This window comes from Canis lupus, chromosome 4, assembly GCF_011100685.1.
Source record: "Canis lupus familiaris isolate Mischka breed German Shepherd chromosome 4, alternate assembly UU_Cfam_GSD_1.0, whole genome shotgun sequence".
In the NCBI taxonomy this organism is placed as follows: Eukaryota; Metazoa; Chordata; class Mammalia; order Carnivora; family Canidae; genus Canis; species Canis lupus.
Window position 1 is genome coordinate 53,901,791 of NC_049225.1, and position 71,286 is coordinate 53,973,076.

A 71,286-nucleotide genomic window follows, 5' to 3' on the forward strand; every position below is an offset into this window, starting at 1 on the left:
TGCACTCTTGTTTACTGCATTGCCTATTTCCATCCATCCCACTGCCCACCTCCCTTCTGGTAACCATTGGTTTGTTCTCTATAGTTAAGATTCCTTTTCTTGAGTTGTCTCTCTCACACTTTCCCCCATGCTTGTTTGTTTCTTAAATTCTATGTATAAGCACATGGTACTTGTCTTTCCTGACGGACTTTTTCTAACAAGCACCTTTGTTTTTTTTTTTTTTTGTTTGTTTGTTTTTATTGAAGTTCGATTTGCCAACATATAGTATAACACCTAGTGCTTATCCCCTGAAGTGCCCTCCTCAGTGCCCATCACCCAGTTACCCCAACCCCCCACCCACCTCCCCTTCTGCAACCCTTTGTTAATTTCCCACAGTTAGGAGTCTCTCATGGTTTGTCTCCCTCTCTAATTTTTCCCACTCAGTTCCTTACAAGCACTTTTAAAGGGAAGTCACATGGCTAGATGCAATCTGGAAGTCAGAAGACCTAGTTCAAAATTGCTTCACTTAACTTCTTATCCTTAATATCCAAACTTAGTGCCTCCCTTTGCAAAACCTTGCGAGTAATACTACATGGAAACTAAAGTGTTATGGTTTGAGTAAGATAGGGCTTTTGATTCAAATCAAGGATATATAGGATTCCTTATGTAGTCATCTCTCCAATACCCATTCTTCTGCAGCATCCCCATTGCACAAGGTAGATTCTAACTAGACTGAGTTTTTCCACATAATCCCATCTGTATCACCCATGTTCTCCTGTCTCCTGACCTGTATAAAACTCTCTAACTTCCATTATGAATTTTGTCTAGTGGCCCTTTAGTTACCTATCACTGTAACTTCTAACTACACATAATCCTAATGCTTTCATTTGGTGCTTGGAGACTATCTTTAAGGAGTCAGATTTTTTTTTTTTTTTGCCACTTTTCCTGCTGCTGAAGGGGAAAAGCAAAAACACTGTATGTGGTATTATATGTAGTACCCCACTACATAATTGTAGCTAACATTCAACAAACATACCTTATGAAAACTCATAATACAACTTTCTTCACACAATTTAGAAATGAATTAATTACCATATATAAGACTTCTTTACCAGAAACACATTCCAGGCTCCTTTTAAGACGCAAACTTCTATTGCCCGTAATTAAAGAACCATAGGCCTCTATGGATCTTTTATGGTCAACTTTACAAATAAACTGAGATGTGACGGGTCCATTTCAAGGGGATGATAACATTGTTGCTTTAACACAATGTTTTCATTCAGTGGCATCCACAGGGCTGTAATAAAGAATGAGGAAATTTTTTATGAGATGGAATGCAGAGATCTTTGGAATAGAGAGTGAAGTTTAAAAAGAAAGATGCAAGCTGATCAATGTTAGTACTCTACACACAACCAGATAATTGTGGTGGAATCTGAAGCACACAGCACCAGCTGTGAAGTACTCTTGCCAAAAAGTCAAACTGAATCTAACTAAACTACTAGAGCTAAGTTTCGTTTATAGGAAACACACAGAAAAGAGGAATAATTTAAATGTTACCACAAGGAAGCAGGCAAACCCAGAATGTGGAACATTCTGCAGAATAACTGGTTTGGACAACCAGTTGGTGGCAGGGGTATGGAAGGAAGATTAAGATACTTAAGAGACATATCAACCAAATGGAACGCAGGGACCTTGTTTGGATCTGGATATAAACAAATGTATTGTAAAAGGGTATCTTTGAGATAATCAGGGAAAATTTGATTATGGAGTGAAGAATTAAGTGCTAAGACATCATTATTAATTTGGGCATGTGTAATAATAGTATTGTGGTTAAGCAGCAGAATATCCACTTTCAAAAAGCAAAATGCACACTGAAGTCTGTAAGGGTGAAATAACATGATGTCTGGGATTTGTTTTAATATAGAGGTTGATAATTTTGAATCTGTGTGTTGGGAAGTCATACTTTTCTCTCTGCTTTTGTGTATGTCAAAATTTTTTTTATAAAACAATAAATAGAAAATACAAGGTGCAACACAGGTATACAATTTGTCTAAGAAAGGAGGGAATACGAATATATATTTTATTTTCTTGTGATTTCATTGGGGGTATACACATGACACTTAGGAAACAGAAACCTACAGGGTGGGTGGGGGAAGTTGGTAGACTTGGAGGAGTGCGAACAAGGCTTCTTCATAAAGCTTTGATATTGCTTTAAATTTTAGCTATTTGAATGAATTATCTAAACAGGTTTTTTTGGAGAAACAAGAAATAAAAGTTAAATAAACATGAAAATGCTCAGAAACAGCCTCCTATATCCAGGGAAAAAAAAAAGAAGGGGGTTAGAGTAGATTTCTAGGCTCATTTATGACTAGACTTCAATGAATTAATAAATTGTTAATATTTTATAAAGCTGGTTCCAGCAGTAACTCTAGAGATGGACAGAAAACAGAGTACTAACAATAAAAAACAAAACAGTAAAAAAGGAAAAAAACAGAACACAAAATCTGAAGGCTAAAACTTTTAAGAGTATTGCTGGGGGTGAGAGGGGTGCGGGGGAGGTGGTCAGGCGGTAAACATGACCTCTGACCCCATGTTTAATCCATTCTGCCTTATTCTTGAATATTGACATTTGCTGGTTGTTATCAGTTATGTAGGCAGATATATAAAGGGCAAATATGAAGTTCATAAAACAGTTTATACTGGAAAAAATCTGAAGCTCAAGGGACTCAGTTCTCATCTGAAATGACCAATCAGGTGCCTTTGGGCAGATCAACTTCATGAGGTCTCAGTTTCCCTATCTATAAGATGAAGAAATTGACTGTGATCTCTTGAGTAACTGCTACATTTGTGATGCTATTGAAGTGCACACACTGAACGAGCTGGACATTTATATTAAATGCATTTAGTGCTAGAAAGATGAGTGACAAGGAAGTTCAGCCACATGGAGGAAGGCCGCCATGTTTTCAAAGACTCTTCAGTCTATGAGCTCATTCTTGTAAAGAACCATTGGCTTTTAAGGCTCTCAGACAGATGTCACTGTCTCAGGGCTGAGACTGTTGGGGTCTGAGATGTTACCTCTGTGATGGAGAGTGGAGCTGGAACTCAATAATTTCTGACAATTCATGCCGGAAGTTGTCTTTGGGGTGGAGAGGAGGGGACATTTTGTGTACATTAGATGAAACAGAATATTGGGGTCCCCTCTCTTCCCCTGGACAGTGGGCAAAAAGAAACATTGCAGAAAGGAATATATCTTTCCTAAGTGGAAGGGTTTGAGTCAGAGTACTAGAGCAGGGAGCTGTGCATATGTCACCTAACACAATTTCCTCATTTGATGCGTTTTATAAATGAAGGAACCGAGATCCAGCAAGGTTACACGACACAGCCAACTTGTGTTAGAACAAGGCTAAGAATTAAGCTCAGGGATGGAGTGGAAAGGACTCATAAATGTGAGGATAAAGAACATGCCATTCATTGTCGTGATCTCCAGCTCCCAGTCCAGTTCCTGACACCTAGTAGGTGCTTCATTCACATTGGTCACATGACCAACCAACTGGCTGATCTGACTGAATGAACACATGGATGATATGTTCCTACCTTGTGTTCCCTTGTAACTAGCTGGACCCATATGCCATCCATTTCACACAGAGGATTATTTCATTGGAGATATGAGGGGTCTCTATTTGCTAACAGAATTTTCTTGACTGAGAGAGACTTTTCTTTCTCTGAGTGTTGCTTCCTCTTCGTTGATACCAACGGATAAATATCAGAGACTGACAGGATGTCTGTGGTGTAGCATGACAGAGAACTGGGGTTTCCTTTGATCTAACTGTGGACTTGGCAGCAATAGAGAGGAAAGATTTGTAGTCAGATGCGCTGATGTGCTGGGCCATCAGTTGAGCGCAGTGGAGAAGATACAACTGCAAGAGCTCCCCAGTTCCACTGGAGAATTAAAACTAAACAGAGCTATTATTTGACTTGTCTTCAGAATCCATGGTTTCACATCTTTCCTTTGACTGTGTCCTGCTGTTGCTGCTACTCCTCACAAGTAAGTCTGGGCATGGACTTTCACACTTGAATACTATAGGATAAAGATACAAGGATGGTCATTGTATTGTTTGTAATAGCAAGTTTGGAAGCAACCTAAATGTCCACCAGTGGGGGAGTAGGTAAATAAGTTGTGATAAATCCATGATGCAAACAGGGAAACTGACTACACATAGCCATGAGAAACGTCTCTAAGTCCAAAGTCAATTGAAAAAAGAAGGTGTAGAAGGACGTATATATTACATTTTTATGTATGTGTGTTGCAGGCAGTGGGAATACATGAATGCTTCCTAGTGTATAGACTCTGGGAAGGGGATCTGGAAAATGGGAAGGAGTAGGGAGAGGGAGTATATTCTCGTATACCTGTTATACTATTTAAATGTTTTTACTATATATATATATATATTTGCTAATATATATATAAACGTAAAAGCAATTAATTTTAAATCTCAAGATAGCTTGTGAGTGGTTTTAAATACACAAGCTTCTTACTCAGCCAATTGCTTTTATTTATTATGTGCCAAGTGCTTAAAAAAAGAGAGATTTAGGTCAGGTTAACTGTTTCATTGGTGAGCAGACAACGAGCCCAGGCCAGTGAGCTGTTTTACTGGCTGACAATGACCCGTTTTCTGATTATTTGTTTCCATCAGCTTTGCCCTTTGGTGTTCACAGGGCTGGACCACAATTCTCTCTTTGGGTTCTCATAGTGAGTTTCTGAGACCGGCCATGCCAACAGCTCCTGGGAACTTGCTAGAAATTCAAATTCTTATACCCTACCCCAGACCTATTGAATTAGGAACTCTAGCCATTGAGCCCAGCCAACTGTGTTTAAATACATCTTCCCAGTGATTCTGATGCTACTCAAGTCTGAGAATCATTGTCATAGTGAATCATCTTCCAACCAGAACAGCAGCACTGGTTTCCCTTTTATTCTATAAGGCATTACTTATAGTTTTCTTGAAATCCCCAACCTCATTCATCGCTTGGGTCTTGCTCTCTTTCCGTCTTTATTCAGGGTCTTCAGAAGGGGCATATGTAGCTGAAGTGGGTCAGAATGCTGATCTGCCCTGCACCTACTCTCCAACCACTTCTGAGAATCTTGTACCTATCTGCTGGGGCAAGGGATCCTGTCCTGTGTTTGAATGTCATAATACGGTGCTCAGCACAGATGGAAGGAACTTGAAATATCAGACATCCAACAGATACCGGCTAATGAGGAATTTCCACAAAGGAGATGTGTCCTTGACTATAGAGAATGTGACTCTAGCCGACAGTGGGACCTATTGCTGCCGGATCCAATTCCCAGGCCTAATGAATGATAAAAAGTCAAACCTGGAGTTGGTCATCAAACCGGGTGAGTGGACCTTTGCATTCCTTCTTGGATAAAATCACCTGCAGGTAATATTAAATATACTAATCGGTAGTACTTCTGATCTCCCCAATTACAGCCCTGAGGGTGGGTCTCTGAGACCTAAAGTTTAACAGGCTCTACCAGCAATGCCCAGCCACTTTTAATTCACTTCACCTATTTTAAAACCATCGTCAGGATCTATAGAGTGGGAGGAAAAGTCAAGATTGGTGGTTTGAGAACCTGACTACTCATTAGAATCACCTGGAAAACTTTTTAAAACCCATAGTTCCTTGGTCCGCACCCATGAACCAGATACATTGGCATCCTAGCAGGTAGAGCCTGAGCACTGGGATTTTATATAGTCTACCTTAAATGATTCTTCCCCCCCCCTTCCCCGTACGGCCAAGATTGAGAACCACTTGATTGTGTCCCTGTGGGGTAGGGAGGAGTAGGGTGCCTATGCTCACATGTTTTGGGATTTATAGAGCATATAGTGTGTGGCTGATGGAGTGGAGTTCAAATCCAACTTTGCCTCTTACCTATCTGTGTAATCTTGGGCAAGTTATTTAAACTCTGTAAACTCCTCTTCTATGATGTATGGTAATACCTATCACAGAAGCCAGAAGCCACTGGAAGGATTTTATGAGGTGTTTATGAAAAGCATTTAGCGTGGCCATTTGAGTGGCTGTTAGTTCTATTATGAACAATGAGACTGTGGCAATGATGACTGTAACACACCTCTAACCAACATTTTAAGAGTGTCATACACTCTCAAGGAAGGAGTCTGGGTAGGTTTGGCAGTTGGGCAGGTGCTTCCCTTCATTTATTGCACTTCAGATTTTTTTCTGCTTTGATTCCCTGCAACAAGTTCTCTGCTCTTAGAGGAGACTCATCCTTATATTGGTTTCTGATATTAGCCAAGGTCATTGCTACTTGGACTCCATGGAGAGACTTCACTGCACCCTTTCCACTGATGCTCACCACCAAGGGACATGGCTCAGGTAATTACACAGGAGGTGTAGCAGCAAGACTTCAGGTGTTTTTAGAGTTTGGGGGATTTTGAATATGGGAAAGAGATGAGAAAAATGTTTGAGTGGAGGCATGAATGTCCCTGTGCACATGAGAAAGTGTGTGGGGGCGGGGGGTAATGGGCCCAAACCTGTGCTGGGAAAAGGAACCCTGAGCTAAGATTCAGAATTAGTCACAAGTAGCCCTGTGACCTGGGCTGAAACCTTTCATTTCCCTGGATCTCTGCTTCTTGCCTGTTCAAGGAGAGGGTTCACAGACTTTGGATTTTGTAACCTGGTAAAATTCCCACCCCATCCAAAAAAAAGAGTTCTGGTGATCTACATATTTTGCCAAATAAGAAAAAAAATTCTAATGCCATTATTGTGTTAAAAAAAGAAATGTTTTTAAGTTAAATAAATTTAGTCTTAATGAAAAACTCATTACATTGCCATTATTTTCCAACTGACTCCCAGACTGGGGATGTCTTTGTCACGAACTGGCTCCAGTCCCTATTTGGGGTTGGATTAGATGATTTCAAGGATCTCTTTTAACTGGAATGAAGCCTGGCATCTTCAATTCTAGCCTCAGAAGAAGCAGCTACATTCTTTGAGTAATTCAGCAGGACTTTTCCATGTTGCTCTGGAAGAGAAGATAGGGTCAAAATAGCAGACCACAGATCACACTGAGCAGGGAGATTAATCTTAGATGTCTCCTGTCAGATTCCTGGTCCCTCTTATACTCTGAGGGGTGTAGTCTTCCATTCAGGAAGATGAGGGTAATAACAGGTACATCCCATATCTTAATCTCCTAAGTCCCACTTTATGAGATTTAAATAAGAAACGGTGTCTCCATTGCTTAGCCCAGTATTTGATTATAGTATGTACTCATTACATGTTGGTTATCATCTTTAACATTACCAGTAAGACCTGGAGGCAGAATGAGATTGTGGTTAAGTATGTCAGCAACAGGGTTCCATTATCTTCATACTAGCTTTATAGGTCAAAGCAAAATTGCTCAAACTCTTTGAGGCTCAATTCCCTTACTTCTACATTGGGGGTAATCCCAGTACCTATTGCTTACCATTATTATAAAAATTGAGTGTGGTAATGTACATAAAGTGCTCATAGTACCTAGCCCACAGAAACACTCCAATATTAGTTATTATTAAAAGTATTAACTTTAGCTCTCTAATAGTTTCATCTTTGGTGATCCTTTAGTGATTGGTAGCCAGCCAACATCTCTCATGCAATTAATGAAGAAATTAAATGTGGTGGAACCAGATGACAATCCACATTGTGGTTTAATCAAGTCATACCACATGTTTATTATATGAGCACATTCCCATCCTGTGCTCCAATGTTCTTTACAGTGTCACAGCCAAATGGGCATTCACTGAATGCTCACACACCTTCCTCATGAGGCATTTCCTCAAAGTTGTCCATATCAAAAACAGCTGCTTTTCCCTTTAGTTTTTACCTGTTGGTTCCTTCCCTCTTGAGCAACAAAGATGGGGTCAGCTCTTGCATTTGGCATAGTACCTACAGTCTCTGAGCTTTTCAAAGGACTCTGAGAAAATATTTAAGCAAAAAGGCAACAGTTCCAAAATGGGAAAATGAAATGAAAAATTAAAATTATTATTTAATGGCCTGTCTATAATATGTAACATTATGTCAATTACTTCCCTGTCAGTCAACTTGTATGTAGTTATACAAACCTTTCCTTTAATGTGGAATGTGGGTACATTTAGTATGTTTGCTATAAAGTGGAGTGGAGCCTTAACAAGTAAAAGTTCCAAGGGTCTTGGAAGCTCCTAAACATATCTTGAACACAAAACAGTGCAATGTCTCTTTCACTCGAAGGCAGCAGGACTAGGTCATGGTGAGTCCTTAGCTCTGGAGGTAGATTGGGTTTGAATCTCAGGGTTGCCAATTACTCGTTGTGAGATCTTAGGCAAAGCACCTCTCTGAGACTCAGGTTCTTCATCTGAAAAATAGAAAAATAATAGTACCTACGTATTGTGGTGAAGATTAAAAGATATTATGCAAATAAAGTGCTAAGCACCATGTCTGGCAGGTAATATGTACTAGATGGTAAACTATAGATTTATATATTTTTAAAACCATCACATCCCACCCCACTGCCACCTCCACTTCAACCAAGTCTTGGTTTCTTTAGGAAAACCAATGCAGATTTTTCTTACTGTCCCACTCACCTGGTTGATAGCTATCTATGTGAAGTTAAGCTGTGATAATCAATAAAATAGAGCACTGTTGGGTTATTTTCACTGTTAATTGAATTTTTTTTTTTAAAGGAGAAGTCAGTCTTACCATTTAGACCAAGAAAAATAATTTTAGGGAAGCAGAAACTGGGTATATATTAGAAAATCTTATGTGTGGTTAAGATTCAGTGTTTACTTAGCAGTTCCACCAATGTGGTTTTTCTACTTCAAATTCCTTTTAGGCATTAAAAAGAGCAAAGGTAAGTGGAAGATAATCTCTCTTTTTTAAAAAAATATTTTTAGGCTGATAATATTAAAATTTTAATATTAAAATCATGGTTTGTGAAATTAGGGGTTCTTTATGAAAGGATTTAGATTTTTAGGCTTCCAGAAAGTGGCCATGACATTTAAGAAGTTTCAAAGCCTCTTACTCAGCCAGAGAAATGAGTAGGCATCTTTAATTTTCCCAAAGATGACAATCTATTGATTTTTAGAATGTAGAGTCTGTGAGGTCAGGGCTTGTGCCCATACTGTTTGTGGATCTGCACCGCATGCCTGGCATGGAGTAGGATTGTTGTATATGTTCATCAAGTGGCTAGACAGATGAACAAATAAATGGATGAAAAGGAAAGAAGGGGAGCTGGCGAGTAGGTAATATGACTGCTTGATAGTGACAGTATTGAGGCGAAGGTTGTTGAAGGCAGCGCAGATAGGAGTTTATATTTGAAGATATGCACACCTAAACCAGAAGGCCATTTCAGTTATTCACTAAGCTGTATGACCTTGGTAAGTCCCTTCACTTTTGAATTCTCAGCTTCTTCATCTGTGTGACAAGGCTAATAATACTCACTTTAGAATAATTGTTTTGAATGCTAAATGAGATATTTTGCTCAAAGAATTTAGCACAATGTCTGCTCATGGTAAATTATAGCCATGGTTGTATTACTTTCATTTTTAGGCAACTAAATACCCTGTCTCCCTCTTAATGAGTAAATGGTAAACTTTTTCAAGAAAATTAACTTTTGTTATCTTTCAAAGTCTAATTACAATATAATGCCTACTTGAGTATAATTAATGTTGTTGGAATTTTGCAGCCCCACTGGGGCCCTGTGGACACAATGAACCATATATTCAACATAGGTCTTTCTTACAGAGGTCTCCTCATCATGGAACTTAAGTAGTCCGGTTCATTATCTGGCTAAAAAAATATGGTCACCCTAAAATTGATTTGCAAGTGTTAAGAAAATTTTGTTAGTCTCACAATTAATCCTTGTGAAGAGTATTATTGAATTAATTACAAATAGGACTCTAGGTATCTTTACGACTTTTTTGAAAAGTCAGATAACAGAAAACATTCTTGATTGTTCTATTGGTTATTTTTTCTCTTTATGGCAGAGACACAGACACTGGTGGCCCTCCATGATAAACAAACTGTAAGTGACTTTGTGTGCGTGTGTGCATGTTTGTGTGTGCGTGTGCGTGCACTCATGCACTAACCTCATGCTCAATTTAGAGAAAAGAAAGTTCAGCTTTAGTCTTCCTTCTTGTTTGCTCTCTGCTAGGGGGAAAATGCCTTAATCTCCCTTAGCCTCAGAGCCCTTGGCTGTAATATGTTGATGATGACAGTTCTAACTGCATAGGTCTATTGTAATGCATATAAAGTGACTGGCACATAGTAAGTGCTGGAAAACCAAAACCAAGAAGCACTACCCTCTTGTCTCTTTTCTCATATTTCACAACTGTATGCCACTGTGGAGGTTTCAGAGACCCTCTAGCTCCTTAGAGTATATTTATTCTCATTTCCATGGCAACTTTAATAAGAAAGATAGTTTAAATTTATTTATGTATGACAAGACTCCAGTCAGGAATATTTTAACCCAAGAATTTGTATGTCCAATTATACATAAATCAATATTTTAATTAATCACAAATTTAGTATCTCCCACCTTGTTAGAGTAAAAGCGAATCCCCTAGATAGCAAGCTTTAGTAGCAACTTAAAATTCTTTGGGGATGTATCCAGGAGTCTGCACTCATTTGACTAAGTCCCCTACTTGTGTATTCACAACTGAGGCTTAGCACTTTGTTCCTCCCCCTCTTCGTGAACAAAGACTGACTCTTAAGTGCCTCTGTATGTTTGTAGTATTTAATGCACAGTATCTTGCATATAGAACTCCTGCTGTAAATGTTTATTGAATAAATGGAAGATTTAATTTCTTTGACTTGTTTTAGAAGTGTTGACTATTATTGCTTTTAAAGGGGGAACATAGACTAAGATTTTGGAAGCAGAAGCATTTTCTCTGTTAAAAAATTCAACTGATTAGAGCAATAGCCATAATACTTATCACTGCTTAAGCATTTATTATATACAAGCCCCTGTGCCAAGCATTTTATATCTCTTGTCACTTAATTTTCCCAAGAACTCTACACAATGGTGGCAGAGCTGGGATTTGAACCCAGGATTGTCTGGTCGCAAAGGCTGGCTCTTAAATCACTGTCTTTCTGTGAAGGTGGGGGTTTCTCTACCAGACACCAAGTTTAGACCACTCTGAAACTTCCCGGAACACCAGGGGACGTTGAATGAAGGGAGTTCCGTTCTAAAGCCCATTTTTATTTGGAGAGGAGATTTTATTTGCTAAGACTCCTGTGCCCCCACAGCATAGAAGTGGCATATTTTATTCCCTACTAACTCTGAAGAGTATGCTCATCCCTTTCTTTGGGTGGTTTGAGGCTTGCCTGGAAGGAGACAGATCATGAGTAGTGTCAAGGTCCCTGCACTCCTGTGGTGCTGTTAAGGGGATGGTCTGATGCACAAGTCATGAGACTTGCTGACCACACAACTGATCTCTGGCCACTTGCTGCAATTCTGTTTGTGTTTCCATAGCAAATACCCACATTGGCTAATGAGTTAGAAGATGCTGGTGCGACCACCAGACTAGGCGTCTACATTGGAGCAGGGATCTCCGCTGGGCTGGCTCTCATTTTTATCATTGGTGCTTTAATTCTCACATGTAAGTTGGTTGGTGTTGCTTCTCTCTCCCTCCGATAAGGAAGTGTAAATATAGGAACCAACACAAACCTAGATATAAGTTTATATTTGTACCTGAAGGTGATTACACTGAATACTCTGTGGTCCTCCCAAACCTACCAAAAATAATAGCTAATTTTTACTCAGCAAATACCATGTAAAACACAGGCATTGTGCTAAATGTTTTATGTACATTTTATCATCACTATCTTATGCAGTAGGTAGTATTTATCACCATTTTATAATGTAGGAAAAGTGAAGCTAAGAGAGAGTAAGCCTCTTCCCCATAAAAGGCAAAGCTGGAATTCAAACCCAGGCAGGCTGATTCTAGCACCTAGTCTCTTACCTTTTGCTAAGAACACAAACTTCTTTAATTCATGAATTAGGTTTATTGGGAAGTACAGCAACAAAATTTCTTTCTGTGCATTGTCCTAACTCATCTGCTCCTCAGGCACAAGTCTTTAGAGAGGGTGGCAAGTCCTTTTACCAATGGGTCATGGGCCAGGATTGAAACATTTTATTGTTCCTTCATGGCACTCAACAGACACATTGTTTTCTAAGTTATTTTTATTTTAAAAATCTTCATAAGGTATGATTTATATACTATAGCTGCATATTTAAAGTATGTTCAACTTGATGAATTTCCATAGATGATCACATTCAGGAAACTATCACTACAATCAAGACCCAAACATTGCCATCACCCCAGAAGTCTCACACACTGTTTTAATTGTGATATACTCTCTTCCCTTTGAGGGCAGAGGCCAAGGCCTTATACTGCGGCTTAGTATATTCTAGCAGCCTTTCCTACTAATACTTAAACATGGACTGTATATCAGATGACCAACTGTCCCAGATTTGCTCAGGACTGACAGGGTTCCTAGGATGTGGGATACCAGTGCTAAAACTGGGACAGTGAAGGGAAAACCAGGAAGAATTGGTCACCCTAGTTGTGTGGCTTAAAGCTGATGAGTGTCTTAAGTGCATTAAATCCTCATAACTATTCTACTGAGAGAAATATTGATATTATTCTAAGTTACCAAGTGGAGAATGAGCATGCTGCCCAACGTCATACAGTTAGTTGATTAGATATGGGTTTGAAGACAAGACTCTCCTCTTCTTCACCATTATACTGTTCTGCCATTATTGTAAATGGATTGTTCAAAGAAAGAAGCTACCCCATCCACACTTACTGGGTTTTACTGACAGGCAGGGGAATTCGTGAACTGATCACATGAATGTAAAGTCTACAGGTTGATGAAGAGCAATAACACTACCTTTTTGAGTTCTGTCATGGCCTGGATATTAGGGGCCATTCTAGTTTGTGTAAAGAGGTTTGAAGTGAGGTTTCATAAGGAATGAGAGAAGTCTAGCACTTTGTACCTACAGCTATATTACTCCAAAAACATGGCTACTTAGAAGAACAGATGGGAAAGTCCTGTTTGATTTGCAATCTTTTCTCTAGTAGTTGCTGGAGAAAAATCTTTTTTTTCTGGAGAAAAGGTTTTTTTTTTTTTTTTTTTTTTCTGGAGAAAAATCTTAAAAGCAAAGTGACAGGATTTGAAGTTACGACATCAAAGCCATTAACTGGCAGCAATATGACCAGCAATCCTATATCTTTCTAGTGCACTCAGCATCCATACCTCAGAACTACCCAAACCTCCCTCATTTCTCACTCATCTGATGAAGTATCAAAGATCTGTTCCATCTCCTTTGCCTTAGTCAAGACTTCATTCTTCCTTTTACCCCTTTCCCTAGAATCATCTACCTCTCTCTTTCTATTTATTATTCTTTCATTAGCATAAAAATATGTTCTAACTCACACATTCCTTGTTAACTACTCTCATTTCTGTTTTCTTTCACAGGCAAATTTCTCAGATGAGTTTTCCTACTTTGTATCTCCTGAACTCTTTAACCCATCCTCTAGCTTCTACATCTGAAGCACCAAGGAAATAGTTTTAGTCAAGATCACCAACGACCTCATTTTCTAAATCCAGTAGACACTTCTGTCTTCATTGTAATCAATCTTTCAGCAATATTTAACCAGATTGACTCTCACTCATTCTATAAGGTGTTCCTCCTCTGGGCTTCTAGAACATCATTCTCCTACTTCATTGGCCATTCCTTTTCATCATTTTTGTTATTTCCTTTTCAGCTTGAATTTTAGATGTTGATATTCCTCAGGGCTAGCCCTTTCCCTTTCTCTACACCTTCTAAGTGATAATCTATATTTTCATAGACTTAAATGTCATCCTTAATTTTCCGCTCCAACTCGGAGTGTTTGTACAGTTGCTTCCTCTACTTCACTGTCTCCCACATTTAACATGTTCAAAATGGAGGTCTAGAGTCTATATTTGACCTTCCCAGAACACAACTTCTGCCTCTCTGGTCTTCCCCATCATAGCTTTTCACTATCATCCATCTAGTTGCTTAAGCCAGAAAGCCAGAGGCCATCCTTGAATCCTGTTTCCATCCTTGAATCCTGTTTCCTCCTAATACAAAATCCAATTTCAGATCCTGCAGACTTTCTCCAAAATATATGTAAAATCCATTCATTATTCTGCATCTCTCTTGGTTACCACCTTACTCTGATCTGAGGCATCATGATCTTTACTTACCTTTTCATTTTTTTAATACTTTGTTTTAATCTATTTTTTTATATCTCCTTTTTAATCTATTCTCTCGAGTGGTCTAGTTGCTATGTGGGGAAAAATTCAATCAGTTCTCATATTTCTGCTCTCCAATTATTTCTGATAGGTCTTAGAGTAAAATCCAAAATCTTGATTATGACTTAAAAGGTACTTTGGAGCTAGCCCCAGCCTACATCTCAGACCTTGTCTTGGGCCACTCTCTTATTTCAGTCATACTTTCAGTTGCAGGAACTCACCACCATCTTTACCAGGGGTTCTCTCTGCCTGAAATCTCCCCCTGGCTCTTCACTTGGTGACACATTCTCTTTTTACAGAACTGAGCTTAAAGTTCACCTCTTCTGAGAGTTTTTTCCTGACTACTTTCTCAATCATCTGTTCTAATACATTGTTGGTTTCACAATAAGAAACTATTATTTTAAATACCTCCCTCAGGGGCACCTGGGTGGCTCAGTCATTAAGCAAATGCCTTCGGCTCAGGTCATGACCACAGAGTCCTGGGATCCAGCCCCTCACGGGCTCCCTCCTCAGAGGGGAATCTGCTTCTTCCTTTCTCTCTGCACCCCCTCACCCCTGCTTGTCCCCTCTCTGTCTTGCTTACACACTCTCTCTCATAAATAAATAAATAAATAAATAAATAAATAAATAAATAAATAAATAAATATTTTTAAAAAAATGCCTCCCTCACTAGAACATAAGTTTTAAGAAGTCCGGCTCACAATTCACTTTTGTATCCCTAGTGCCCAGCATGCTACCAGACACATAGTAGATGCTTCATATATTTGCTGAATGTAAGGAATGTATTTTTATTACTTACTAGCATAGTTCATGTAATGAATCAAGATATACACTGATAGTTTGATTTAATACAATCCAAAGGGAAACCAGATTTCCCTAAACAATCCTTGCCTCCAGTGAGTTCATTTTATTTATTTCATTTGTTTTATGAGACCATTTTTTTTTATGAGAGCATTTTTAATTGACTTTTCTTCTACCTTTTACCTAGGGTATTCATATAGCAAAGAGAAGTTACAGAATTCAAGGTAAGAATAATGGATGGGGTAGGAGAAGGTGTGAATCTTAGAGGCCCCTACTATAATATGGCTTTGCTTTTAGAAGTCCTGCCCTAGGATTTAAACTTCTACTTCTTCTTACCTTAGGCTTACTTAGATTAATGCAATGCCAATTAAACACACTCCTCTGTTTTACTTTCTGATTTCTCTAGCTTTATTTCTTAAAGTACAGAACTTATCTTGCTATTAATAGGAAATGCTTATTTGTATATCAATGCTTTTTTTTACAATGAACTGACCCTTCCAGAAATTGAGCTACATTCAGGCTCTAGGCTGGGCATTGGGTTACAAAAAGTGAGCAAGAAATCCAGATCTACTCTCAAGGGCTTTTATAGCTCAGCCCAGGCATTCTTAACTGGGTGCCTATAAGAATCACCTAGGGCACTTGAACATATTATTGCCAATGCCAGAGCACATAAATCAGAATCTTTGAGGACGTGAACCAAGCAAAGGTGTTTGTCTAAAGTTTTCTAGGTGATTCTATGTGGCAACAGGTGATTCTACTGGTCTATTATATTGCAGTCTTGTTGCCACTTTAGCATGTCTATCCCCTGATAAGGCATGTGATGCTTAGTAGTTAAATATCTGATGTTGAGTGCATAAATGCCCCTTATAGCAGCCCTATGAAACAGAATGCTTATTATTCCCATTTTATAGATGAGAACACTGAGACACAAAGTTTACTAACATCCTCCAAGGGATTTTTGTGTATTTCTAACTGCAGCATTTCTTGCTTCCTAGAACAGTGTATAACACACTAAATATTTCTTGATTAAGTGAATGAAAAAAGAAACAATGAACCATCCAATTTACCCAAGGTCATGGCTGGTGAAAGACAGAGACAGAATTCAAACTCAAGTCTGATCGGATCCATAACATACTCATGCTTTTTTTTCTTTTTGAAATTGCTCAAGCCCACAGAAGAACTGAAGTAACAGTACAAGAAACAATAGAACCCTTCAACAAAACTCATGATTTAACATTTTGACATACTTGTTTGGTCTGTTTCTCTGTTTATATGCAGAGGTTTTTCTTGGCCTATTTGTAAGGACATTTCAGGCATCTGGACACTTCAATTTGTCCCTTCTTATAATACAATGTCATTTTTATACTTAACAAAATTAAGATGGGGCCCCTGGGTGGCTCAGTAGGTTAAGAGTCTGCCTTGGGCTCAAGTCATTATCCTGGGGTCCTGGGATAGAGGCCAGCATGGGAGTCTACTTCTCCCTCTGCTTACTGCTCCTCCTGCTTCTGTTCTCTCTCTCTGTCAAACAAATAAACTTAAAAAAAAAAAAAGGAAAATTAAGATGAATTCAAATCTCCTCAATTGTTCCACAAATTATTTATTTGCTGTTTTATGGTCTTTTCCTCCTAGTCAGGACCTAATCAAGGATCATGTACCACATTTGTTTGTGGTCTCTTCAGCCAAGCCTGTTCATTTAACTCTATTCCGTGCTGCCCAGGAGATGCTTTACTCAATTGCAACATTTATTTCCACAGCCTCGTCACTTTGGCCAACCCCTCCCCCTTGGGGTTAGCAAATACGGGAGCAGAAGGAATGCGCTCACAGGAAAACATCTACATCATTGAGGAGAATATATATGAAATGGAAGATCCCTATGAATACTATTGCTATGTCAACAGTGAGCAGCAATCCTGACAACTCGGAGGTCTAACCCTCTAAATGCCACCAGATCCTACTACATCATTTTTGAGTGTGGTGCATCATCTTTGAAAACTATGAAATGTGTCAGCTGATTGGTTTTAGAGGCTCTGTCCACAGCCACTGAGCAGAGTTTTTATATTTTCTGAAGATAATTAGCTCCTGTAGGGAGCAAAAAATGTTGTGCCCTGCACTGTACTTAGGCATAACAGCACCTCTGTCTTTCAGCCACTAGGGCCACCCAACTCAGAGACTGCTAATTGGGGCATTAGAGCTCAAATGGGTTCTTACATAGAGTAGGAATTCTTAATATATGGTCCCTGAAATTCTAGGAAAATCGGTCACACAATGTATCCACAAAGCTCCTGAAAATATAGAGAAAATTATGTGTTGAGATATGTGCATGTCTTTTTGGGACAGAAAGTCGAAAGGGACCACTGGTTTTCAGAGATCTGTGACCTATAAAAACAAGCTACTGGAGGAGGAGTAGTTGATCTTGAATGTTCTCTCTGAGTCTCAAGACTTCTACTTCTCTGAATTTTGATTCTTTAACAGTAAATGCCACTGCAGAGCTCTGCCTTGCCAGTTAGGTAAACTGCCCAGCAAGTTCTGTGATGTGGCAGGAGCTCCTAGAGAAAAAGGAAGCGTGCTCTTGATGTGTTGCCAAGTTTTGCCCGGGGCACACTCTCAACAGGAAATATCTCCAAGCAACTTCTCCATTCATGGAGAGAACTGGAGCTCTGTTTTTCACAGAAGAAGAAGTGGTGACTGGGACACAAATTCTGGTGGAAAGAAGGCAAAGGGCTCCAGCAATCTCTGTTATCAGCATCCAGTCCTTTTACAGAAAGCCTGAAGCTTCAATTTCAAGGTGGTGGTGACTTGATTTGTCTTGCTTATTTGTTGCTTGCCCAGTGCCTGACACAGCTCTCAAACACCACAGAAATTTACTAAATATCTTGGAGTGAAAAAACATAAGGAGAAAGGTAGGCTTCTGGAAAGCCTTTTCTGTTGCAGAGCTTAGCTAGAGCTCTTCTTAGAGAATACATAGATAACTTCTAAGCTCCCATATCTGCTCTTACCTAGTTCAAAGTGATGTTTATTTCTTGCATCATCCCCTAGTTCAGGTCTTTGGAAGTCTGTTACAGCCTCTTGTCTGTGTCCCCCTTCCTTTTTTCTTGTTTTCTCTTCTCTCTCTTTCTCTTTTTGGAGAGGTGCAGAAAGAGAGGGAGAGAGAAAATCCTAAGCAGTCTCCATGCCCAGCATGTAGGCTGATGTGGGGCTTGATCTCACAACCCTGATCTCAATTACTCAATTACAATTTTTGTAATAAAAAACTGATTTAAGTGAGTTGGACACTTAACCGAGTTAGCCACCCAGGCGCCCCTGTGTCCCCCTTCCTGTTGAGCCTCCTCAGCATATAAAGAATCGAAAATAAAAATCTGTTTGAGAACTGCCCCTCTCCAGGTAATAACCAACTGCTACCATGCTGTATGCAGAAAATGTTGGTCACCACGGATGTAGGCAGCTTGTTTGTTTCTAGGAGTCTTTCTGGCAGTCTTGTGTGAGTTATAATGTTCTGGCTGCATTTAGATAGTTGGGAAGTACTGGTGTTGTACAGGAAGCTATATAAGGGAGATTATTTTGCAAAATTATAGGTAGCAGCTCTCATACAAGATGAAAAAATTGTGTTTTAAAGTTATGAAATTCTAGAGGGAAGGGACTTCAGAACATCTTGAGCCCAGCTCAATGGTTTCCCCCACAGAGATTCTTATTCTACAAAAATATTTAAACAAGGGTAATGTATACAGGGTGATCATTGCAACCATGTTTGTGAAAGACATTTCATCAACGGGAGCATAGTTGATTATTGTGATGTCAACATGCTGGTGTAGTTAAAAGGAATTAAGTGGTTTCATCATTGAGCTGTTTTGCTAATTCAATGAATATTTGAGTGTCTATTATGTGCCAGGTGCTCTGGTACTGAGACCATAGAGAGAGACCAAATACACATATCCTTGAACCCCACAGAACTTGTAGTTGATCTGACGGTAAGGAGGATCCATTCCATTCATCCAGTCAGTGAGCATTTATTGGCACCTTTGTTCTATACAGTGTTCTAGTCCCTAGAAATACAGCAGTGACAGAAATAGACAAAATCCCTACTCTCGTAGAGCTTATGTAATTTGTCAAAGGAGAATGTTATATTGTTAACAAAAGAAATATAAAAATTTGGAACAGTGTATGTAGTTGATGCAATTTTTTCATTTTCCTTAAAAAAATCTGGAAGAGTATTACAAAATTAATACGGCTACCCCATAGGGGCCAATGGTCATGAGACAGAATTCTGCTTTGTCCTTTTATGTACTTTTATGATTGTTTGAGTAATTTCTTTTGTAATAAAAAAACTGATTTAAGCATTATAGGAATATTTTCCTGCCTGCCTTCCTCATCATAGAAAGAAAAAAAGACTAGAATAAGTTAGTTTCGAGGTCAAGGCTACCAGTAAGCCAGGACTGGAATCCTGGTTTTCAGAGTAGGATCTACTCTAGGTCAATTATCTGGAAGGGGGAAGTTGGCAGAAAGGGGAACATTAACCCTGCAAGGCTACTACAAAGAGCCCAGGAGATACATGGTAACTTAATTAAAAACGGTGTAATAAGACTGAATGTGTGGCTTGCTCTTAGGATTTTTCCTCTGAAACTCTTCCATGGGAGACCCACAGGACAAGAGGGGACTCCCTGGCCTTTTTGAACTGCAAAGGTAAGGTCTTACCATGTTATATCTGCATATCACTTCTAGATTTGGAATTTCCTAGACAGAAGTTCCAAGCAGTCCAATCCCCCATTAGTTGATTTTTGGGTACCCCCTCATGCCTATTCTTATTTAAACTTAATTCTCATTTTGGGGCACTGGGTGGCTCTGTGGCCTGATCCTGGGGTCCTGGAATCAAGTCCCTCATCGGGCTCCCCGCAGGGAGCCTGCTTCTTCCTCTGCCTGTGTCTCTGCCTCTCTCTGGGTCTCTCATCAATAAATAAAAAAATTTTTTAAAAATTCTCATTTAAATATAAATTCAAAAAATTAAACTGAACACAATTTTGTCTCCAGTTTCTATTCAGAAAGTCTGGATCTTTTCGGAGATAAGTATAGATAGATGCCCTAGAGCAGCAAATTTTAAGATTTTTTTTCCACCATCTTTTTTCTGGGACTCCGTTGGGAAGTGGAGGAAAAAAAAGGGGCACCTGGATCATTTGGTTGAAAGATTCTCAAGCCTGAGGAGAGCTCAGATTTTAGTCCATTTTCAGTGGAAAATCTGTGCCGAGAAGCAGTATGAGTCAGAAATGTTTCAGGCTTGTAGATCCTCTGTGTCTTTTTTTTCAGTAATGGTGACTATAATTAGGTCATTCCAAGTCACTCATTTACTCATAGCAGTGATAATCTTTTGTGAATTCTTGTTCAAATTCCTTCTGCTTATGGTGTGAGTCCTTTTCCAGAGAAACCAGTGAATTGAGTTTTTTTTTTTTTTTAATGATTATTTAAGCTATTCATGTGTGGTGATAGTGGGACATCTGTTTAAATGTGCACATTATTTTAATGTAATTGTTCTGTGGGTGGGTCACTTTTGGAAAATATTTCTTTTTTTTTTTTTTTTGGAAAATATTTCAATATAGTTTATACTCTATACTTATAACCTGCTTTGTGATAAGTTGATACATTGTCCTTTGTAATTTCTACTTTTTGTGTTGATACTTTTTCACTCATTTTGAATGTATTTCATGTAAAATAGAAATATTTTATACTCTAATGCAGCATGTACCTTCTTTTGGTCAGTTCTGAAATATCCATAATCTATACATCTGTATCTAATCTATTTTAAATTTCACTTGCTATTTCACTTACCATTACTGATCAATTGTATGCTGAATTTCCTTCTTGTTCAGAAAACACATCAGGGGGAAGGTTGTTTCCCACAGTTTTGTTATATTGTAACAAATAGACTATATACTTTAGTATATATAGCTATATTGTAATATAGATTTTTAAAATTCATTTCTTTATCCTATAGTTCACCACTAGGTCTTAGCAAAAATCTCTTGACCTTAGAATTGGCTGAATCTGAAGGTTAAAGTAGGGATCCAAGGGGAAGGAGCTTAAAAGCTGCCAGCTGCCTAGGTCTCTGGAAGGTTCTTGGGGGGTGGGAGGAGTGGTGCCTTCCATCATTCTCCCCTGTAACCATCGGACTTCAGCAAGAAATCCTATTATGTAAACAGCCAAATAGCTTCTAATCACCGTGGGAGAAAAGAGTCATCCAAACAAATGGAATCTCAGGTAAAAACTAAGAAATACGACACTATCTTAGCTGCCTTATTTCAAGTAAATGTATTTACAAGGGGCATTCTGGGGCAGCGGATTTGGAGTCTTACAGTATTAAGTAAGAATCTCTACGAAGTGGAAGACTCACATCTTGTTAGACTGCTTTGATTCCCTTGTTGCTTTTTAACTCTTTTATTTTGAAATACTTCAGGAATTACAGATAAATTGCAATTATAGTACAGAGAGTTCCTATATTCATTCACCAGTTTCCCCTAATGTTAATAGCTTATGTAACCAATGATGGATTTGTCCAAACCAAGACATTAACATTGGTACAACACTATTAACTACAATACTATTAACTACTAATTCCAGATTTTGGAATTCTGTTCTTTATTTTTAAAATTTTAAATTAAATGGTTTTTGATAGAGTTTAGGTTAAAGGTCATTGTCCCCATTTCCTGTCCTCCTTATAAAAATTTCTCCCCAATCCTATTCCCCAGGAATAATCAGTGTTATTGCTTCATTCTTTTCAGCTAGCACCATCTAGTAGAAATACAACAAGAGCCACATAGGTAATTTAAAAATTTCTACTAGCCACATTCAAAAAGATAAGAAACAGGGATCCCTGGGTGGTGCAGCGGTTTAGCACCTGCCTTTGGCCCAGGGCGCGATCCTGGAGACCTGGGATCGAATCCCACATCGGGCTCCTGGTGCATGGAGCCTGCTTCTCCCTCTGCCTGTGTCTCTGCCTGTGTCTCTGCCTCTCTCTCTCTCTCTCTCTCTCTCTGTGTGTGTGGCTATCATAAAAAAAAAAAAAAGAAAAAAGAAAAAAAAAGATTCGCAAAAAGATAAGAAACAGGTGAAGTGTGTTTTTAATAGATTTTTAAACTCACCCATCTAAAGTATTTTAATGTAGAATAAATATAAACATCATTAATGGATTCCTTTTTTCCATTTTATGCTTCAAAATCCAGTCAGTATTTTTTATTTAGAACATATAACATTTCTGACTAGTTGCTTTTTAAGTGCTCCATAGCCACATGTGGCTACTGGCTACAGTATTAGTACAGTTCTTGACCATTCCCTATTCTCTTTCATATACACACAGACACAAATTGTAACTTACTTTTTCCACTGTTTATAGAAGGCCATCAGTCCATGTCTGATTATATGGGATAAAAGCATTCATTCAGAGAACTGTGTAGTATTAAGTAGAACAAATGTGCATAATCCATTAGATCATTTCCTCAGGCAGAGATATTTAGGTTTTTTTTTTTTTCATTTAAAATAAGAAATATCCTTTACACAAAAATCTGTGTTTGTGTACTTCCAAGGCACAGTTCTAGATATGGGATTGTATCAAAAGTTATGATTGTGTTTCAAGTATTATAACTATAGAACACTATTTTTAAAGATATGCCAGTCATTTTATTGCTAAATGTATATTATCTTTCTCAAGACAATCATTTTATAAAACTACTCCAACAATGTTCCTTTATCTCAAAATAATTTTTGTTTTTTTGGAATTTGACTTAAGAACTAATGTAAGCTAAAAATGCATAGACCTTGCTCCTTTGTAATCACAGTTATTATTCATTCATTCATTTCCTTCTTTTCTTTCTCTTCCTCTCCCTCCCTTCTTCCTCCTTTTCTTCCTCCCTTTCTTCATTCCATCCATGCATCCACTCATCCATCCCATGAATAGCTACCTATTGGTATCCCCCATTCCACTTTTGCTTGCCTAAGAATTCATTCTCCTTACACAACACCTGAAGTATTTTCTTTTCCTTTGTTAAAGTCATCAACCAGGTTCATTTGCTCTATTATTTGAAACCTTTCAACAGTTTCCCCTGGGACTGGATTTTTTCTGATCTCACCAACCTCTTATTCACTCTACTACAGCCACACTGGCCTCCTTTCTGCTTCCAGAATATACTAAATTCTTTCTGGTTCCAGTGCCTGTTCAGTGGAATTGTTCCCTCTATTTGGAATACTCCTCTCAGACCATTTGCAGAGCTCCCTTCCTCAACTTTATTGGTTAAATGTCATCTGAGGGCTTCTCTGACCACCCAATCTAAAGTACCAACCTGCCTAGCATTCGTCTAGTTTACTTCCTACATAGTTTATTTGAGTTGGAGATTCCTTTGTTTACATTTTTTTTTTGTGTGTGTGCGTGATATGTCTTCCCCAATGCTCAACTGTAAAGTGTTCTATTCTTCATCTTCTATCTCAGATGCCAAGTACAATACTTGGCTCTTTGCAAGTGCCAAGTAAGCATTTGTAGACTGACTGGCAGAATGAATCCATGCCTGCTCAAGCCATGATACAGGTGCCACAGAAACAAAGGTTTGTAAGTTTTTCCTTCAAGGAAGTCAGAGTTCATCAGAGCAGCCCCATAGCCAAACAACTACTTACAATGAAAGACAATAAGCATACAGCAGATCTGTCTACTAGATTCTGAATGATAGAGAAAAGCATTTTTTGGAATGTCTTCATTTTCTTCCTGTTTCCTGGGAATACCATTCCTTGTCTTTACCACTTCCTTAATTGAATTCTATAAAATTCCAAGTGGCTCTCATAAAATAAAGATGGCCTGATACATAGCAGATACTCAATAAATACTAATTGGGTGAATGCATGAAGTGATACAGGTGTCATAGATTCTAGCAGCAGACTGCCTGAGTGAACATATAGTGACTTTATTTTGTATTTTGTAGAAAAACATGTGCTCTACAGTATAAGCACTTGTTTATTGATTAAAGCATTATTTCATAATCTGCCCTCTTCCTAGGTGCTTAGTGATGTCTGAATGTGGCTTTAGGCAACTTAAGCTGCTTTTTTCCCCATCTGGGATAAAGAGAAGGATGATTGTAATTAGGTTGTGAAAAATATGTTGCATGAATGTAGAAGACTTCCAGTTTTGTAAGAACACACATTTTAGAAACCTGCTTGCTTTTGGGATTTTTTTCTTTAGTTAAAACATTTTACATACATTATATAAGCAGTACACTGGTACATTCTTGTCTTAAATTACTGAAATGAGGGTGCCTGAGTGGCTCAGTCGGTTAAGTGTCTGCCTTTGGCTCAGGTCATGATCCCAGGGGTCCTGAGATTGAGCCCCTTATCCCTGCTCAGCGGGGCATCTGCTTATCCCTCTCCCTCTGCCCCACTCCCCCTCCTGATACTTGTTATCTCTCTCTCTCAGATTAAAAAAAAATACTGAAATGATATATACATAGCCTCAAACTGAAAGTCCCCTTTGGCTCTGCTTGCCTTCCTAGCAGAAAGGACACTCTGAACATGTTTCATGGGTATCCCCATCTCCTTTGCCACAACTTTGCCATGTAGATACACAGACATACATGTATGTTGCCATTTGGTCACAGTGTTTTTACAAAAATGGGTTTCTATGAAGTAGATTATTGTGTGAGGTTTTTTTTCCCCCACTTAATACTTCTTGGAAACAGTTCCACATGAGCGTTCCAATAAAATGTTGACACTTTATCAAAGTACATCATTAATGAACAGAGAGTGTTCCAACATTATTGGAAATTTGCAATGCCTACCACCAACAAAGTGCCTTGCCAAGGGTTTTGACAGAACTTAGTGTATATTTTGTCTAATTAATACTAGCACAGGTAGTTTATTTAACTTGATGCTGGAGTCCTGCAATGGTCTTGGTTTAGGAGAGTAGAGTCCTTTTGGAAACTACCCTAAACGTGTCTGACAAAAGCCCAATGCCATTACCTGCCTCTGATCCCCCCATCTCCCCTAAAATGGATGTGAATGAAACATCTCAAGATCATGTGATTATGTATCAAGACAGGTGAAAGCTGTAAGTTTCGATCCAAAAACAAATCTGTGATGTCATTGTTTTTAAGTAGATGACATTGTTTTAGTTTCAGGCAAAACAAAACAAAATAACCCCCCCATCCCATAATTTCATAAGGTCTTGGAGAAACATTCTGCTTTACACAAATAGTGCCCCCTAGCTGTTTAAGCGGGAGTTTGGTTCACATCTAGCTTTCTGACATCCTTGTCATACATGACTTCAAACCTCTGAGTCTCAATTGGCATGTTATTAACATCTGAAAGATGAATACATAAATTATATTGGAGCATAGTATAGCTCTACTTATCTCTTGTTAAAGGTGACAGCTTGGGGCATCTGGGTGGCGCAGTGGTTGAGTGTCTGCCTTCGGCTCAGGTCATATCCCAGGGTCCTGGGATCGAGTCCTGCATCAGGCTCCTCCTCCAGGGAGCCTGCTTCTCCCTCTGCCTATGTCTCTGCCTCTCTATCTGTGTCTCTCATGAATAAATGAATAAAATAAAAAAAAAATAAAGCTGGCAGCTTGTTTTCCTAAACTTCCCAGGGCAGAGACTGGAGATTCACTTTATGTACTTAGAATGTTCCATTGCTTAGCATGGGTTCTCAATAAATACTTGGTGAAATAACATTTGTTGAGTGACAAGAATAATAGAGTAGGTAAACCTCTCACTACTGCATCTGTCCCAAGTTACCTCTATGGGTCCCACACCCTTCCACTTTTTGTTCTTCATTTTATTCATCTGTAAACTGAGGGGTTTGGCCCCCAACTAGGGTCCCTTCATGTGTAAGCAGTCTTAAGGTCTATATGGCTTTCCAGGCTTGGAGCCTGACCTAACTCCAAGATCTGTGCTGCATCTTTTAAACACGTCCTAGCAGAGAACAAATACTGTTCCAGCACACTAACATCTCTTATAATCTTTGCAAGTTAGTAAATAGATCAATTCCAGCAAAAATAGATTGGAAGACTGGGGAAGTTTGACTTTGTGAGGGTGTGGCAAAGAGATAAAGACTGGAATGCTGGGAGAAAGTTGTCTTTCTCCCTAAGAACCTTTGAGGGAGGATCCGTGACAGACCACCAGAAAACTATCTCCTAATTTACCTGTAAGTAAGTCCTCTGGAAGCAAGAAGCTTTGCTGCTTGAGCTTTTTCAGGATTACATGGGATATTTGGACAGTGATGATTGAGCCACTAGGAACTAGGGGAAATTTGCGTAAAATTGGATAAATCTTTGTCTCATTCACATTCAAATAGAAGGTAGATTCTCATTCAAATAGAATCATGGACTTCTACATCTGAGTTGTTTATGCATTTCGCGGGCAACATCAGTGAGAGGGATAGTGTAACTTTGGAGGAAGCCATATTTATTTAGGCTTCCTTGAAGGCTGTGTGATCTTAGAGTCAACACATGCCTTTGCTGAGCCTCTCCTCATCTGTGAAATGGGCGTTATATAATATTATGGATATGGGAATATGTGTGTCTAGAGTATAGCTACATTAGCAGTTTGGCTTATTGACTTTTGTGATTTGTAAAGTAAAAATATTTGTAAACTGTAAAAGATAACTAGTTGTATAAGATGTAATGATCAAAGAAGTGCCTAGTATTGTCTTCTGACTTTTGCAGGTTTCGTAATCATCTCTTGTGTGTTAGAAACTATTGGGCTTATGAAAATTAGCAGATACAAATGGCTCAGTGTAGTTAGAGTTGGGCGAGGCTTGGGGTGGAAGGGTGTGGTCAGCTTGGGAGGGTGGACAGTGGTCAGAGTTTGGACTTTGGCACTGGTACACCATTGGATGCTTTTAAAATGGGAGAGACACTTGATTAGATTATTTAGAGAGAGATACTGGAGAAGATTAAAAAAAAAAAAAAAAGGCATACACCGATGATATGGAGTCTCCTACTCCTCCCCCATAGCCTGTGTCTGCAAGTAGCTGGAGAACACTACCAGACTCTTGGGCTGGTCTCATTTTCATGACTCCTACCTCCAGTGGCACCTCAGTGCTGCCAGATGGTCCTACCATAGTCCCTAGTCCATTTGCTCTTATGCATATGCTGCCCTGGTCATGTTTAATTGAAATCCCCTGCTTGGGCCCTGGATTTCATCTCTCCATTACTCTATAAATTTTTCCTTTCTTAAACCAATTTTTCTTCCTCTTCTGGATCATCTCGAGATCATACACACATGCTGCTATTTTTATCTTTTTATCTTTTTTTTAAGATTGTTTATTTATTCATGAGAGACACTGAAAAAAGGCAGAGACATATGCAGAGGGAGAAGCAGACTCCCCGCAGGGAGCAGATGCGGGTCTTGATCCCAGGACCCCAAGATCATGACCTGAGCCACCCAGGCACCCCTATTTTTATCATTTAAAAAATCTTTCTCCTGACTCTGTTATCCATCTCCCTCTTCTCTTTCTTTTTCCCTATAAAACTCCTTGAAAGAGTTCCCTGTTTCCCAAGGCTCTCCTAAATTTTCCCTTCCCTTGCAAATGTTGTTTTTCTTTTTCTTTTTTCTGAGACATAACATACCTAAGGAGAGTAAACCATCACTCGGCTGCTCTTCACCACAACTGCTTTTGTCAAGGTTATCAGCGATTCCCAGGTCGCACCATTCTGTAGATGAATCTGTGACTTGTGATCATTGCCTCTTCTTTGGATGCATGTGTTTCACTTGACAAGATCCCCTTTACTTGTTGCGTCTCCTCTTCCCTTCTTGCTTGGCTTCTACTTGTGTGCTGGAGCCTCTTCTTCAGCCTTCTGGGGATTGTCCCAGGCCTCAGTCCTGAGCTGCAAGCATTCCCCTGAGCGTCTCACCCAGGTTCCTGACTTTAAAGTATCATTTCTATACCAATGATTCCCCAGTATGTATCTTTGTGCTGGATCTGTCTCCTGAACTCCAACAGCTGCTACCTGAAACTCAATACTTTTAAAAATCTAGACTATTTCCTCCCAAACCTGTGTCACATGCAGCTTTCCCAGTTTCGGTGGCACTTCCAGTTCTTCCAGTTGTTCAGGCCAAAATCCCTTGGAGTCATGTTGAAGCTCCTACACCTCATATCCTGTAGGAAATCCTGTTTTCTCTACTTTGAAAACATTCAGAGCCCGAACTATCCGCTATCATTCCTTCCTCTCTTCCGACACACTACAAAAGTCTCCTGACAGGTCTTCATGCTTCTCACCTTAGCAGCTACAGAGTCCTTCCCAAAGGTAAGCCTGATGCTGTCACTTCTATTCACCTGCAGTGGCGCTCCTTCTCAGGTACAGTAAGCAGCTGGACATTCATGTTTGGTGCCTGAGCATTGTCACCCCTTGAGCCTTACCCCTCGATGTGGGATGTATTCTTCAAGGAGTCACAACGTTGGCACTAAAGAGTAGTGATTCATGGAGGTTGTAGAGTTCAAATTAAAAACAAAACAGAACAACACTATGCTATTTGGGAGCCTTTTAGGACACAATAGAGGTTGTTGTAGGAGATGGAGTTGCCAAAACTTTCAGTCCTACAAAATTGTATGGTCAACTAACATCTCGGAGCCTTAATTCTGTGCCCCTATTATGGCTCTTGCTCATTATTTCTTCTACTTAAAACACTATCTGCCCCTTACCCAATTTTCTGACGATGAACCTCACATATCACTTTTTAAAGGGATTTTTCTGCCACTCCCTCTTGTCTCACCTCTACCTCCCCCAGTCAAGGAATGATCTACCCAGCATGATTTCATGCTTCCATTAGCTTATTTAATCAATACTAATTAGGTCCCTTACAATAGTTTAGGAATACAGTAAGAATACTGTCTTAGAGGAGCTTACTGTCTAGAATTGAGTACTTTCCAAGACTATCTGTGCATGACTATTTAAATTTAAATTAATTAAAATAAAATTAACATTGTTTTTAACTTCTCAGTTGTACTGGTTACATTTCATCAAATGTGGTTAGCAGCTACTATGTTGCACGACACCCACATGTTGGAATAACTCCATCTTTGTGGAAAGTTCTATTGAACAGTACAAGAGAGAGGGAGGATGGACAACACACACACACACACACACACACACACACACACATACTATCAAGGGAAACAAGGTAATAAATGCTGCCTAGAGAATTGAAATAGTGTAGTAAGGTGACTGGTTGGCTACTTTAGAGTTACCAGAGGGATGTCTGAGAAGGTGACATTTTAGCAGAGGTTGACAAGAAAAGGAGAAATCTCAAAATGATGGTGTAAAGGATTGGAGATCTAGGCAGAGGGCACCATGAGGGGAAGAGGCCTAACATGGGGACACATTTGAAAGAACCCCGAGTGTCTGGAGCCCTGTGGCAGGGTAGACAGATGGAGAAGAAATCGGAGAGGTAGGCAGGGGCCAGACCACTCTGGGGGACTTTGTAAATATGGGCAGGAAGTTAGTACTTTTGCTTTTTTTTTGTTTTGTTTTGTTTTCTGAGACCGCCATGGGAGTGTTGTAAGGGGAAGAGTGACACAGTCTGATTATATATTTACCATTTACATCATTCTGCCCAATTTTATTGCTTACTTACCTGTCTCTCCACTTGATTGCATAATCCTGGATTTTTTTCATTCTTAGTTTATTGAATCATGTCCCATTAGCCTCCATATATTGATAATAACTTTTGTAGGATTGAATAAATTAGAAAAATCCTTATCACTGATCTGCTGGGCTTTGGCTGAGTTTCAGAATATAAAAAAACTGGTTATAACATATTTTGCCTCCAAAATAAATATCAGATATGACCTCCTTCTTTGTGAGGCATTTCGAAATTTGTATCCCCACCTTTGGTGTGGTCAAGGTAGGGTCAATATTTTTCCCTCCAGGTATATAAAGTGGAGAATAAGAGCAAAGTGGGTGTCCAGAAATGAATGCTTCCCTTGTGAGAACTCATCTTGCTACCTAATTGAATTCAAGGGGTGGCATTGAAAAGCTAGGAAAGCTATTACAAGTAGTAATACTACTTGTATTACAAGTAGTACAACTGTTTTATGGAGGAGGTGAATTTCAGCAAATAGGCCAAGGGATAGTTTTTGTGAAGTCCCAGTAACAGGAAGGAACTTGGTATTCATGGAGGTGGAGCGGAGTTGAAAGCCAGAGCGTCCTCTACCCAGGACCCTTCAGACACTGATGCGCCCTCTCACCCACCCGCCCTAGAGAAGGCTGGTGCAGGGGCAGGCTTGAGAGGGCACACTCTAAGGGCACTGAGTGGTACAGGCCCTGTACAGCCATCTAATTGTATCTCCTAACAAAGCTGAAAAGGTGAGTTCACACCCTCTAAATTTCTAAATCTTGACCATTAATTAAGACATTAGTTTTTATTTTTATTTTTATTTTTTAAAAGATTTTATTTATTCATGAGAGACACACAGAGAGAGGCAGAGACATAGGCAGAAGGAGAAGCAGGCTCCCTGTGAGGAGCATGATGTGGGACTAGATCCCAGGATCACAACCTGAGCCGAAGGCAGACACTCAACTGCTGAACCATCCAGGTGCCCAAGACATGAATTTTTAAACACCATGGTACAAAGTACTTCTGTGGGTCAAATATAGTCTTCAAGCCACTAGTTTGTAGCATCAGGCTTTAGGTCTTTTTCCAAGTGCAGACACTGTTGGAGTCCAGGGTTCACATTCCCAGGCAGCAAAGGACCCATCACCACAGAATATCCAGCGCATCATCCATGTCTCTATGAAGCTGATGATAGGCTGCCAGCAGCCTAGAAATGGAGCATCCATGCCTCCCTGGGTGGAAGTTACTGAATCTTTAGACCCAAAGAGCAGTTAATGAACTACAAGGCAGGCTTACACATACTTGTATGGCTTAATAATTAAGAGCAAAAGTCAGAAGACCTCAGTTTCCTCTTCCATGAATGAGGTTGGTAGCAGCACCTGCCTGAGGGTGTCTGTGAGGATTAAGTGCATGTGGGTACTTGGCATAGAGCCTGCTACACAGTAAGTTCTCCAAAAACCTTGGTTAGCGTTAATGCATATTTAGGTTTCATTTTCAAAGGTCTCCCACATCCCTTTTGCTCATTATAACAATCCTTTGAGGGAGACAGAGCAAGTCTTTTTTTTTTTATTTAATTTAAATTCAACTAGCCAACATAGAGTACATCATCAGAGCAAGTATTTTTCATGCTGTTTTACAAATGAGGAAATTAAGGCTTGGAGGAGCTCAGTAACCCACAGGGATACCCAGCTTCACAGGTGGCAGAGTGGGGATCTGAACCCATGCCTGCTCCAGAATCTGCTTCCTGAAACATTCTGCTGACATCACTCAGTGATGTGTGATCTGAGTCATTGCTTCCTGTAACATGAATGGTCAGGCAGTGATTCACGTTCTTGATTAATTCTTGCACACTTGACAGTATGACTGAAGTTAGAGAAGGTTCAGTGTAGTGAAAAAACAAGGAGTACCCTGCACTCACCACAGGGCCCATTGCCTCTCATCTCAGAGGCCAAGGGTAAGTGAGGACTAGTCTTTGATGTCCCTGTCGTTGAACCTGCCTCTGGTTTCTTTCCTGTTTGCTTCCTCATCCCATCTCAGCATCAGTACTCAGTTTGGACTCGGTGGGGAAGGAGCTGGGAAATAAGGGGCTGTTCTGAAGATGGCTTTCCCTGTCTGTTGGAAGGTGCAGAACCCTCAGCCACCCCTGGGGATACCTGAGACCTAACGCAGTTGTGCTTGATCTCTCATCGCTAATAGGGCAGGCACATGTGATTCACCCAGTCACCACAAAAGGAGAAGTTGCAATCTGAGAGTTAAGACTTATTCTAAGACCTTCTGGTGAGAGGCACACCTACCAGTCTGCTTTCTCATTCCTTCAGACCATCACCATCATGCAACTTTGGGTAGCTATCTCCAGCCTCATACTACTTCTGACGGGTAAGTGAATAGGTGGGCTGGAGCCCTGAGGATAGGAGAGTGTAGGAGATGTGTGCATGCGTGTGTGTGTGTGTGTGTGTGTGTGTGTGTGTGTAGTATAGGAAGATGGATGTGCTTGGGCTTTGGTGGAAGGTTGTGGGTCAGCTGGTGAACAAAGAACTGGACTAAATTTTGCTCAGAAGAAATTACTTAAAATGCTACGAATTGCAAAATCCATGGGTAACTGAACCAGACACAATGCAGAATAGTGGGTCATATCCTGACATTTGTGTTTAAACAAACAAAAAGGAGTGGTGTAAGTATGGACTACTCAAGTGAAAGTGAGACAGGGTAACAGCGTTACCATGGATGGAGGGGATGGAGAGAAGATGGAAAGGAGACCAGCCCTTCATCAAACTATCTTGTGTCATTTGATTTTTTAAAAATTATGTGCAACTATTGCTTTTAAAAATATTTTGTTTCAAAACATTCCATGAGATAGAGGGGAAAGTTAGGAATAGACATAATCTTAAATTTTAAAAACAATAATCTCCAGAAGTCAGATTGTGAGGGAAAGCTCATTTCTTATTATTGCTTGTATAACTTGATTTTTATAATTAGCATATATTATATTTGTCATCCACAGGTGACATTAGGCAAAACTAAATATGTAAGAATTCAGGGAAAAAGTCTGTTTCTTACTTTATGTAATTATGAGCATTTTTATTTCCAGAGCATTTCCCAATATCATAGCCCAATTCTAAATATGGTAAATTTCAGATTTCTTTTAAGGGCTACCTTGACTGCATTTGGCACTACAGGGTTTTTCTTCTACCACTCCAGTAGAGACTTCTTGTTCTTGTTTTTTAAGTGGGATGATTTAGTACATGACTGAGTATTTTCCAGTTCTCTCTTTTCATGGGGGATGTGGGCCTTGCTCAGTTGTGGGGCTGTTATCAGTTTATGAGACGGGGTCCCTATTGGATTTTTTTTAGATTGATCCTAAGGCCCCTGGTAAACCTCAGCTCCTCCTAGAAGTATTAGATACTCATTTCTTTTCTTTTTTTTTTTAAAAGATTTTATTTATTTTAGAGAGAGAGAGAGTATGTGAGCAGGGGGAGGGGCAGAGGGAGAGAGACAGTTTCCAGCCAGCTCTGCACTGAGTGCAGAACCCAAAGCAAGGCTTGATCTCGTGACCCTGAGATCATGACCTGAGCGGAAACCAAGAGTTGGATGCTTAACCAACTGAGCCATCCAGGTGCCCCTAGAAACCGATTTTCTAAAAGTTGATTTCTGAAGAGTTTACTAGACTTCTGCCTTTAAGACAATAATAGTTTTTTATTTTTATTTTTTATTGATTTCTGAAGAGTTTACTAGACTTCTGCCTTTAAGACAATAATAGTTTTTTATTATTTATTTTTTTAATAGTTTTTTAAATTAAGTTTTAAATTTTAATTCTAGTATAGTTCATATACAGTGTTATATTAGTTTCAGGTATACAATATAGTGATTCAAACTTGTGTACATTACATAGTACTCATCATGGTAAGTGCACTTTTAATCCCTATCACCTATTTCATCTATCCCTCCCCTCACCTCCCCTCTGGTAACCATCAGCTTACTTTCTATAGGTAAGAGTCTGTTTCATGGTTGGTCTCTATCTTGCTCTCATGTTCTATTTTCTCTTTGTTCACAGATGCTGTAGTTTCTTATGTTCAAGTGAATGGAGTGGTGGGTCATCCTGCCACACTACCCTGTACCTATTCAACAGCTAGTGGAGTCACAACCATGTGCTGGGGCAGAGGGGCATGTCCTATTTCCCATTGCTTAGAAGAAATAGTCTGGACTAATGGATCCCATGTCACCTTTCAGAAGCACCTGCGTTATAAGCTAAAAGGAAAACTTTCAGAAGGGGATGTGTCTTTGACTATAGAGAATGCGGCCCAGACTGACAGTGGCCAGTATTGTTGCCGTGTTGAGCACAGGGGGTGGTTCAATGACATGAAACTCACCCTATCATTGGAGATAAAGCCAGGTGAGTTTGTCTTCCTTCTTCCTTTGATCACTTCATGTGGGTTAACTGAGATATTTACTGTTTGGTAGTAGCTTTCTTTAAATAGGGAAAGGGGAGGTTCTTACAATCTTGTTTTTCAGTAACTGTTGGAAAATAGAATGACTTTTATTTGCATAAAATGAAGTGTTAAGACCAATCTTGATCAAGATGGTAGGCTTGAGAATCTTCCCAGTCTGCAAGCTATCTCCTAAAGCAGGTCTTAAAAAATGCTACTTGGTTCATAACAGCATTCAGAGTTCCATTGTGAAATATAGTGAACATTTTTATCAAGCTGAGTTTATTCCACTTAAAGAACTGTCCTTTTATGTCTGATTTTTTATGTCTTTAACATTTTAAAACTGTTTTGGAGATTTTTAAATGTCTTCAACATTTAAAAACTATTTTGGAGAATTTCAAAGTAGGGAATACAATATAAGGTCTTGTGAAGTAGGTATAGCACCCAGCTCTAAGAACTGTCAAGTCAATCTAGTTGTATATACGTTGTAAAGGGAGCTATAGTTAGTTCCACCCTTCCCTCTGCCCTGCCTGGGATTTTTTTGACGCATATTTCATACCATATCACAAAATTGCTCCTTTAAAAATTAAAGTGACCTTATTGCAATATGAAAACATTTACATTACAATAACCATTCACCAGTTACTTTTAAGAATTTGATGAAATCCAAAAATCAGTCTCAATGTGAACATCCTCATTTTCTTTATCACTGGATGAACAGAGTGGATTCTTAAGGATTTCCTGGTTTCTGGTGTTCCTTCCTAACGAATTTCCTTCCACTAAGCTCTGGTAGTGACAACAGAACCCAATACTTGTGGCCTTAATAAACTACGTGTCTGTCTTTCTTTCTTCTTTTAAATTAAGAGGAACTTAGTTTTGCAATCTCCCAACTTACGGACTTGACTTCTTTTGTGAAGACAAGTGAGATGGTCTGTTCTGACGGAGAAAATAGCTGACCCTGGGGGAAACGCATCTGTGGGAAGCAATTTAGGGAAGCCAAAAGAGGCCAGTGATAATTGATTGCTCTAGACAGATGCAAGGAAGTAGCATGTGGAGGAGAGAGCGTGATTACATTTTTGGATTAATGAAATTTATTATTGGTTTGGTTGAATGTTAAGAATTAGCATAATGAGAAATTAGTAGGACACCTGTAAAGTGCTATGAAAATCTTTAAAGGGGGAGCACTTACAGATGCTCTGTCAAGTGGGAAGAGGGTCTGTAACTGAGCCAAGGAGACTCTGCCTCCAATAACCAATTCTTTGCTTAAGTTTGCTTGCGGTTTTCACAGACTGAGCTTACTCTTGAAGCTTCTGTTCGGGCTTTTTTCCACCAGCATCTACAGTTACAGTTTCCTAGCTTTTGCCTGGGGAAAATATTTACCACTAAAGAAACCAAGTTCATTAGACAATTTTTTTGTGTGTGTGTTTTTTAAAGATTTTATTTATTTATTCATGAGAAAGAGAGAGGCAGAAACACAGGCAGAGGGAGAAGCAGGCTCCATGCAGAGAGCCCGATGTGGGACTCTATTCTGGGGAATCCAGGGTCATGCCCTGAGCCAAAAGCAGACACTCAACCACTGAGCCACCCAGGCTTCCCCCCTTACACTCCTTTGATCAAAATGTTTGCATGTGTGCTTTTTCCCCTCTAGATTAGATTTGAAACTGGAAGGAGGGGATTGGATTGTACTCTTTTTGGGAGTCTCTAACTACATCATAGATCAGGGTCAGCAAACTGTAGCCCTAGGTCTAAATCAGATTACAAAACTAGCCTGCTGTTTTATAAATTTTTATTTAGGCAGCCACACCCATTTGATATATTTTGTCAATGGCATCTTCCCCAGGGATAGAGTGGAGTGACTGCCCCCAAGACCATAGTGCCCCCTAAAGCATTTACTATCTGGCCCTTTCCAGAAAATTCTGACCTCTGCTTTAGACTAATGCTTTGCATATAATAGATACAAATATTTGTTGAAAAAAAAGTTTTTCCTCTTTAGATTCTAAATTAAATTAGATCTTTCAGAAAGAAAAGTTTTCAAATCAACTGTCCCCTACTTAGTGATAGGGGTTTTCTTTTGTAGTCAGTCAAGTCAAAACTTAAGGAAACTTCTTGCAGAGAAAAAAGGTGCCTAGTGAGATCAAAAGTATACATCCTTGATTCAGCCCTTCATTAGTGTGCTTTTGCGCTAGGCCTTGTGTTCAGGCTCTTGTGTTTGGGTTTTAGCTCCATCTGGGTAGCTCTCACACTTTTGCTAAGTAGTTTGGAATTCTTACACCACTGCTGACTCTGGAGAGTCAACATTATTAGCTGTTGTTGTCTCTTAGGTGATAAGGAATCATAAAAGGCCTAGTTTCCCTTCTTACCAAATGTATAAATCATCTGTGTGATTTATAGAGCATATGCTAATGGGTGCGAGTCAGTCCTTACTTCAGACACAGGTCCCTGTGTCATTACCTTCAAGACTGACTGGACTGAATGCTATTTATTTGGTAAGTGTTTGAGGCCTGGGAACTACTGTGGAAGTCTTAGCCACTCACCATGGAGAGGGCAAAGGCAGCTCCACGCTTTAGACATTTTCTTTCCCTCACAGATGTTTATGAAGATACAGAAATCTGGTATGCATGACTGGTCTTCTCAAAGTGCTTCAATGCGAATCCCAGGTGACATTTTTCACTTCTGAACCTCCCCAAATATATACCTTTTAATGCAGATGTTTCCTTTTTGTAAGTATGTCTCGAGTCCTCTGTCACAGATTCTAGTTGGCCAATGATAAACACTCTTGAGTTCAGGGAAGAGACTGCTTCGGGACTGCAATGGTACACTCGCTCAGCACAAGGCTCTTGTTTCTTGCTGCTTGATTAATCCTTGCTTTCATGTTGATTTCTAACTCCAGCTGAGGTCACCAGTGTTCCAACATCACCTAGGGTCTTTACCTCTACCTCTTCAACGCCAGCACCCATGCAGAACCTCAAGCCAGGTAAACAAACGTTCCTTGAGCCCAGAGGTCTTCTAATGAGAGGATGTAGACCATCTAAGACCTTGTGTTAAGGCAGAAGCACAATCTAGGTTAAGGGTTCTTACTTGGGTTCCAAACACGGGCTTGGAACTGTCCTAAATTATATGCACTTTTTAAAAACATATAAACATTTTTAGAACAAGGAAACTCATAGCTTTTGGTCAGATTCTCCAAGGGATTCATTATTACCAACACCTCCCTCGCAAAGCCAGACCATTAATCTTAGGCATCTTATGAAGATGAGTGGATTTGGCCCGGTCGAGCACAGGTTTTTGAGGAAAGAATAGAGAATGCGAGGGAATGAGGGTCAGGTTAATGAGCTTTTGTCTTTATAAGGAGCTCTGAGTAGAGATCATTTAGTTCATGCTGAAGCCAGACCTCCACTTGAAGATGAGATTTCAGTGAACTTAAAATTCACACTATGTGACAGGAACCATGATAAGTGCTTTACAAATATTATGTTGCTTAATCCTTATGACAACCCCTATGTACTAAAGGTATAATTCCATCCCATTTTATAGTTGTGAGAACTAAGGGACAGAATCTGAGTTCATTGTGTCAAGTTATATGGATAGAAACTACTCGAATCAGGATTTATTCTCCATTAATTTGAATTTTGAGCCTGTGCTTTTAACTACTGGATTGTGCCTTCTACCATGAGCACTGAGCTTATGTTTGGATGAATTTGTCTTTATCTGACATCCTCACTGAAAAATCCTTTATACAATTACCCTGTTTTCTCTGGGCAATCAATCTACTTACACAGTTTTGCTTTCAGCATTCTTTAACTTATTTATGTAGCATAGAAATAGCAAAAGATGCTATTTATACTGATGAAAAAGTCAACATCAGTTTAAAAGACTTCAGGGATTTAGAACTTACACTTTTTTTGTTGTTGTTGTTCAGGCCACATGGTTCATACTTCCAACTTCTGATAAATAAGAGCTTAGATTTAATACAAATGGAGAATAATTTGATTTAAAGGTAGAGAAATAGCTTGCCATTCTGAGGACAAGTTTAGGTTCAAATCTTCTATCTCTAGGATTAAAGAGATAACTTTCAGTAGAGAGTCTTAAAGCCTTCAAAACTCTTTGACCCCTTGGAGTAGCACTGGATTCTGAGGAGTAACAGAGATGTCACAACCTCTTAGCCAGAAAAATCTGATGAAACATATTGATTTCCCTTGACTCCCATTGAACCCTATGTATATTTAATCAGAAGGGATCTGAAGGATTGGGGCTTTGAGCTGAGTTGGGAAGAGAGGGCTTTAGGTTAAAACTGGGATTTTAAGGCCATAAAAGTTTGTAAAGAAAAATAGCTCTATTCAAGGCAACTGAACACATTAGGGAATCTGTTGACTTTCTCAATATTGATTTAACTTGTAATACTTAGTTTGTGCCTGCAAATGTGGATGGATTAGTGGACTTGGTTTGGCGAACAGCATGTTTAAAGCAAAGATTCAGAAGAAAAGTATTGGTTCATATGTCCATGTAACCGCCTCAGGGATGATATTAATTGAGCCTTATCCTTGTCTTGATGGTTTTCTCATGATTTTGAGTTGAGTTGAACAGGAAGGAGGTGCACATTGGAACAGATCCAATGTGGAGACATTTATCCTTACATCCACTCTCTTCTGTACTCAGGGCTTCTTGTGCATACTAGTTGCCTAACTATTCATGGAATGGTTGGATGTAAGGTTTTAGAAAACAGAAAAGAAAGATGCCTGCTAAGACTGAAACTTGGAAAAAAAAAGTTAAGCCCAAGAGGTCTTTTGCACAGATCCAAGTTGAATAAAGATTCTGATCACCTGACTTAATTGTATTGTCCTGTTCTTAGTTCTTAAGCAGAGCTACATCCTGTTATATATTTGAGCATTAGAGAGAAGCAGGGAAATAGTTCAGAACACGAGAAAGGGTAATGTTGAAATGCAAGGACCACTGTGGGAAAGGGAAAATAGAAAGACTAACACAAAGCAAGAAAAGCCCAAGTTTAAGAATTCTTGTTCAGCAGGCATCACTGACATGCTCTAAAATTTGTGGTGCTAAAGGAAAGTATATAAAAATGCAATATTTAAAATATTAATATAATACACAAATAGACAAGTGATCAGTGCTGCACTAAGGTGAGATATCTGATGGAAAATAAAGGAGTGATTTTAGAAAGGAAAGGGAAACCTAGCCCTGTACGGGAAAACTCTTAGTGAAGCGTTTTGGTGCAAAACCTAAGATGAGTCAGATAACACAGGAAATCAGTCATATAAAAGAAGTGACCTGAATGCCACTGCAGAAGGAGCCAGGTCAAGATATACCGAGAACATGGCTTTGAGAGTTGTTAATTATCACCAAGGTTCAGACATTGGACAATGTTGTCACCTTGAAGAGACCTCAAGGAATTAGAAATTGTGAGTTATGTGTTCTGTGCTGATCCATATGTGCATCTCTATGGAAAGATGTGTGCATGGGTTATCAGGAATCTGAATAAGGCCAGGAAATCTAGATTGGGCTCTTGTGAAAGAGGAAGGGCAAATTAGCACAAACTCCCAGACCCTGTTCCCAAGAAAGTGAACAAGAACAAAAGCTTAATTGGATGTCCTATGTAAGGTGCACTGTTTAAAGCTTTGGACATTTAGGGGGAATCCTAGGAGTAGAAAAAGTGTGAAATAATCCTAGATTCAGATAAGCTCTCTGGATAGTTTGCTAGATTAGATTTATTCATGATCTTGGTATGCCTAGATGGCAGTGTAGTACCTCAAGTCCATCTTTGAATACATTTCTAAGAGGAAGCTGGAAGGAATGGAAGTGGGTGGGTGAGAGGCATGCCTTCAGGGGATGGCTGGGAGAGCACCCTGCAGGAAGTTGATGGTGATTCCTGAATTTTATTTTGTGTTTTATTTTTGTTGGGGATGGGAATTTTTCTCTTAGAAGACAGCACAGTTCTTGCATTCTTTTCATTCCAGTAGCTACTTCATCTTCTGCAATGCAGACGGCAGAAATCCAGCCTACTGCGCTGCAGAAAACAAGCAGGACACAGCCCACCAATTCACCATTGTACTCTTGCCCGACAGGTAACTTCATTTATGTTCCTGGATGCCTGGGAGTCCTCACATTTTAATAACCCTGATGCATTGTTAAAAGCCCATATTCTGGAATAAGGCAGATTTGACATGAATGCTGATACTGGTCCCTCCAATCAGCCATGTGACTTGAACAATGTCTTACCCATTTAGAACCTGTTTTGATCATTTATGAAATGGGTGGAACACCTATGATCTCGTAGAATGCTTTGAGGATTAAATAAGGTGAAAAACCTAAGACATAGTACAAAGGTGGTAAGTAATAGATACAATAGCAACTGTGACTCTTAGAATCTCTGGAATCCATATGCCTAACTGGCCCAGGGAGCTTATATGATCTGGGGACACCCACATGCATAGCACTATTCTTAATTAAATGAACTGCTCGTGACTCCAGACTTATTAGTGGACTTGCTCCCTTGGGCCAGAGCCGTAAAACAACTAAATCCAGCCCTCTGGTATCCAGACCAAATTGGTCAACCATATTCAGGCTTCATCAAAGACCCAGACCCTACATACATCTAGGAAGCTCCCCTGCTGCCCTGTGAGGCTTGCACATGGGCACTTTGAGATGGGTTGAGTACATCAGCACCAGTACCAACAGGGACGTCCACTGAGACTGTCTAGTCCCTTCTCCGATTTTTTCCTATTGTCCCCATTGTGGGCAAGTCTCATATAATCTTTACTTTTTTGAAACCTAAGATTGACCTGTCTTTCCTGTGGTAGGGAAAGGTGATGCTGAATCTTCTCATTTTCCCCAAATAATTCTGTTACCTATAGTGGTTATTTGGGGGAATGTTACATGCCGAACCCCTTTGCACTGCAGAGCCAGTTTATGTGTGCTTGGGCCTGTGCTGAATGCAAACAAGGTCCAGCCTTGCAAGCCTCCTCCTTCATGTCTATGACTCATGTTGCTCCGGAGTTGCCAATCTGTAGGGGGCCTCACTGTGTGGCTTACCTTTTGCCAATCATTCCTGGAAGCTGGTTAATCTAAAATAGACCTGAAGTGAGATTCACAGAGAGATCTTTTCAATGGGGATTAGATAATGGTGACATTTGGTTTGGAAAGTAGAATCCTTAGTATGAACTGTTTCTGGGCACAAAAACAAAGTGAAAATAAATAGAAACACAAGGCAACAGCAGTAGGAAGCAGCCGCACTGTATGCTTTTAAGGTTTGAACGGGAAGAACATAGAAATAGGGAATCATGGGACTAAAACCTGGTCAAGGTAGAGCTTTCCAGAGTGGAACAGACATAGGAGCAGCTGTGTCCCCTGTGACTTATGTGATTGTTGCCACCTTGGCAGTATAGTTAGGGTCTCAAGCCAAATCCTCACTGTGCCTGTGTCAGCCTTAGCAAACTGAAGACTCAACAGAAGCAAAGAATTTTGGTTAGGTCTGGAAGGGATTTTGGGGCTCATATGGCCCACCACCCACTTTAGCTAGATGTATATGCCAGGAAACTGTCAGACATTATCTCACTAAGGCAGGTCTCATTTATTACCATTGTTAGATTAGGGAGCCCAATAGTTCTGCTTTAGAGACAGGAGCTCCCAATTTAACTGCCAACTAGTAGCTGCGTGCCCATGGGCAAGATGTTGCCTTCCTCCCCAGATGTTAATGATGATAGAAGGACATGAAGTTTGGGAGGTGTGTTGGATAGTGTCTCTCTCCCCACTGCTCCTTCCAGTATAACGTAATAATTAATAATGGCTAATATTTATCTAATATGGTGTTAAGCCTTAAAGTACATCATCTAATTTGACTACTTTATGAGATGGATACTGTTATAGCTTGGGGTTCTAGCTATATTTACAAAATAGTCTTCAAAACTATGTTAAAATTTGAACATTCAAAACCTTGAGGCATTATATCCTTTTATATTAGGATTTTAGGCAGTATAATATATCTTAGTTTCACAGCTGATATAACAGATATTTTATAAAATACTTCTGGATCAAAGTCTGGCATACAATGTAAGAGTATATGCCATTTGTTTTAGATATCTGAGTACATTTTACTCATATTCTGAATAAAACCAACGTAATGTCCATTTGGAATAGAGTGGTCCTGATCTTTGGATGTGCATATGGCCTTTGGGCACTCATTGACAGGTTCTTGGCTGGCTGGCATGAAAATATTGACTACCTACCATTAAGTGGCGTTCTTAACCCAGTTTCAAGAATGGGCCTCTGTACTTCCCCTCAAACTGTACATAAAACTTTGTGTATACATACATTTTTTTTCCATAAAGAAGACAAAGTGTCCATTTTAAAGGGTCCATGGTAAAATGGTCAAGAAACACAACCTTACAGGATAAATTAATACAGGTTAGTAACTTGGTATGACTTTTGCAATGTCTGGCAGCATTTGGCCAAATTATTATGCGAATTTTTGTTCACCACCAGAAGGCAATGTGAACATATTTAGTGTCTACAGTGAAAATTCAATATTTTTTGTAATTATAATTAATTTTCTTTCTTGTTGAGCAGATGGGAATGGCACTGTGACACAGTCTTCAGATGGCCTTTGGCATAACAATCAAACTGTAAGCATATTTCTTCCTTCTTTATTAGCCAGATTCACTTGTGTCTCCCTGGAAGCAAGTTACATTTAGAGATTATATCTGTAAGACTAGCCCACAGGTTGATTCTTTCTAGTTAGAATAAAAAAAGAAGAAAGGTATTTGACTCTTAAATAGGGATCCTTTAATTAATTTGAAAAGTCCATATGGGTAGACCAGTTTGAACCACATTTTCAATCAATGGAGTGGAGGCCACCCCAAACAAAAATACTATGTCAGTGAACATGTTTAAGCAGATCCTCCCTCATATTCTTTTCTAACCCAATTGCCATCCTTTATAGAAATTTTGAGGTCACTGTTGAGTTTTTCTATATATAAATCACCCCATATGATGACTTATTAAGGTATTAACATCTTAAATAAATTTGTCACTTAGAAAGGTGTTCTTATACTTTTCCACAGTGAGCTTAAGAAAAATCTAAGGGGTCCTAGTCTCATGATGCTCATCAAAGTCTCATCTTTGCAAATAAATTAGACAAATTTATCAATAGGACCTTTTGTTTTGGTTCCTCTGGGAGAAATAAGTTTCTTTTTAGTATGTGCAAATAACTCTTAGAAACAGCAAATAAAAAGAGTTTGAGGGATGAGAATAATCCTTTCGGTCCCACATAGTGAGAAATGACAACACAGCCATGGTAAGAGAAATTCAAGTTCAGGCATGTTGGGATTATTAAGTGTGAGGTCAAATGGCTTTATGTTGTATATGTTAGTGACAACAAGAACACTATATAGGAGTGATATAAAATTTTTTAACAACTTGTGTTGCATGGGGACTGATAGAATGGGTTGAATTTGTATATACTTGCTAAATGTTGGTACTGCTACCATGTAAATGATTCTTCTATTGCTATATGGCCAGGCCCATGCTGGATCAAAAACAAAAGAAAACAAACATTCTGAGTGGTGAGATTATTCTTGACCTCAGTTACATATAGGACAAGTACATTTAGCAGCAAGTAGAAGGACATAGAAGTAAGTTCACAACAGGCAGTAGTGAAATCATGGGTCTTTTGTGTCTTGACTCTAAGGATGTTAAGAGATATCCCACAAAAAAAAAAAAAAAAAAAGATATCCCACATATCTTGAAATGCTGCATTTACTTTGACTCAGTAGGTCAGTTTTCCGGGTTCTATTTTAAGGAGACAATTGAATGAATACATTAAGATGTGTGAGAAAAGATGTTCATGGTGCTATTTATAATCATTAAAATGTTAAAAACAAAGGTTCCTTACTATCCCATAGTAAGGGATTAATTATTTAGTCAATTAAGCGTACCCACATACTGCCATTAAGAATCTAGTCACTGTAGTGCATTTACTGACATGGGTAGACAGTTACTACTGATCTTTAAATGAAAAAAGGAACTGTTAAAAACAGTTTGTGTGTGTATGTAGTAGCATATATTGAATATAGTAATTGTTTCTGTTAAGAAAAACACTAGGAGGATAAAATTCTAGAAGAGTATCTAATAAAAAATGGTAATAGTGTTTGTTCTGGATGTTAAGGTTATGGTTGGTTTTAGTTTTCCTTTTTTCATGCTTAGCTACACATTCTAAAATGAACATGCAGTTTTTATGTAATACTTTTAAAAATAAAAGCAAAGCCTGCCTCCTGCAACCTCATGTTACAGCTAATGGCTTTACCCCCCACTGGTAAAATAATAACAGCTCTTCCTTCCCAGACATTGGCTATTACCCCTTTAAGCTCAAACACTAAGTACTTTCCCCTATCCCCTATCTTCCTCATCGTATTTATCAGGGAGTACCTAAAAGTACCTTTCCAAAGAACCCTGTTTAATCTGTAGTTGACAGACACAAACACAGAGGTTCAGAGAGGCTAAATATCTTGTCCAGAGTCACACAGCAACTAAGTCAAAGAGATGGGATCCTGACTCCAGAGATTAAACTTTTTTACGAGAAGAGACTTGATTCTTCTCTCTGATCTTCTTTTCTGTTAGAATACTTACCCTCAGAGATCTCTCTAGGATTAGAACTAAGCTATGCAAAAGGCTGAGTGTGATGCCTGGCATATTTTGGCCTTATTCCAGAAGGTGGTGATCCTTTACAAACTGCACTAAGATGTTCAAACAAATTTCTGCATTTTTTCCCAACTGACAGCATTTCACGTTGGTTGTTAATGAGGGCCATGTCTGCGAGCACCTACTTTCAAGTCAATGTATGTAGACATAGAATCTTTGATATAGTTAAAAAATAAGAACTGTAATTAAGGACCAAATTCAATACCTGAGCATATTCAGATGGCATTACTAGGTCAACTCATATATGAACAAAACTTATGTTTTCTTTTTTAATATCAAAGGATATATATGTAGAAATAGCTTATTGATTTTTAAAAATATGTATAATTTACACATAATAAAGTATACCATTTGAAGCATATAGTTTGAGTTTTGACAAACGCACACTTTTATGTAAATACCACCTCATGCAAGATATAAAACATTTCTATCATCCCCAAATACATTTCAAATTTTAAATGCTCTTTGAATTTCACCATGTTTACAACCTCAATCACTTGGTCTTACCCTTCTTGATCCAGAAATAGCCAAGGGCCAATAATGATAAATGAGTCCAAGTATATTATTTTAGGGAATGTCTTCCTTTTTTTTTTTTTTTTTTTTTTTTTTTTGGGAGGGAGAGAGAGCATGGGGCAGTGAGTGGGGGGTGGGCAGTGAAGAGGCAGAGGGAGAGGGAGAGGGAGAGAATGTTAAGCAGACTCCATGCCCAGCACAGAGCCAACATGGGGCTCAATATGACCTGAGCTGAAATCAAGAGTTAGACGCTTAACCAACTGAGCCACCTAGATGCCCCTTAAGGAATGTCTTCTACCCATAACTCTAAAAAGATGTTCTTCTGATCCACTGATGTTTCCTTAGCATGTGTCGCTGGCACAAAATTCATGGATGACCACCAGTAAGGGACTCTACATTGGCATCTGCATTACTGCTGTGGTATTGCTCACCGTGTTGGTTGTGGTGATTACCAAAAGTAAGTCATTTTGAGATTGTGCATAAGGGAACAGAGCAAGGGTTCTAGAGGCAAACTGCCTGAGTTCAAGTAGTTCCACATGCCACGTGATTGGGATTTCACATAAATTTCTGTTTTCTAAACTATTCTTTTGTTTTTTAATTATTGACCTATAAAGTGAAAGATGCAATATAAATTCTACAGAGGCAAATTAAATATTAAGAAATGAGAATGTTTGGGTAGACTTGGAATTTGGAAGCAACAAACCATTGTAGTATATATGATTTGTTTACTTCTTTTCTACTCTGCTCAGGAACCAGATTTTTGTCTCCGTGAGGGGTGATATTACTGAGTTTCTTTTACAAGGCCTATTTAAGAGGAGAGACAAATGAAACATTGGAAGGGAAACTGATTTCAGGGCCAGGGCTAGAAGAAGGGCTTCACGAGGTTTTGTTTGGGTGTATGTGTGTGTGTTATGTGTGCAGTGTGTGTATATGGTGTGTGTGTTTAGCCTAACTCCTACGAAAGAAGTACAATTATTCATTTTTTAAAATGAAATTTAGTTATTAATAACTGCTTTAAAGTAAGCCTAGGCATGTGGTAAATACACTAAACCATTAATGAAAGTGAGATACTTTATACTAAGAAATTTGTTTGGGTCTTGCTGATTAAAAATGAGTTGCCTGAGTAACTCAGAAATCATCCAGTTTGGCTTTTTTTTTTCCTTTCTTATTTTAAACATTCTTTCTTTTAAATTTATTTTTTCAGGCTCTAGCTCTGTACATATTTTGTTCATAGTAAAGTAATAGAAACAATATACCTGTTTGAAAAAAGATCTCATGAACTCTTTGGCTGACATGTTTATTTTTCTCTTTGACTCTTCCCCAATTTAGAATATTTATGCATAAGAAACAAACTGGAGCAACTAAAGTAAGTTTGAAAGGGGTTGTGTCAATACCTTTTGATATTTCTACTCTACTAAAAATAAAGAAAAGTTCTCTCTTTCTCCTCTATTTATCCTAAACTCTTCATTTTATACCCTAGATCCTGAAAAATCTAGTTTAATGAGCACCTCTATTGTTACCCACAACTTCTAGTGATATTTTTAACTTTCTATATTTCTCTGGAATTGTGCCATAACTGCTACAGAAGGAGCACTTCAATCTTAACCTCTTAGAGCAAGAGATCACAAATTTTGTTTGATGGAGCATTTGAATGAGTTGTTTGGTTTGTTCTTTAACTTCATTCAGTGCTTTGTTTATTAAATGTCTACTGCATTTCAAAGAGATGAACAAAACATACAGAAAGCACATAAGTGAATAAACACAGGCCTTTTAATGTTTCTAGACAAATGCCATGGGGGGAAACTGAGCAAGGTAATGGGCTATTTGAGGGAACCCTGAAGAAACAGAAGGCAGCTCTGCAAAGATCTGGAAGGAAACTCCAGACTGAAGATGTGCAAAGGCACTGTGGTAGGGACAAGTGCCTCCGGCTCTTGACAGTTCCTGTCTTCCCCTGCAGTTCCATTCCCAGCCTGATCTGCTCACTTGCATTGGTTATCTGGCCTAATAGGCGATGGAATTTACAATTTTTGTAAATCCATCCTACTGCCCAATTAAAACTTAAATCCCCTTTATGCATCCATGCCCTGCGGTCATCTACTGGAATAGTTGTAATAACAGGAATCCACTACTTACTTCCAAATCCAAGTAAGCTTGCTTCTTTTGGAACAGCTTGGGCTTTAAATCAAAGTCTTTGATTCAAAATCCTTCCCTCTTAGGTTGCCACACATTATTCTTAGTTCTCTTTCATTGGATGTTTGCACACAGTTTTTCGTAGACCTGAGTTAATTACATGAGCCAGTCTACTGAATGCATCTTGAACAATGCCCAACGCATTGTAAGTGCTCCATAAACGTTGTTGACTTTCTATTATTGCAGCTATGTGTGTTGCAGCAATACACCCATGGGATAGGTGCTATTATTTTCAGCATACATACTGGAGAACAGGTTTAGAAGTGTTAAGTGACATCCAAGTCACACCACACAGCAGGTAAATGACTCAGTCTTAGGTCTTTTAGAGTCCTGCATCCATAACTTACAGAAGTTTTTGACTATGTGTTTCCAAGAATGGAAGAAAGAAATTACTCCTGACAGGCAGAAAAACACAGAACATAGCACTTCCTTTTAGCTAATCTCTGTTCTTTCACTGCTAAATTTTTCTAAAGGTTGACTTTTTATCATAAAAGATAATATTTATTGTAGAAAATCTTATAAAATATATTTAAAAACCCAGGTATTTCTTCATGACTTTCTTTCTTTCTTTCTTTCTTTCTTTCTTTCTTTCTTTCTTTCTTTCTTTCTTTCTTTCTTTCTTTCTTTCTTTCTTTCTTTCTTTCTTTCTTTCTTTTTCTTTCTTTCATTTTCTTTCTCTTTCTTTTGCAGTTATGTCACGCTGACTTATTTTAAGCTACTGTCCTCACCTAACCTCACATATGTGAGTAATCACTTAAAGATCAGAGCTGAGTGAAGCCTCAGTATGTATGTTCCATATCATTTCTGGGCAGGCTTAGGTAATAAAAACAGGCACTCTCTACAAATTATAAAATAGAAGCTATATCAAAATTGCACACACGACCTTTCTGTACACTTACTGCATGTGTTATGCAAGAAAGCTAGCCCATGGCTTTCAAATTTGGATCATTAAGACACACTAAGGTTTCTGACACCATGATCCAGTACATGCTTATGTGAAGCAATACTATTTTAAGGTATCCAATATGTTCTGATATATTTTGTATTCTTTGTTTATCCTAAATGCAGGTTATAGACCACTAAATAGATTTAATAACCCTCTCTTGAAGGATACAATCCACAGTTAGAAAAACAAGAGCCAAACCATTTCTTAGCTACCCTTGAGAATATGCATCTTGATTTAGGACTTCAATTTGATGTCTGATACCAGTCTTCTTAGATTTTCAATTTTCATATTCTATAACAAGAGTTTTCTCAAGGAGAATACTTAGGTTTTCTACCTGCTTATTAAACAGACTCTCTTGCAACTTAATAGAGATCTCCTATTCACTTCATAGGGCTCTGGGAGGGAGTTGCAAATACCTGGCCTTGCCTCCATGTAAACAAATGTGCTCATCATACCTTAGAAGTGGTCTGCTTTTCCTTACTCATATTATTCTTTCTGTAGCATGGTTTCGTTGAACGACTCTCAGACTGGAGCTTTGCAAAGTGCAGCTGAAGTGGGTGTCCAAGCAGAAGACAATATCTACATTATCGAGGACAATCTTTACGTCATGGATTAAGACCCAGTGGCTCTCTCTAAGGATTTATGCCCTTGATTGCAGAAGAAAGTGACAAGATATCACCATGTCAGAGTTCTTCTAAGCTCTAGAATAATTTTTCTGTCAATTTCAAATGATATTCCAACATGTCAGTTATGTTGGGTAGAGTGACTTTAGTTCACATGTGTACAGTCATTGGGCATCATATAGTTCTAATTTTTTATGCTAAAGCTATTTCAATCTTCTGGTCATTGCAGAGCTTTCTCCCAAACACGAACACTTTATAATTATATATTCTCTTTGGATCATATGAACTCTATATCCATCAAGAATTCTCATTGGTGAGGCAGGAGAAGAACTACCACCTTGGTCACCAAAATCGTCAAAAAGATAAGACTTATGAGTTAAAATCAGCAAATATGATTTGGGACTTAAAGGACTTCACTTGGAAGCATTTCATGATTATCTCTGTTTTTTTTTTACCTTGTAACTCCAAATGTTACGTTTCTGAGGTTCCTCAAGGCTTTCAATCATGGGGGTACACAGGTTTTTATTTCCACATGGGGAAATAGAAGTGCATGTGATTTCACCATTATACGTAAATCTGATTTCACATGGCTCTGGAAATATATGGTATTAAGGCTTTCCCTGGACCCAGGGTGGGTATTTTAGCTGAAGAAACTAGGGTAGTGAGTGGACCAAGAAGATACCAGAGAAAGAAAATCATTTGCCATATAATTTATTGCATGCTATTTCTGCTACCTCTGTTCCACCGTTCCAAGTACTTGTGTAGACAATTGTCACGCTCTCTGAACTAATTTTTAGAATGAGGCAGGGTAGAAATAAATAGAAGAAAAAAAGGGAGAAGGCTAAATGGCGTCCTGCTTTAGAAAAGTTACTTTGCAAATATCTTAGTGTTGTTTGAGAGTGTTACTAGTTTCAATCAAAATTCTAAATTGTCCTCAAATCACTGAGATTTTTAAAATTGTTTTGGAAGGATGAAGGTTTTGTTTTTGTTTGCTTGTTTGTTTTAATAGCAAAAACTATTTTAGTGCTATTCCTTTTTTCACAGTTCAATTAGATTTTTTGTTTTTCCAAGAGAGTTAAGCAAAGGCAAACGGTGAGGATATTTTTAGTAACCAGAGGCATTGCTACATTAACAGTTAAGGAGGCTGGGTATTAATTTCAATCTGAGTAAACCCTGAGATAACTCCTCTTACGGTTCAGAGTTGCACCACTGTGGTCTAGGAGGGCAAGATGTTTATTTCTGAAGACAACTTCTTTGACATTTTTCTGCGGAGTTTTAGGAAGTTGACAGGACCTCCGAATAAAGGTTATATGGCCAAATAAGATTGTTAAACCTGATATACTGGGTTTTCTAAATGGGACCAAGGCCTTATCTGGCCCAAGAAATTTTGTTTAAACTGCAGTGTTTTTCTTTTAAATTCTAGGTGACATGCACAAACATGGAGATTTCAGATTAAACTCTGGATTTATAGCTTTTCTGAAAAGACCTGGCAATATTGAATGGCATTCCTACATAGTCAATGCCCAGTTAAATGGTGCTACATCCCCTCAGTCCTTTGTCCTCACCTTTCCTGCATACACGTTTGTTCCCTGATTGTAGCTGGTACTTTGAATTATGACAGCTACACTCTTCATATGCTTCCCGGAGATTTATGATGGCACATTGAAAGTTCTGGGAATCTGGTTAACTTTGTTCATCTAGCATTTCCGAAACTTGCTTGAAACCCATGAACATAGTGACTACTGGCATACCCAGTAGCATTCTGTGAAACGATATATAAGGATATGTGGAGGTGATACAATACACAGAAGTAGGACTAGGACTTGGGTTCTAGTCTTAACAGAAACTGGATGACAGGGTAAATCTTTCTTGTTGCCTACATTTTCTAATGTAATCAGGCATAATTATTTCCAAAATTATATTGGTGTCATAGCAGTAATTCCAATGTTATGTTACTTCAAGTCTTTGAAAAGTGGAAAACACTACAGAAACGCAAAGGGTTTTTTTTGGGGGGGCGGGGTTGAGTTTGCAGTAATAGCAGATTTAGCCTTAGTGCTCAGTAAATAATTTCAATGGTATTGCATTCATATGTCTTTTGCTATATGGTACTTTATGGGGGGGGGATAATGTATCTTTTTTTGAAAAAGTGGATATTGGGTAATTTGGCTAATTTTATACTGTAGAATAATATGTACTATAGGATGAACAGATGAGAAGGGAGGAAGGGGAAGTATTAATACTTAATTCTTTTCTATAAATACATCTATCTTGTGGAATGTATTGAGTTTTGTTTTCAATCCTTTGAGATGATTGAGGTTCCATTTTCTGCAATCTGTCTTGGGACATTAGGACACTGGTATAAGTAAGATATTTAAACTTGGGAAAATTTGCACGCTTTTAAGAGGTAGCAGAACGTATCTTTCACTAATAGCCAATCACTAATCACTAAGATAATTTTGTGAGTGCATGAGGGATGAGGCACTCTTTGCGACTAGTTTCTTTTGTAGGTACACTCATTAATAAAAGAGATTTTTGTTTTCATTTGGAAAATTGACTTGTTTCTTTCTCAGGTTCATCTGTTAGTTGGAACCTGGCATCTTTAATTTGCTGTGGGCTCTCAAGGCAAGGGTAAGTGGGGCAAGATTTGAAAGTGAAGTGTGCCCAGCACTCCTCTAAGTGCTGGGGGTAGAGCAGAGAATAACCCTGAACTCCAGTTCCTGAGGCACTCCAATTTAGTAGGGAAGAAAGCCCCTGACCATCAATTCTGGTACTAGTTAATATGGAGGAATAAAAAGAAAATAGTAGTAGCTGGGCTTCTCAACTGTGGCATTTGGGGCCAGATAACCCTTTGTTATGGGACCATCCTGTGCATTGTAGGATATTTGGCAGGATCCCTGTCCTCTACCCACCAGAGGAGGCAGTTGGGCCCCTCCAACTGTGACAACTACAAACATCTCCTGAGAGGCAGTATCACCTCTAGTTGAAAGCCACCATGAGAGAGATACCTGGAGGATGTGGGTGGTGTGGGGAGTGGTGTCACTTTAGCTAGGCTGGTCAGGAGCTGCCTTTGGGTAAGAGGTGACATTTAAGTAGAAACCAAATGAAATATGTAGGTAGCAGCCTCTTCAGGGAGACCACCAAATGCAAAGCCCTGAGTCAGGAAGAAGCTGGTGTATTAAGAGAGAGAGTAGGGTGTGTTCTGAGGACTGAAAACCAGTATGGCTACAGAGGTCACCGCCAAGAGGACTGGCAAGAAATGGCGCTGGAGAAGTAGGCATGGTAACCAGCAAGATGCTGGGTGGAAAGGGATCTGTGAACACATTTGTTGGAGAAGAGTCCCACTCATGGAGAACAAAGCACTTTGGCACATTCAGGATTAAACCTGCTACCCATCACCAAATTCTATTGTAGTGTTAATGTGGTTCAGTGACACTGTTCTCAGATCAGACCTTAAAAGCCAGTTTGGTTGGGGTAACAGAAGAAAGGGAAGGGGAAGGAGAGGGGAAGAGCGGTGCATCCTGGCAATGAGGGGCTTTCCACGGGGTTGTGTAAGGGCACCTGAGCCTAGCAAGAGGCCTCCTGGAAGAATGTTACAGAGGGAGGCAACAGGTTAGATTAGCTGAGAGGTAATGAAAAAACAGGCCCTATTTCTAGTGATAGCACAGGTGGAACTTTATGTATGTATGTATGTATGTATGTATGTATTTTTAAAAGATTTATTTATTTATTTGGGAGAGGGTGGGGAGGGGCAGAAGGAGAGGGAGAGAAAGAATCTCAAGCAGACTCCTTGCTGAGCATGGAGCCTGAGTGAGGGCTCGATCCCAGGAACCTGAGATCATGAGCTAAGCCAAAATCAAGAGTTGGAGGCTTAATTGACTGAGGCACCCAAGTGCATCTAGGTATTTATTTTTTGTTTGTTTCAATTACAGAAGACAAGCTACTACAAATTACTTTACATTTCAGCCAAAATACTTCGATGTCGTGAAAGAATATGTGGAAATAAGAGCATGTAATTGTCCTTCATTTCTACTTATTTCAAAAGTGAATCTCAGAAAATGAATGCAGCAACTTTAGATTTAGAATAGATGGGGGAAAAAAAGAAAAATAAAAGAATAGATGGGTATTCTGATGCCAGTTTTGAGGATAAACAGAATTCCTCAGGGACTCCCACCTATAGGAAAACCGTAAGAAATGTAGGGGAGGCATATCTACACCGCATTTCATAGTTTGTGTAGAAATGTTTCCTCTGGGTTCACGGTGCTCTCTAGAAGGAAAGAAATAACAATTTGTCATTTGTTCTTCCTCTGATCAAGGTCTTTTGTCAGTTGATTGTGGGCTGCTTTAGATACACATCCTCCCAAGACTTGGTTTCTTCTTTGGCTCTTGATGACATCAGATTATCTGAGGCAGTATAATAGAAAGGTATTCATCCACCCACTGCAAAGGCAATGACAGACGACAAAAATAAGTAGCTTTGATGTGGAATGTGAGCACGGTGTACAGAGTGCTGTGGAGGAGAGTCTACTAAATAGTACTCCCAGGCTTCTACTTATCAGGTTCTCTTGGGAATTCTCAAGTCCTTTCCAAATCTGACTTAGAGTCTTGGGTGGCCATTAGCACCTTTCTCCACTGCCTCCAGGGCTGCCCCCACAGGGCCATCAGGATAATCTAAAAAACCAAGAGTTGATTGTGTCACATGGTAGCTGAAAAGTTCCCACTGCTTCCCAGTAGGTAAAACTTCCACTCTGTCATATGCCCTTCACAGCTTCTTCCTCATCTGCTTCGTGCACCTCTCTTTGCTGAGCTCCAGTGGACATGAATGCCTCCAATACCCACTCTCTACTCTGTAGACCAACTCCTCTTCCAGGAATGCTTGTCTCCTACCTCTCAGCTGAGATGTCATTCTTCAAGGCTCAGCTCAAGTGTTAGTCCTTCAGCCTTTCTGGACCTCATCCTCCCAGACAGTATTAAATCCATTTTATGAATACTCTGTTCAGCCCTTTTTTGCTCACTCACTGAATATAATGGAGTGTCTCCCCTATGCCAACCACGGTGCTAGTGCCTAGCTCAGGTTATTCTGCATGAGGCCAGAACCCTCTCCAGCATGTGTGGCATCTTTGAGTGAATTATAAATAGGCTCCTTCCTCCTTCTGGCTGACACAGCTCTGAGCTGGGGCAGAGACCTGTCAAATGTAGTCTGTACAAACCACAACCATAAATAGAGACCCTATAACTTAATCCTTTGTATTAGAGGTGTTTGGTTGATAATGCTTTTTATACTGAGCTCTGTGAGGGAAGTATCTTGTTTCTCAGCGCCTAGCATCCACGTGTAGGTACTTAATACATATCTATGAACATCAGTGAATGCATGGTCTGAGAGAACACTTCCTAGAACCTTTCTGTATGTGCTGGGAGGGAGGTGGGAAAGAAGTGTGTCTTTAAAACTGATTTATGAGGTAGAAACAACTCTTTTCATATGACTGGGTGGAGTGTAGGAGTCTGTGTGAATCTCGGGGACTCTCTGAGACCAATAATTTGCAACCTTGGCTGTAAATTATAATCACCTGGGAAGCTAGGCCAAACTACTTGTGCATGGACCAACTGAATCAGAATTTCAGAAGGGGCGGGCCCAGATATTGTAGTTTTTCAGTCTCCCCAGGTGATTTCAGTGTACAGCTGAGGTTTCAAACCACTGACCTAGAGAAATGGAGAGGAAAAATGACAGCATGTTTTCTTGTTCTGTGCGACGAGTGCTCTGGAAAACATAAAACAGTACAAACTAAAACAAGAAAATACCAACCATGGGCTGGAGCAGGTGAACAGCCAAGTAGGAAAGGGCATGCCACTGGGTTAACAGCAGACCTGTCCTGCATCTGGCTTCCATGGCAACAGCATTATTTTGGCAGCCCTGGGAACAAGAAGTCTGGACATTGCCATGCTTTGTAAAGCTTCTCAGGAAGTTGGCCCATGGCTGTCTAGCTGACTGTCCTGGGCCTCCTAAGAACTAAATGTTTTCCTCTACAAGTTGTAAAAATAAGCAAATAAGAAAATCCCCTTTGGCCTGTGAGGAAATGCTCTAAGGTAACCTTCTTTGTTTTGTGCTGTGGATTGCTGAGATGGGGTTTGTTCTATCTGGCAGTTCCTGCACCTGCTTGAGCCTTAAAAATACTTGGGTGATGACCAAGTCACACATTTCTCAATAGACTCTGGTGGGTTTTTTGTTGTTGTTTTTTAAGAGCAGTTTTAAGTGCCCAGCAAAATTGAGTGGAAAGTACAGAGAATTTTCATATAAGCACCCTCTTACCTAAGCATGCATTTTCCTTCGTCATCAACAGCTCTCCTCAGTGTGGTACATTTGGTACAACTGGTGTACCAGCACTGACACATCATTAGCAATGGAAGTGCATAGTTTGCATTAGGGCTCATGCTTTGCATTGTGCATTCTTCAGGTTTTGTAAGTGTATAAGGACGTGTATCCATTATAGTATCATAGAGAATAGTTGTATTGCTCTAAAAATCCCTTATGCTGCACCTATTCACCCCTCACTCCCCCCACGCCTGGGACAACCACTAACCTGTCTTTTGTCTCACCTTCTCCAGTATGTTATATGGTTGGAATTGTATAGTGCGTGGTCTTTTCAGATTCACTTCTTTCACTAAGCAGTATGCATTTAGGGTCCCTCTATTTCTTTTTGTGGCTTCATTGCTAATTTCTTTTTATTGTGGAATAATAGTTTATTGTTTTGATGTACCACAGTTTGTTTATTCGTTGACCTTTTGAAGGACATCTTGGCTGCTGCTTCCACGTTTGGGCAGCTATAAATAAAGCTGCTATAAACATTCATGTGCAGATTAAAGAACATATTTGATGGATTGCATGGTAAGAGTAGGTTTAGTTTCATAATAAACTATTAAACTGTCTCAAAAAGTGGCTGTGCCATTTTGCAGTCCCATCAGCAGTGAATGAGAGTTCCTGCTGCTCCACATCCTTGCCTGAAGAACTTTAGCCATTCTAGAAGGTATGTAGTAATATTGTTGTTTTAGTTACCATTCTTTAATAACATGTGGAACATTTTTTAATGTATTTATTTGCCATCTATGTATCTTCTTTGATGAGGTATCTATTCAGATATTTTGACCATTTTTTTAATGAAATTGTTGATTTTCTTACTGAGTTTTAAGAGTTAATTTGCATATTTTGCATTATGCATTTGGCCATATCAGATAGGTATTGTGCAAAAATTTTCTCCCAATATATGGCTTGTTTTCCCATTCTCTTGATAGTATCTTTTGTAGAGCAGAACTTTTTAATTTTAATGTAGTCCAGCTTATCTCTCTCTCTCTCTCACTTTTTTTTTTTTTTTTAACATGGATCATGTCTTTTGTCTTGGATCTAAAAAGTCATTGCCATACCTAAGGTCATCCAGATTTCTTCCTATATTGTCTTCTAGGAGTTATATAGTTTGGAACTTTATATTTCAGGCTATTATCCATTTTGAGTTAATTTTTCTGAAGGATCTGCATCTGGGTTTGTTTTTTTTTTTTTTTGCTTGCAGATATCCAGTTGTTCCAGCAGCATTTGTTGAAAAAGTAATTCTTTCTCCATGGAATTGCTTTTGCTTCTTTGTCAAAGAGCAGAAGTCTGTATCTGTGTGGTTCTCTTTCTTGGGTCTCTATTTTGTGTATTTATATTTCTATCCTCTGGTTAATAGAACAGTGTCTTGATTGCTGTAGCTTTATAATAAAGCTTGAAATTGATAGTGTCAATCCTCTTTGTTCTTCAATATTATGTTGACTATTCTGAGTCTTTGCCTCTTTATATACACTTTAGAATCAGTTTGTCAATATCCACAAAATAACTTTCTGGGATTTTGATGATATTGCATTGAGCCTATAGATCAAGTTGGGAGGAACTGACCTTTTAACAATACTAAGTCTTCTGATCCATGAACATGAGATATCTATTTACTGATATTTAGAAAGAAATCTTTGATTTCTTTCATCAATTTTGTAGCTTTCCTCATACATATCTTATATAAATTTTGTTAGATTTATACCTAAGTATTTCATTTTCTGGTACTAATATAGGTGATTTTATGTTTCTAATTTCAAGTTCCAATTTTTCTTATATTTTGCTAATATACAGGAAAGCAATAGACTTTTAATATTAACCTGTATCCTGCAACCTTACTGTAATGGCTAATTCCAGGAAATTTTTTCTTTTTTTTTTGTCAATTTTTTTGGGATTTCCTATGCAGACAACTATGTCACATGTGAACAAGAGTTTTATTTCTTCCTTCCCCATGTATATACTTTTCTTTTTCTTATCTTTTGCATTGCCAGTATGATGTTGAAAGGAGAGGGCATACCTTGCTTTGTTCTTGGTCTTAGCGAAAAAGATCTAGTTTGGATTTTGAACAAGGACCATGACTATGAGAACTTTTTAAGAGGTCTTGCTATATGTACATTCCATTCTTATCTATATCTCTGATCTTTTGCTTTCTATTAGAAGTCTCCCTTCTGCCTTTTGCTTTCTATTAGAATTTTTCCCCTTTTCCTATAACAAACAAAAACACCTAACAACTTTCCCTTGACTCTTTAACAACCTCTGGCTACTCTCCTTTCTCTTTTCTTTATTTCTGAGCCAAACTTTTCTTTTCCAAATATCCATTTCCCTGCCTCCGATTTACTCCTTAAACTAATGCACTCTGGCTTCCGCTCCACTCCTCCAATGAAGCCATTAAGCAAAAGTTCACTGTAAGTGCAGTGGCTCTTTCTTAATCCGTATCATACTTGAACTTTTTGTAGCATTTGACCCCACTAACTCAACCATACTCTTAAAACTTTCTCTTCCTTTTGGTCTCAGGGAGTGGTACCATTTATTTGGATTTTTTTTTTCCTATTCTTCTATATTTGCTCTTATTATCTGTGGCAATCTTTTCCTAACTCCCTGAGTGTTAATGTGCCCCAGGACTCAATCTACCACTTGGCTTCTTTTTTTGATATCTACTCCGCATTTACTGGAGAGCTCCAAATCTCTATTATAGTTAGATCTTTCTCTTTAACTTCAGGCCCAGTTGTGATAATTATATTATCAATGTTTTTTGAGGTGCAGTGTTGAGCAGATTACACAAAATTTAGTAGTAGAAAACCCCTTTCCACAGATGAAGAAATTGAGTTCAGAGACTGACACTTAGAAAGTTCTAGAAACAGGATGTGACTCCATCCATTTTGATTCTAGAGTTGTACTGTCTAATAAGTTAGCTGCTAGCCATGTATTTAAATTATTAAAATTAAATTAAAAATTCAGTTTCTTGGGGTGCCTGGCTGGCTCAGTCAGAAGAGTATGTGACTCTGGATCTTGGGCTTGTGAGTCCATGCCCCATATTGGGCGTAGAGACTACTTAAAAAAAACAAAAACAAAAAAAAAAAACAACTTCTTAATCACACTAGCCACATTTCAATTGCTCAATTGCTACATGTGGCTAGTAGCTTCCCTACTGGAAAGCACAGTATAAAACTTCCATCATCACTGAATGTTCTGTTAAATATTGCTGCTCTAGACTTCCTCTAATCACAACTGGAAAAAGTACTTTCCTTGGTCTTCTTTCTCATTCTGCTATGAAGAGGTAACCCTTATTCAGAGTTACTTGTATATCCTTCCACAATTTTCTCTAAACAAATGCAAATATAAATACCCATATAATACACATTTTGTTCTGTGTTGTGTATTTTTAAAGACAGGATCAAATTATACATATTGTTCTGTAACTTGCTTTGTTACTTAAAAATAAATCTTGGACCTACTTCCACATCAGATATTTTAAAACTGCCAAACTATTTTCCAGAGCAGATGTACCATTTACATTCTCACCAGCAATTATGAATTATCCAGTGTCTCTGGATACTTGTCAGCATTTGGTGTTGTCACTATGTTAAATTTTAGCCAATCTGAAAGGTTATGGTGGTACCTCATTGTGGTTTTAATATGTATTTCACGATTGACTAATGACGTTGAACATCTTATCATGTGCTTATTTGCCATCTGTATATTCTCTTAAATGAAATTTCCATTCATGTCTTTTGTTTATTTTGTGATTGGAATTTTTTGTTTTGTTTACTGTTGAGTTTTGAGAATTTTTCATATATTCTAGATACTAGTCCTTTGTTGGATATGAGTTTGCAAATATATTGTCCTAGTCTGCAATTTATCTTACTTCCTCCTAACAGGATCTTTCTTAGAGAAAATGTTTACAGTTTTGATTTAGTCCAATTTTATTAATTCTTCCTTATGTGAAGCAGCTTTAAATGTCTAGTCTGAAAACACAGTGCTGAGCCCTAGATCCAGAAGATTTTCTCCTGTAATTTTTCTCCTATAATTTTTCCCAAACACTTAATAGCTTTATGCTTTACATTTAAATTCATGATTAATTTTAGTGATTAATTTTTGTATAAGATTTGAGGTTAGGTCAAAGTTCATTTTTTTCTCCCTAGGGATTTTCATTTGCTCCATCACCATTTGTTGGAAAGGGTATCTTTTCTCCATTGAATTGCATTTGTACCTGTGTCAAAAAATTTATTGGTCATGTTTGTGTGAGATTATTTCTGGGTTCTCTTTTTGTATTGATGTATAATTGATATTATATTATATTAATAATGACATATTAATTTCAGGTACCTAACATAATGGTTTTATATATACATGTATTGCAAAATGATCAACACAATAAATCTTGTTAACACCTGTCATCATACCTAGTTACAAAACTTTCAAGGTTCTTTCAGCAGCTTTCAAATATGCAATACAGTATTATTGACCCACACCACAACTGATATGGTGGTATGATTTTTCAGTGGATTACATTTGTTGATTTTTTAAAATGTTGAATCAGTCCTGTACCAAATAAACCCCATTTGGTCATAGTGTATAATTCCATTTATATGTTGCAGAATTTTATTTTCTAATATTTTGTTAAAGATTTGTGGGTCTATATTCTTGAGGGATATTGGTGCATAGTTTTCTTTTTTGTATGTCTTTGTCTGGTTTTGGTATCAGGGTAATACCAACTTCATAAAATGGATTGGGAATGTTTCCTCCCCTTCCGTTTTCTTGAGAATATTGTGTAGAATTGGTATTAATTCTCTTTTAAATTTTTGGTGAAATTCTCCAATGAAACCATCAGGTCTGGAGACTGACTTTCTTTCTTTCTTTCATTAGATTAAAAAAAAATATTTACCTATCTTTTCTAGAGAAGAGGGAGGGGCAGAAGGAGAGGTAGAGAGAGAATCCCGATCAGACTTCTCACTGAGTGTGGATCCTAATGCAGGGCTCAATCCCAGACCCTGAGATCATGACCTGAGCCAAAACTTAACTGACTGAGCCACACAGGTGCCGTGAGATATCTTTTGGGGAAAATTTTAAGTTATGAATTCAGTTTGCTTTAATATTTACAAAGCTATTCAAATTATTTATTTCCTATTAGATAGCTTGTGCAATTTGTGTTTCCTGAGGAAATGGTCCATTTTATCTAAGTTTATCTGGGTAGAGTTGCTCTTAGTAGTTCCTTATTTTTCTGATGTCGGCAGGGCCTTCAGGGTATCCCCAGTTTCATTTGTGATATTGGTAATTTATGTCTTCCCTTTAGTTTTCTTTTGTTTCATATATTTTTTGTCAGTCTTGCTAGAGGTTTGTCAGTTGTTCTTTCAAAGAATCAGCTCTTTGTTTCATTGATTTCCATTTTTTTTCTGTTTTAAATTTCATAGATTTTTGCTCCAATCTTTACTATGTTTTTCCTTCTTTTGGCGTAGATTTCTTTTTCTCGTCTTTTTGAAGATTCCTGGGATAGGAGCTTAGATTAGTGATTTGAGATTTTTCTCCTTTTCTAGTGTGTGTATTAGTGCTATAAATTTTCCTCTCCACATTGCTTTAACTGTGTCCCACAAATTCCAGCATGATTTTATTCAGCTCAGAGTATTTTTTTTTTTTTTTTTTTTTTTACTTCTTTGAGAGATCCTCTTTGAATCATGGACTATTTAGAAGTATGTTTTTTAGTTCCCAAATATTTGGAGATTTTCCTGGTAGCTTTCTGTTATTTTTGTTTGATTTCACTGTGGACAGAGAACATACTCTAGATGATATCAATTTTTAAAAATTTGTTGAAGCTTGTTTAATGACTCAAGATATTGTCTATCTTGGTATATGTTCTGTAATAACTTAAAGAAAAAGTGTGTTCTGCTATTGATAGGTATTTCTAAGTGTTGATTTGATCCTGGTGGCTGTAGTGTTGTGGAATTCTTTGATATCCTTGCTGACTTTATTTCCAGTTATTCTTTTAGTTACTAAGAGGGGACTCTTGTGGTCTCCAGCTATAATTGTAACTTTCTCTACTTCTTTTAGTTCTGTCAGTTTTTGCTTCACATATTTTGCAATTCTGTCTGGTGCATATACATTTAGGATTGCTATTTCTGGCTAGATGGGTCATTGTCCTTTTATGCCTCTGGTAATATTTTTTGGTCTGAAGTATACTTTATATGATGGTAATATAATCACTCATGCTTTCTGACATTAATGTTTAGATTAGTGTTTGCTCAGTAGTATCTATATTAGTTTGCTAGAACTGCCATAACAAAATACTAGAGATTGGGTGGTTTAAAAAATATATTATCAGGGTACCTGGGTGGTTCAGTTGGTTAAGTATCTGCCTTCAGCTCAGGTCATAGTCTCAGGGTCCTGGGATTGAGCCCTGCTTTTGGCTCCCTGCTCAGTGGGGAGCCTGCTTCTCCCTATCCCTCTACCCCTCCCCTAATCATGCTCTATCTTTATTCCCAATAAATAAATAAAAATTTAAAAATATATACACATATATATTTTCTCACAATTCTGGAAGATAGAAGTCTGAGATTAAGGTATCAGCAGGTTTGATTTCTTCTAAGGTCTCTTTGGTTTGCAGTTGGCTGTTGAGTCTTACTGTGTCTTCACTTTGTCATTCCTCTATTTGTGTGTCCTATTCCCTTTTCTTATAGGGATACTAGTCATATGGATGGGTTCGGACCAACTCCATGACCCTTTTAACTTAATTACCTCTTTACAGGCCCTATTGCCAAATACTGTTACATTCTGTGTTAGGAAGTTAGGACATCAACATGAATTTGGGGGCAATGCAATTCAGCCCATAATAGTATATTTCTATCTTTTTTATTTTCAACCTACTTATCCATGTATGTTTGAAATGTAGACAGCTGATCATGCATATAAACCAATCATGCTTTTCAATCCATTCTTCCAATCTCTCCTTTTTAACTGAGGTATTTAGATTAGACCATTTTCATTTAATGAAATTATTGATACATTAAGACCTAAGCTTCCCATTTTATATTTTGTTTTTAATTTATTCTGCTTTTCTTTCTGTTTGCTTTTTCTTGCCTTCTTATGGTTTACTCAAATGCTTTGTAGAGTTCCATTTTGATTGATCTGTCATGCTTTTGAGTGTGCCTCTTTGTATAGATTTTTAGGAGTTTATATATTGTACAACACATGTATAACTTGTCACAGTCTACTAGTGTCAATATTTTAGCAGTTTGGATGAAGTAGAGAAACTTAATCTCTCTTTACCTCCTCCCACTTATGATTGTGTTAAATAGTTCCTCTACATTAATTAAGAATTTCCTTCAAAAAAAAAAAAAGAATTTCCTTCATCTAAAAATGTCTTTATCTCTCTTCTGTTCTTAAAGGTATTTTTGGCAGATCTAGAATTCATGTTTGACAGTTCTTTTCTTTATGACTTCAAAATGTGCCACTTCCTTTGACCTTTATGGTGTCAGATGAGAATTCCACTGTCACTCAAATGAGTGTTTTCCCCCAAAACAATGAGTCATTTCTCTCTTCTGCTTTTAAGATTTTTTTCTTTATCTTTAACTTCAGAAATGTGATGATGACTTTTCTTGTTGTGGAATGACTTTCTGATTTCTCTTATTTGAGATTTCCTCAGCTCCTTGAATATATGTTTCTTTCTTGCCCAATTTAATTAATTAATTAATTAATTTATTTATTTATGATAGTCACAGAGAGAGAGAGAGAGAGAGAGAGAGGCAGAGACACAGGCAGAGGGAGAAGCAGGATCCATGCACCGGGAGCCCTGACGTGGGATTCAATCCCGGGTCTCCAGGATCATGCCCTGGGCCAAAGGCAGGCGCCAAACCGCTGCACCACCCAGGGATCCCTCTTGCCCAATTTAAAAGTTTCAAGCTATTATTTCTTCCTGTTATTTCAGTTCCACTCTTCCTTTCCTCTCCATCTGGAACTCTAATTTTTGTGAATGTTAACTCTTTTGTTTTAGTAGTTTTGTTAAGACTCTGGGTTTCTTTTTTGCTGTTGTCATTCTTGTTTTAGTCTTTTTTCTCCCTGTCACTCAGATTGGGTAAATTCTATTAATCTGTCCTCAAATTCTCTGCTTTTCTCCTCTATTATCTCCTCTCTAGTATGGAGCTCATCTATCAGACTCTTTTTTTCAGTTATTTTATTTATTGTATTTTTTAGTTCCATGAATGCCATTTGCCTCATCTTTGTAATTTTCTTTGTTCACAGTCCTCAATATTTTTAGGAACAAGCATTCTTCTTAAAGTGATGGCTATTTGTCATATTTAGCATATGTCTCCAAAATATGAAAGTCATCACCATTATTACACCTATAAAACCAGTGATAATTCTTTAATACTAGTCCATATTTGAATTTCCCTGATTTCCCTGCAAGTGTCTATTATAATTGATTCATCCAAATTAGTATCCTAATGAGACCCATAGGCTGCATGTTGTTGTTTTGTCTTTTAAGTTTCTTCTCATCTAGAATAGTGACTACTCCTCACTTTTTTCTATGCCATTGACTTGTTGAAAACTAGGTGAATTTTTCTTTAAAATGTCCCACCTTGTGGACTTTTCAAATTGTTGTATTTCCTGTAACTTAGCAGTTAAAGCTGAGTGCTTGATTAGATCCAATTTCAATATTTTTGTGAAAAATACTTCATCAGAGGTGTTATTAAACAGCTCCATCCATATCGTTGCAAATGGTTAAGATGTCATACTTTTTTATAGCTGAGTACTATTCCATTGTGTGCATGTGTGTGTGTGTGTGTATGTGTGTGTGTGTGTGTGTGTATCACATCTTTTTTATCCATTCATCAGTTGATGGATACTTGGGCTATTTCTATAATGTGGCTATTGTGGATAATACTGCTATACACATTGGGACGCATATATACCATTGAATTAGTCTTTCTGTATTCTTTGCATAAATACCTAGTTGTGGTCAATTAATCTTTGACAGAGCAAGAAAGAATATCCAAAGGGAAAATGATAGTCTCTTCAACAAATGGTGTTGGGAAAACTGGACAGCAACAAGCAGAATGAAACTGGATCACTTTCTTATACCATACACAAAAATAATTTCAAAATGGATTAAAGACCTAAATGTGAGACCTGAAACCAATCCTAAAAGAGAGCAGAGGCAGTAACCTCTTTGACATCACCTGAAGTAACTTCTCTCTAGATATGTCTCCTGAGGCAAGGGAAAAAGCAAAAATAAACTATTAGGACTTCATCGAAATAAAAAGCTTCTGTACAGCAGAGGAAGCAATCAACAAAACTAAAAGGCAATCTATAGAATGAGAAAATATTTGAAAATGACATATCTAGTGAAGTGTCAGTATCCCAAATACACAAAGAACATAAAACTCAACACCTCCAAAACTAATAATCCAATTAAAAATGGGCAGAAGACATGAATAGACATTTTTCCAAAGAAGCCATACAGATAGCCAACAAACACATGAAAAGATGCTCAACATTGCTGATCATCAGGGAAATACAAATCAAAACTACAATGAGATATCACCTCACACCTGTCAGAATGACTAAAATCAACAATACAAGAAACAAATAGGTGTTGGTAAGGATGTGAAGAAAGGGAACCCTTCTGTACTGTTGATGGGAATGCAGACTGGTGCAGTCTCTCTGGAAAACAGTATGGAGGTTCCTTAAAAAGTTAAAAATAGAACTACCCTATGATATTATTGATTATACTGCCTATGCTATACTTTTATCTTCATGATATTTACTTTATAACTGAAAGTTTATACCTCTAAATCCCCTTTATTTATTTTGCCCAACTCCCCTCTGACAACAACCGATTAGTTCTCTGTACTTAAGAGTCTGTTTTTTGTTTATTTGCTTTGTTTTTTTCTTAGATTTCATATATAAGTGAAATCATGGTATGGTATTTGTTTTTCTCTGTCTGATTGATTTACTTAGCATTATACTCTCTGGGTCCATCCATGTTGTCACAAATGGCCAGATTTCATCCTTTTTTATGGCTAAAATATTTCATTGTGCCTGTGTGTGTGTATACATACACACATGTATACCACATCTTTCTTGTCCATTCATCTATGGATGGACACTTGGGTTGCTTCCCCCTCTTAGCTATTATAAATAATAGCAATAAATATAGGGGAATATAAAACAGTAAAGTACTATTTCTAATAGTAAAAAATTGAGGGGAGGAACCTAACTATCTAGTAAAAGGGACTTATTTAAATAAATTATGACATGCCCATAGTGTGCAATCAATACTGAAGACATTAAAAAATACCCAGTAAAAAGAGCAGTTAAATAAAAATTTGAGAATATGAAACATGTTCATATTGCAATAGATGAAAAAAGCTGATCACCAAAGCTAAAATATGCCCTGTATGATTATGAATGACAGGATCTACATCACAAAGCTGTGTATTAGTGGTGGAATCAATAAGCTATTTGTCCTGTTATTCCTTTGTAGGAATTAAAAGAGAAATATATAATGATCATTCATTACTTTGTGGTAATACTAGCATAAAACCAATAGACATCATCTTATCATCTTATAATAAATAATTAAAATAATAATTAAAATAATAAAATTTTAAAAATTTAAAGCTTAAATAAATAAATGTATACCCCAGAAATAAAATGCTATAAAGATATAAACCTCTGTGGCTTCCTGCAGGTTCCTCAATTCCTTCAAACCACATTCTTTAAAAAGGGAATAGAGAATGAAGCAAAGCAACACATGCCCGGCTTTAGGATTCTCTTACATTAGAACCTGGGAAAGGAGTCAGACAAGACAAATTAGAAGCAAAATGTAAATGTCCCTCAGTTTAACAAGTAGGGTTGGTAGCTGCTCCTTTTCAATGCAGAGATTCAGGGCACATTCAACACATGAATGCCACACCCCCTGACTGAGACACACTGGGCAGTCACCCAAGGCACAGTCCAGGCTCTGTCATGTGGGCACCCCTCCCCCATGCCCACGGTAAGGGGCACCAGAGGCCAGCCAGGCCACAGCTGTGAAAGGAGGACCTGACTTCTGAGGCCTCACCATTTCCTCTCTGGCCTCCTCCTCCTTGTATGCAACCCCACCTTTCACACTTCTTATTTCCAAAAATCTTCCTCCTCTAGAGCCTCTCACCATATTCATGTTGGTTCTTACTGTATATTTATTCTGCAGAAAGCTCCTTGAGGCAGAGTGGGGTGGCGACTCAGTGTCCAGGCTCTAATCACTTGGAAGAGTTTGGTTCTACCACTTGCTAGCAAGTGTCTTCAAGCAAGTAATCAACAACTCTGAGTCAGTTTCTCTAAAGTGTCATTAGAAACACAGAATGTGAGCTTTAAGGTTTTCCAAATATTTGACATCTGATGGCAGTTTTTCTAGGTTTCCAATGGCAGGTTTTGGAGTTGAAACTGAGGAAGTTTTTCTCCTGTACTTTCTCCTCTCTATTTTCCGACCAAGTATTTAGCAGAGAAGATAATTAAAATAATTTAAAGGATATATATTTTTCCCCTGAACTGTTATGTAAATTTTAACACAACTGAAAAAAATATCAAAGGAATAGATAACAATTATTCTTTTTTCTCTTTGCTTACACCCACTCCCCCATTTATCAAAGGGAAATCGTCATTAGTTGAATATATTCCAAGGTTGTTTCTTTGTACTTTGTTTAGTTTTAAGGAAATGCACTTAAGAAAAACTCCTTACATTTCTATAGGGCTTTATATTTCACAATGTATTTTTACATACTTTGTTGGATAATGTATTTTTTTCCCCTTTGAGTTCTGCTGCATGCTTTTAAAAGCAGCTATATTAAGGTATAATTTACATATAATTCACTCATTTTCAGTATGTATCATATTGGCAAATATATATGTTTATGTAACCACCACCACATTCAAGATACAGATCTATCACTCCAACAAGTTCCCATGTACCTTTTTGGCAGACAATCCCTTCTCTTCCTCTCCAGCCTCAAGCAACTACTAATCAGCTTCCTTATCTATATAGTTTTGCCTTGTTTTAGAATCTCACATAGATGACATGTATCATATGGAGTCTTGTGTGTCTAGATTTTTCACCTGACCTCATGTTTTTGAGATTTATCAATGTTGTTGCACATATCAGTAGTTTGCTCTTTTTTCTTGCTGACAAGAATTTTGTTGTGTGAACATTCTAGTTTTTGGCCACTGTGAATAATATTATGCACAGTTAGGTATCTGTATGGACATATTTTTATTTCTCTTGGGCAAATATCGAAGAGTGGAATTGTTGTGTCTATGGCAAGTGTACATTTAACTCTAGTGCTAATTGTTTGTAGGAAGATGTCACATCACACAAAAACTATACCAGAGGAAGGCAGCTCTTCCTACTTTACAGAGAAGGAAACTAAGGCACAAGGGAAGTTTGGTGCTTTACTGAAATTTTCTGCTATTAAACTTTGGATGTGCTAAGACTAAGACATAGATAACCGGCATTCATTGCCTTTTAGTTTTTTAAATGTTTTCTTTCTTTTTGGATCTTTTGTTTGAATGTGAAAATGTAAATTAATTGTTACACAAAATTTAAAAATATAGATATAGAAAGAAAAAGGAGCCAAAAATTACCTGTTTCCTCTGCTCAGAGGGGGAGGATTGTGTTTGTGTGTGTGTTTTTTCTTACAAAGACAGTTAAGATTGTGTCATCTTTTGTGTCTTGATTGCCACATTCAACCATGAAGATCATTTTCCTCACTTCTAAAGATCTTTTCACAATGATAAATATATACCTACGCCATCCTTTTAAGAGGTAGCTAAATCTTTATATTGATGATTCAGTATAAATTTTTATATTGACAGCACATGACAATTGGTCATTTTTAATTTTGTGCTATTATTAGCAATAATATTGTATTTGTCTTTAAGAATTTATTTGTATCTTCACCGAATTGTAAAATGTACTTTTGCATTTTGAGATGAATCGTTTAAGATTTGCTAATCCTCAAAAACATAACTAATTTTGATTCCTTTCCAAGTTACCCTAGAGATGTTGGTGAGGGGATTAGGCTTGCTGTGGAAATGAGAAATGGAACTCATCTGAGTGAAGATATAGGTCTGATGTGGCGCCTGAGTGGCTCAATTGATTAAGCATCTGCCTTCAGCTCAGGTCATGATCCTGTGGTCCTGGGATCTGGCTCCTGGCTCAGCAGGGAGTAGGTTTCTTCCTCTGCCCTTCATCCTGCTTCTGCTCTCCCTTTCTCTTTCAAATAAATAAATAAATAAGAAAGAAAGAAATAGATTTTTTATGTAAGATACTTTGTCTCAAATTTAAAAAAAAGATTTTAACCATACACAAAGATAAACTCAAAATGGATGAAAGATCTAAATGTGAGACAAGATTCCATCAAAATCCTAGAGAAGAACACAGGCAACACCCTTTTTGAACTCGGCCATAGTTACTTCTTGCAAGATACATCCACGAAGGCAAAAGAAACAAAAGCAAAAATGAACTATTGGGACTTCATCAAGATAAGAAGCTTTTGCACAGCAAAGGATACAGTCAACAAAACTCAAAGACAACCTACAGAATGGGAGAAGATATTTGCAAATGACATATCAGATAAAGGGCTAGTTTCCAAGATCTATAAAGAACTTATTAAACTCAACACCAAAGAAACAAACAATCCAATCATGAAATGGGCAAAAGACATGAACAGAAATCTCACAGAGGAAGACATAGACATGGCCAACATGCACATGAGAAAATGCTCTGCATCACTTGCCATCAGGGAAATACAAATCAAAACCACAATGAGATACCACCTCACACCAGTGAGAATGGGGAAAATTAACAAGGCAGGAAACAACCAATGTTGGAGAGGATGCGGAGAAAAGGGAACCCTCATACACTGTTGGTGGGAATGTGAACTGGTGCAGCCACTCTGGAAAACTGTGTGGAGGTTCCTCAAACAGTTAAAAATATACCTGCCCTACGACCCAGCAATTGCACTGTTGGGGATTTACCCCAAAGAGACAAATGCAATGAAACGCCAGGACACCTGCACCCCAATGTTTATAGCAGCAATGGCCACGATAGCCAAACTGTGGAAGGAGCCTCGGTGTCCAACGAAAGATGAATGGATAAAGAAGATGTGGTTTATGTATACAATGGAATATTACTCAGCTATTAGAAATGACAAATACCCACCATTTGCTTCAACGTGGATGGAACTGGAGGGTATTATGCTGAGTGAAGTAAGCCAGTCGGAGAAGGACAAACATTATATGTTCTCATTCATTTGGGGAATATAAATAATAGTGAAAGGGAATATAAGGGAAGGGAGAAGAAATGTGTGAGAAATATCAGAAAGGGAGACAGAACGTAAAGACTGCTAACTCTGGGAAACGAACTAGGGGTGGTAGAAGGGGAGGAGGGCGGGGGGGTGGGAGTGAATGGGTGACGGGCACTGGGTGTTATTCTGTATGTTAGTAAATTGAACACCAATAAAAAATAAATTAAAAAAAAAAAAGATTTTATTTATTTATTTAAGGAACACTAGCCAGGGGAGGGGCCGAGGGAGAGGGAGAAGCAAACTCCACGGTGAGCAGGGAGCCCAACATGGGGCTTGACTCCAGGACTCTGGGATCATGACCTGAGGCGAAGGCAGACGCTTAATCAACTGAGCCAGGCAGGCGCCCCTCAATTTTTTTTGAATATGAAAAAAATCCCTCCCATCTCACAAAAGAGGAACTTTGAGTAAAAATTTGGCAGTGAAGAGTCTGAGAAGGACAAGCTTCCTTTAACAGTGCAACTCCAGAAGTTTCACTTCTCCCTCTTCCTCTTCTCTGTCCAAGTGAGAAAGCTCTTAAAATGCATAGAACCAGTTGAAAAGGGCTTCAATATTAAGTGGGGGTAGAGCTGATGGCAGGGAAGAGTTGATTCAGTAACCAGTCAGAATGACAGTGATAAAATAATGCTGTTCCTCTCTAAAAGTGTCCATTCCCAAATTGTCTCTATGCAGTTACATGAACTAAACTCATTCTCCTTGAGTTCCCATAGAGAAAAACTTCTCAGAATTCTCTTTGCCAGAGAAAACAGTAGAAGAGAGTCAATAGAGGAGATTAACTCACACTTAAGATTATTTTTACACCCTGTTGCTTCATTTTATAAAAAGAATATTTTCAAAGACTTGAGGTAGAAGGGAGTTTAGGTATCATTTAGTTTTGTCTCCTCATTTTATAGATAGGGAAGTAGGTGGAGAATATAATGTTCAGATTTCATTTTGATCTTGTTTTCTTTTCCTCTGAAGGTTTAGTTCTTCAATTCTTAGCTTATGTAACTCTTTTTGAAAAGAGTTGTTTCTCTACTAACTCCTTGATTGCCATGACTGGACTGGGCTTTCTAACAAAATATTTTCTTTCTTCCAGGGAGAAGCAGTTTAAACCTCAGGACTATTTCAATTCGAGAAATGATCTGTTCAACTTCCTTCACTTAATCCACTACATTTTTCTCTATCTTTAACTTTTCTTATTTCTTTCTTTCCTGTTTTAATGGAAGTAATAGCCTTTTTCCTACAAAGACAAACTTTTCATATTACTCTTTTCCCCTCTTTTTGTTTCATAAAGTTTCATAAAGTTGAAGAGTAATCCATGTTAATTGAATACAAAATAAAAAGTAGCTGTTAACAGCAGTCTCTATTTTAGCAATAATTGGCAAATATAAAAATAAGGTATAAATCACATTAGCAAGAAAAAGCAAATAGTATGTGATAATTAAAGATGTGCAAGACCTTTATGAATAAAAAAATTAAAACTCTATTAGCGAATACAAGGCAACCTGATGTGCCGTTAGTGAATGGAATGATTTTAACATTTGTAAAGATA

The 71,286-nt window shown here is 38.2% G+C and overlaps 2 protein-coding genes across 2 annotated transcripts; both read left to right on the forward strand.

Annotated features, from left to right (window-relative positions):
• The first annotated feature begins 3,969 nt into the window (after positions 1–3,969).
• Positions 3,970–17,007, forward strand: HAVCR2 (hepatitis A virus cellular receptor 2). The gene is made up of 7 exons (NM_001254715.1): positions 3,970–4,024; positions 5,039–5,377; positions 6,292–6,375; positions 9,996–10,033; positions 11,483–11,609; positions 15,281–15,317; positions 16,848–17,007. Exons 1-7 carry the CDS (start codon positions 3,970–3,972, stop codon positions 17,005–17,007), a joined length of 840 nt encoding a protein of 279 aa, NP_001241644.1.
• A 14,987-nt stretch (positions 17,008–31,994) lies between these two features.
• On the forward strand, positions 31,995–49,060 carry HAVCR1 (hepatitis A virus cellular receptor 1). The gene is made up of 6 exons (NM_001205114.1): positions 31,995–32,040; positions 33,716–34,054; positions 42,666–42,721; positions 45,654–45,765; positions 46,638–46,674; positions 48,946–49,060. The coding sequence occupies exons 1-6, from the start codon at positions 31,995–31,997 to the stop codon at positions 49,058–49,060; spliced, it is 705 nt and encodes a 234-aa protein (NP_001192043.1).
• The last annotated feature ends 22,226 nt before the right edge of the window (positions 49,061–71,286 follow it).

Coding starts and splice junctions, on each gene's coding strand:
- HAVCR1 (NM_001205114.1), top strand. CDS start 31,995: ATGCAACTTTGGGTAGCTATCTCCAGCCTCATACTACTTCTGACGG. Junction 34,055..42,665: donor ATCATTGGAGATAAAGCCAG/GTGAGTTTGTCT, acceptor CTTGTTGAGCAG/ATGGGAATGGCACTGTGACA. Junction 45,766..46,637: donor GGTTGTGGTGATTACCAAAA/GTAAGTCATTTT, acceptor TCCCCAATTTAG/AATATTTATGCATAAGAAAC.
- HAVCR2 (NM_001254715.1), top strand. CDS start 3,970: ATGGTTTCACATCTTTCCTTTGACTGTGTCCTGCTGTTGCTGCTACTC. Junction 10,034..11,482: donor CCCTCCATGATAAACAAACT/GTAAGTGACTTT, acceptor GTGTTTCCATAG/CAAATACCCACATTGGCTAA. Junction 11,610..15,280: donor TGGTGCTTTAATTCTCACAT/GTAAGTTGGTTG, acceptor CCTTTTACCTAG/GGTATTCATATAGCAAAGAG.